This window comes from Apium graveolens, chromosome 6 (assembly GCF_009905375.1).
Source record: "Apium graveolens cultivar Ventura chromosome 6, ASM990537v1, whole genome shotgun sequence".
NCBI lineage: Eukaryota > Viridiplantae > Streptophyta > Magnoliopsida > Apiales > Apiaceae > Apium > Apium graveolens.
In genome coordinates this window covers 219809701-219881789 of record NC_133652.1, presented here as the reverse complement: position 1 = coordinate 219881789, position 72089 = coordinate 219809701, and the positions used below count along the sequence as shown (strand labels likewise).

Here is a 72089-nt window from a genome sequence, read left to right as displayed (position 1 = left end):
TTTTAAGACCGACTCTAGTTTAGTACACTCACTTCCCTCAAACAGAGGTTGTTCTGCATCGGCAACAAACCTCTCAAAGTTATCTGACTTTTTATCGCAATCTTCCCTACTATAGGCTGCTTCAAACACGTTAAATGTTTCTGAAATTGGTATGGGCTTCGAGGGAGGACAAGTACTACCAACAGATGACCTAGTACTATTATCATGGTTTTCTCCATGCCAAATCCAATCAGAATATCCTAAACTAAACCCTGATTCATAAAGATGACCTCTGATTATATTCACAGAAAACTTTTTGAAGTTAGAGCAGTGTGCACAAGGACAAGGAATTTTCTTGGGGTTTTTAGCATTTTCCTCGGCAAATATCAAGAAGTTTTCAACACCAATTTCATACTATAGAGAATCCCTATCGGCTTTTATCCAAGACTTATCCATTTAAAACCACCTGGTATGTCACTAAAAAATTCAGTATAAGGCTTATATTTATTTTATAAGTCTAATATTTATTTTAGAAGTCTAACTTGATTTTAAGTATGACATCCACACATAGGGCAGACTATAAAGGACATAAGAAAACTGAGAATTCATATTATACATAATGCATATTATACATTTTAATGTTATATATTTTATTATAATATGATATGAATCGATTTGTAATGCATTACGTAATTCATATTATACATTTAATGAGTAAAGTTCTATGGAGTCCACCTTTTAATTGGAGTCCTCGGAGTCCATATATGTTCTGCAAGTAAAATATAGCTTAAAATATTGCAAAACATTTTATTTTTCGACAAACATCACTATTCTATTAAAAATCTTGTAGATTGCATATATTTTACAAGCAGGACATTGCAAAAATATATTATTCTACAAAATATGTTTAATTTGCAGAACATAAATGTTCATGTTGCAGAACATATTGCAGAACATACATATTGTACTGTAAATATATGAGATTTGAATGATTTTGTTGAAGTTATGCTATTTGTGTAACATGTTTTGCAAAATAACACGTTTTATAATATATTTTATTTGCAGAACGTAGATGGACTCCGAGGACTCCGACAAAAAGGTGGACTCCATAGAACTCAGCCCTACATTTAATTATAGTACTAGTACTATATATTAACTAATCATTCGGTACTTAATGTATAATCACTATATAATTAACCATAGTATAATAGTCAGATCACGGATGCAGATTATCAAATTATAAATGTACTATTTTCAACTAAACACTTGCATACACAATCACTAAATTAACCACACACTTGCATCCAAAATTCAGAACACGACTACATTTAAATATAACATACTAATACCAAAATGAATTTTCCTGCACATAATTGCAAATAAAATAAAATTGAGATTTCATATAATACATAATGCATATTATACACAACACATAGATCAATATAAGAACCAACCACATAGCACATAGACAAAAAAAAACACTATCAAAACTAACAAAACAAATCAAATGTATAAGCGTACAAAACAGAGTTGGAAAAGAAAACTCACCGAAGATCGAAAAATTAAACAGCACTAATGTCCTGCAAAAACAAATCACAACATTACAAACAAATGAAAAAATAAAAAAAAAATAAAAAAATACAAATGTACAACCAAAAACACCCAAATTACCTAAAGCTTTAAATCTTTTTCTCAACTTAGGTCCTGTATACAACAAGAAGAAAAGTATTAGCAACAAATTTAGACATTAAATTAATAAAAAAATAAGGGTTTCGAATTAGATAAAACCCCAATTTACAAAATTAGGGCTTTGAATTCAAAAATCCTCAACTTTTAAAACTGGTCTTCATGCAGAGAAGACAAGTTCGATTCAAGTAGATACAACCCTTACTGAAGTAGAGAGGTTAACTGAAAGAGGCTTAACGGAGAGATTGAGAGCGGAGAGAGAGAGATAGAGAGAGAGAGAGAGGTTCCACAGACAGGTTCGAGAGAGAGAGAGGTGAGAGAGAGAGAGAGGTTCGAGAGATTGTGATGGTGAGATGATGACCGGAGTTCAGAGAGATTGTGAGGGGAGAGAGGTTCGAGAGAGAGGGGGGCTTGAGAGAGAGAGAGAAAATTTCTGTTAGTTTTTAGTTTTTTTGTTTTTAGTTTTCTGTTTTGATTTTGTTGTGTCTGAAAATTGATTTGGGGGGAACCAAAATTTGGTTAAGGGGGGAGAATTTTGGGATTGGGGGGAATGTAGAACTAAAAAATGAATGAAAATTTCACTAACGGGGGAAAGAAATGGTGGGCGTGAATTTTGTTTTTTTTTGGTGAATTTTAGACATCGGTTTAATTATAACCGATGTCTACAAAGAACAAAGACATCACAAAAACACGGGGTGATGTCAATACTTTTTTTAACATCAGTGGCAAAGTTAACCGATGTCTAATGTATGATGTCTATTGACATTATTCTTGTAGTGACACATAATTTGGTGGCATCCCACCAGGCCCTTTGTCACACAGACAAATAGTCTAATCATATGCATTGTGTGCCCCAATCATATGATGAAATCACCAAGGAAAGAAACAATGTTTAGATAGAAAATTCACAAATAGGAAGGGAAATCTGATTTATGATAAAATCAACAGAACCTTAAGTTGCTTAATACAAGATTTGACTTTCTTACAGGAGAACAGACTACTTATTAAATGGTAAATAATTACTCTGGAAACATGATTTATTTCAAGAAAGGCGTGTAAGGGTTCATAATATAAACAATAGTACTGATCCACATACACGATGAGACCTGGATGTCATAGCAGTCGCTGACTACTATCATTCCATCTGAACTCACCGAGGTCGCACACTCGGTCCAGCAATATCACCTGACATAGAAAATATGATAATTAAGGATAACATTGGTGTCTCTTCAGCTGACATATCAAGGGTCCGTTCAGAAGCTAAATTATCGTATTTAGACTCATTTTCACGAGGGGGAGAACTAGAAATATCTATCGGACATTACCAATAATACATATACGAAAGAGACGTACTAAGAGCTAGGGCAGTTTCAGCCAATCATCAATAGACGTCAGGGTTACGCCTTCGAAACCCTCGACTGAACTCTTAGACTCGCTCATCTGATTAAGTTATTGACTCACACCTTTACATCAACTCTTCTACACTTCTTCGACTCTATTCCTAACCTAAATCAGGGACTCAAACCTGTAGCTCTGATACCAACTGTGACGGCCTCAACCTGGGGTCAAGAATTGATGTCATCAACAACAGCAATAACAAGCATAATATAATCCACTTCAATGATAAAACATAAACACGACCCCTTTACCAAGATCTTTTCCAGGTTTAAGTATGACTTAGGTTACAATTATTACAAAACCAACTTATTACAAATAATCCTGATAATACTGTCTTAATACAGCAACTCAACAGACCATCTTTGGTGTAACACAACTACCTCAAAGGAGCTTGATAGGGAAGGAACTAGAATCTTACCCTGACTACAACTGAAGAGTCTCCAAGGCATCTGCAATACATATATACAAAATATTTTGTAAGGGTGAGCAATGAATTGCTCAGCAATACCACAATATGAATAACAAGTAAAATGATTTACAATAAAATAGTTATAGGAACAGAATTCATAACTTGTTAGAATACAAGTAAAACATGTATAAACTGGATATTCAAAACTAGCACGCTCTGTAAATCAGTAACATCCATTGTGTGCTGTGTAAATACCATAGTCAAATTATAGCATGTTATCTTCATTTCCAAATCCACTATTCCATTACAGGAACCACAAAACCATTTATTCCGTCAAGGGAACCTCAAATCCAATCACATACGTAGTAGATATGTGAAAACAGCTGATCAGGCTATCAACACCAAACGGCTCCAACTACCATCCCATAAACTTGTTCCGGAACTCAGAGACTAGCTAGGTCTTTGACCTGCTGGACTAATCAGTTATGAAATGCGCGCAGCCGAATTAGCCTCTTACGCAACCTTAATAGGCCATACTGGCCCCTATGTATCCCATATCTGATCGTTTTATCCAGTTTTTAAAACACTTGTACCTATCTCATTTCAAAACCACTCATTTAACAACACACATAAAATCTGGTTCACAAATCATTTTCATTGGAGATAGGTACCTTTCGAAGTTACTTCTCCTCAAAACAAGTTTAAAAAAATTATTTATAACTACAGGGGATACGTAACTTAAAACGTTTCTATTCATGTACGAGAATAAAACAACAGTTTACTCATATTACTGAACCATAAAAGAATGGTCAAGGGTACTTGCCTTGCAGAGCTTTACAACTATCTATGATTGACCTTGAACCGATATGGATGCTCGGCATAATCATCTAACTATCAGACTATCCTGGATCCGACTTCAACGCTCAGGTCCTTCGCTTGGAACCTCGTTGAGCTTGTCAACTGATCACTAGGTTAACTTTAGTCTGACGTCAACCTTCGGGTCTTCCGACTAGAACCGACAAAGTCGAACTATCCTATGTTAGACAACCAATTATGCTTAACATATCCTCACTAACAAATCTACCCATTCGATATCAAATCCCGACTCGTACTTATATATATATTATTATAACACATCCAACAACCATGGGTTCACATATTCAAGACTCGATTCTGTATTCATTTTCGAAAAATACATATACACGTTGCTTCGAGAAAACAGGGTTGTCAGATATATTACAAAACATTTATCACGACACGTGAGTGGGTTCCGTACAACACTTATTTATAAATATACAAGTATATACGTTCGACTGGTATCTCCGAAAATTACAAGATACGTTCCCGTATTTTTAAATTTAATTTTCCAAAAATCGGCAACATTCCTCTTTTTATCGGCCTACCCGTCGAAACATAAATCGATGTCTCAATTCCCAATAACAACGCAACAATCACAATTGTAATTGATTACACAACAATCCCAATCAGCTCAAATTCATAACCCAGTCATAAATAAGTATGCAATCCAAACCTCAATACAACCTTTAAATATCGGGTAAATATTTCTCATTGTCAAAATAATTTCACGAACTAAATTAATATTTTAAAATCTTAGGACTCAGAATAATCATCACAGTCCACCGTCGGCTCAGCAAGGCTCATCGGCGATGGCGGTAAAAATTCGAGGGTACACGTATGAGTCGGGTTTCAATCGCAAACCTTCACCGATTAAAATAATTTTGTATAGTTAAAATCAAAATTCGAAAATCACAGAAATTTATTCAGATTTTAGTTTCGAAAATAAAATAGGGATTCAAGTGATACAATTGCAGCATAAATGATACGACACTAATATACATAAGACACGCACACTACTCACGCGCAGGCAACCTCACCAGCCAAAACACGGCAGTGGACGGAAAGCAAGTCGAAAAACACAACCCAGTACAAAATCACACACACAGAAACAACACACACAAATGTGCGTCACGCGCACGACACCAAACCACGCCCAACGACCCTTTGTACCTGAAAATAAGAAGGGTGGCGTCAGAAAATAAAGGCGGCGACTACCAGGCAAGGGTAACAGAAACCTCCGGAACCACTGAGAAAGAGAAACGAGAGGAACAAGAGGAGAGTACCCCCCCCCCCCCGAGATTCACTGTGTTTGAATTAACAGGGGATAAGTTTATACATACTTATCTACTTGTATCTATTTTAATTATTTATTAGCCCCTATCTCCTGCATTGCCACGTTTCAATTAATATAACACGTATAAACTACTTCGTGTTTCCTAGTTTTATGCGAGGTTAGTATTTTAACGAAACCCTAAAATTATCAATTAACCTCTAAAATTCACGAAATAATTAAATATTACTAACATAAATTTTTTCATAATTAAACTAGGATTTTTCAACTGCGAAATATATTCGGATTTTATAATTTATCGGATATAAACGAAGGTGAATTTAATCTGAAAAATCTCGAAACAAATTTTAAAATTCTCATACATAATCCAAAATAAAATAAATATGAGTTTCATAATTTTTGAAACTTTTCTGGATTTAATATTGAATTTCACAATAAATATACCAAATAAATCACACGTGAATAATAAATCAATAAAATAAATCTTCATAATTTCTAAAAATCTCTAAAAATACATATTGAAATTATAAAACACTCAAAATAATTTTTGAAATAAACTGCAATTAAATCACTAATAATTATTCAATTTAATCCACAAAACATAATAGTGATAAATAAAATCACTTACTATGGAATAATAAAACACATACAATCTATAATGACTACAACACATAGCTGACAACAGTAACATATTTTTATTTACTCAATTATTCAATAATTACATATTTAAATAATACAAAAATATAGAAGTCATTATACTTAAGATCTCCAATGATAAGATCAAGTGTGTGATCTTTTGTCCATTTTACCGCTTTTGGCAGTTTAGTCTCATTTCTTGATGCCCCCTGCATAAATGCTATCATTTCCATGTGAAGCTCCCCCTATATCAGTGTTGTTAGTTCTTGATTGAGTAGAGCTTATGTTTGAAGAGTGATCACCAAATTGATTTTGATCTTCAGTTGAATGATCACCTCCTGATGAACTATCATTTGTTATATTAGAAGAATTTCCAGTTGATCCTGTAGTTCCTGATTCATCGGATTCATCAGGATTTAAATCACTAGAGTTATTACTGTCTGTTTGTGGATGTTGCTCCCCCTCAACATGTGGATCTGCATGAATTAACTCTAGATCAGGATCCCAATTATCATCAGGATCTAACTCACTGTCAGGATTGGACAAGTCATTAGAAATTGAATCATTTCCTGACTTGAGACTTTTATTTGCAAACACAAGTTCTTGATGCGTGTCTTCTTCGATTCTAGTGATTTTCTTGTCATCAAAATAAAAAGACTTAATTGCACGAAAATGGTATGAGTTATAATTTTTTTGCACAAAAATGGCTAACATATAATAATAGGCACCCGTATAACTCATGTATAATTTTCTTACCACCCGATTGCATTCTGTTAGTTATTTTTAACGGAAGTTAGGGTTTTCATAAATTAAAGTTGTAATTGCATGAAGATGGCCTAATTATAATATTTTTTTACACAAAAATGATTACTCAAGGAAACCGAGAGTGGCAATTAATTTACATTGTAAGCTGTGTTGGTGGGTGGAAACTGAGAGTATATAGAAAGTTGATGATTGTAGCTATCTTTCGAGCTGTTTAGGCCAACTGTTTTTAGTAGTGTCTTCTTATAAATTTCGTATCAGCTACCATGTGATTGAATTATAGATTAGTTTGCTTATGCTAATGAGTTGTAGTTGCTTTAAAATTTATCTTTGATTTTTAGTGTATATGCATTTAGATGTGACAAATTTATTTGTGCTTCAGCAGGGTAAGTCTTGGTCTCTAAAATCAAATAGCTTCATATTAAGTGTGAATACAAATAAGGGATATAGAAATCCCAGGAAAAAAATTATATGTGCTATAAATATGACTACTGGAGGGTTGGGTGAACCGATTAAAGCAAAGTTAGACCTCATAAGGAGAAAGGCACGATCAATTTGGGATACTTTACAACAGCCAGTGAAGAGTTTTCCATGAAACAAAGCTGTAGAAAGTTTCGTCCAGCTCATTCTTGACTTAGTATTAGCACTAATGAAGTATTTAAGTGTACTCGTGCTGGCATTTTTATCCTTGAGTGAGATATCTTACTGTACTCATGAAAGAAAACTATTTCTTGTACCAATTCCTATTGTAGTTGGTGTTGCTTTAACGGGAATCCTTAAAGAGACAGTCTTAGAACTATTTTTGCTTCTCAAGGTACACTAATTTTTCAAATAGCATGCTGAATATTGATTATAATCCATGTTTGCTTTTGTCATTTCATTTGGATGAAAGTCTCCAACCCTTAAGTTACTTATACATGCACACTTATATATATATATATGATACTTTGGCGGACTATAATGATCTCTAATGTTTTTCATTAATTTCCAGGAACCGGAAGTTCCCTAGCATCTGATTGCAGTAGCAATTTTCTTCACATTAATTAAATTGCCAGGTTCCTATTATCTATATTGGGGCCGCATTCTAATTCCACATATCGCAAATGGGGGATTACTGAGGACTCTATGGTTTACATTTTTGTGGTACAGGAGCCCCAGAAAAGCAACAGCAAAACCAGAAACCTTGAGTGAAAAATATACTTGAACAAAAGACAACTTATCATGACAATGATAAGTTCTCATTAGAATATGCCAATCATGCCAGTGGCAACTTGGTTAATCTCATGTGGCTGCTTTTGTTGGCAATTTTTATCTTTAAGAAACTCTAATTTCTATACTCGCACTTTTTCATTAAAAACATTATTGGTTAAAAATTTGAGTCTGATAGAATGATAGAATGATTTATAGTTGCTATTTAGTTTTTAATTCCGTGATTGATTTAATATGTAGATACTCTTTGATTTTTAATTCTTTGATAGATCATTTTTGTGCAAAAAAATTATAATTCAGACCATCTTCGTGTAATTACATATTTAATTTAAAAAAATCCTAACGTCCGTTAAAGATAACTAACGGAATGCAATCGGGTGACAAAAAAATTATACATGAGTCATACGGGTGCGTATTATTATATGTTGGCCATTTTTGTGCAATACAATTATAACTCATGCCATTTTCGTGCAATTAAGTCAAATAAAAATTAATAGATTCAACAATTGTCCTTGTTCTTAGATTGAAAACTTTATAGGTTTTTGATGAAGGATATCCAATAAAAATCCCTTCATCAGCTTTTCTGTCAAATTTTCCTAGCATTTTAGGATGTGTTTTAGAACAGAACATTTGCATCCAAAGATATGGGGATGCTTTAAGCTTGGCTTCTTTTCCTTGATCATTTGATAAGGAGCTAATCCATGTCTGTTGATCAGAGTCAGGTTCTGAGTATAACATGCAGTGTTGACAACTTCATCCCAAAGTATGTTGGTAGAGTGGCTTCCACTAGCATAGTCCTTCTAACTTCAATCAGTGTCCTATTTTTCCTTTCCACGAATCCATTTTGTTGAGGTGTTCTTGTTGCTAAAAATTGTTGAGAGATTCCCTTGTATCTACATAGCTCATCCATCTTGTTGTTTTTGAACTCAGTCCCATTGTCGCTACTCGAAATTTTCACTTTGTACTTTGTACCATTTTCAATCAGTCTCAGATAATCCAAAAGAATTTTTTACATTTCATCCTTGATGTGCAAGAAAAACACCCAAGTAAATCTAGTATACTCATCAACAACAACTAGAGCATACCTTTTATTGTTAATTGACATGCATTCACAGGGACAAAGAGATCCACATGCAGCATTTGATATGGCTTCTTATTGGATGATTCTGACTTACTTTTAAAAGAGGTTCTTCTTTGCTTGGCTTGTTGACATGTATCACACAAACCATCAGGGGAGTAGTACATGGCTTCATAAATGTTTCCATGTATGTAAGCTTTGAAAATAATTTTCTTTGTGATCTTATGAACTACTTCACAGTGAGTATCATATAATACAATATAGAAACCTCTATCAGTAATTTGACTATACACAACAAATTATGTTTCAGTTCATCTACCAGAGCTACGTTTGAGATGATTAGATTTCCAATGATTATATTGCCATATCCCAGTATTTTTCCTACATTTCCATCATCATAGGAAACAATTAGGCTAGACTTCTCCTTATATTCTGACAACAGGGATTTAGTTCCAGTATTATGTCCAGAACAACCACTGTCCAAAATAAGTACATTCTTCTTGTTTCCATGTAATCATAAATATGGAAATCAATTAGAATTTTTAAGAACCCACACTTGTTGGGTCCTTTTGGACATCTTATATTTTTTTGCAATATAAGACCTCTTGTCAGGAATTGATCCATCAGGAATTGCTCCATCAGGATTTGTCTTGATAGTTTTAACTCTGTAAAATATATGTACATTCATTTTAGAAGTTATATTTAAAAGAACAATTTTATTGAATTTAGGTAAAGGATCATAATTATTGTGATATATACTATGATAATCTTTATAAGTGTAAATAGAATGCCATCTACCACTAATATCAGGCTCAGGAATCTTAGTGACTTTCTTTTTAGGCTTCATGCAATCAATAACAATATGATTAGTATTACCACATTTAAAACAAGATTTTCTAGGAGCATCGGGAATGTACTTATAGTTGCTTACCTTATTTATTCCTTGTTTACCATTTCTACCTCTCTTAGACCTAGATTTATAAGTCCTAGAAGTTATTTTACAAATTTTCTTGTCTAACTGATTTTTAGACAGAAGTCCTATTTTTTTGCTTTTCTTTTCTTGTATTTTAGGCTCTTTTTTTATCAGTAACTCTAGGTTCAGCTTTCTTCTCATCAGGATTCTTAGATGTAGAACCAACTTCATAAATAGAATTCACTCCATTTTCATCAGTTCTTAAAAACTTAATAGGAGTAGTGTTATTAATAGCTTTATTGATATTCCTATCAGTAAATTTATTATAACCTAGACATTCTTTCCAATTCTTATCACTGATGAAACTATGAACTTTTCTTCCTGAAGTCATCCATATTTTAAATACCTCTCTTTCTTTCTAAAGAACTTTCTCTAGCCTGGCATATTTGATGTTTATCTGAGTTTCATTATGCTGAGCCTTTTTACATGCCTTTTAATTTTCATGTTGCATACTAACTCAACATCTAAGAAATCATTTCTTTCTCTAAGCATCTAATTATTAGCAATCAAATTGTCACATTAAATAGACTTACTTTTAAAAGTGACATGTAGAGAGTATAAGAAAGTTTTCAGTTCAGACAAGTTATTAGCATCAATAGGAAATACATCTGAAGGTACCTTATCAATTCCTGAAGCATCCTCTCTAGGAGTTTCCATGAGTGCATATCATTCATCATCATTGCCAATTCCCGATGAATCCATCCAGTCTTTGTTAGAGTTTGTTATGACCAAAGCTTTTCTAGGTGACTTGGGTCACTCAGTAGCCAGATGTCCCCTTTCATTACAGTTATAACAAGTCACCTTGGTCTTGTCAAACTTCCTTTCCTTGGTATAATGTCCATCATTCTTTCTGAACTTTCCTTTTCCATCTCTAGAGTACTTTATGTTAAAAACACATTTCCTTTGTTTTTTTGCAAAACTCATCCTTCTAAAGCCTTTCACAAGCATTGCAGCCATCTCTACAACTTGAGGATCATCCAGTTCAGTCTCAGAATCCTCATCAGTATCTGTGTCAGGATCTCATGATTCATCAGTATCTGACTCTTCAACTATGTTCCTTCTTCTTGACCTCTCACTTATCTTTTCCTTTCCTTTATGAGTCTCAGCATTTCGAGCCACAACCTTCATCTTCTGACCCTTTTTATTCTTCCTTTGATGGATCTCCAAGTCATGAGTTTTCAGCATCCCATAAACTTCATCCAGAGTCAGTAAATCAAGATCATATTAATGCCTGATTATTGAGGCTTGTGTATCCCAATTTTCTGGAAGAGCTCTCAGAAACTTGGTGTTTGAGTCTTATCTATCATACTCTTTGAAAACCAATGATAGATCATTCAGCAGTGTTAGAAATCTATCATAGATATCAGTAATTGACTCATCAGCCTTGGCATCAAATTGCTCATATTCTTGCACAAGAACAACTCTTCTATTCTTTTTTATTTCCATTATACTGTGGCACTGTGTCTCCAAGGCATCCCATATCTCTTGTGTAGTTTTTCAGGCAATCAATCTGTTGGACATCACATTGTCCAAACTATTGTGCAGAATATTCCTGACTCTTGCATCCTTAAGCATTGAAGCCTTTTCAGGATCTGACCAGTTTGATTTTTCTTTCCTGTAATAGTATTCAAGAACATCTGGGGTCATAGCCACAGTTTCCATAGGATAAGGAGGTCATGTTTTGATATATCAACATATGTATCATCAATGGCTTCCAGGAACATCAACATCTTTATTCTCCATGTGGAGTAATCAGCTTTCTTCAGGATGGGAAATTTCATGCTTTCATACTTACTTCCAGACATCTTGACCTTTTCAAATTACCAGTTAATTTGACCGCTCTGATACCACTTGTTTCCCGGTAAATTAATTGTTTAAGGGGGGTTGAATACAATTACTAAACAATTCGATGTATTACGGAAGTAAAGTAAGCACAAATGAATCAAATAACAGTTTATATTGATTAATAAACTATTACAAAACTCTCTTAAGAACAATATTCTTAAGAGCTGCTAGGTTATACGAATACTCGAGTAAGCACTTCTCGCACTTTGTGATAACCTATTCTGTGTTTATATACTACACAGTTACAATAAATCTCTATCAATTACAAGATATGTTATAGTATAACTCTTCTACTTTCTATACATATCTAAATCAACTACGATCCTATAAATCAACACATTCTGATTTAGATCGTAGCTCTAACTTGTCATGCAAGTTATTATCAATGGATAAGTTGATCAACAGATATATGTTATAGCTTCGACAGATGTTCATATAAAATTATCAACGGATTACTGAATAGATTATCAGCGGATGGTAATGAAGCTTTCAGTAGATAATCATATCCTAACGGTTGATCATATCCTGATTGTTAGAGATTTTGATTCTCGACTTAGTCAATTCCCAACAATAAGCTCTTCATTTTTTACAGTATTATCTACAAACTCATCATTTTCAACAAATTGAGGGATTCTAGGTTCTTTACTAGTACTTAATTTATCATGATGTAAAACATGACCAACTCCCTTTTTTTCTCATTTTTATGTTTATGACGAAATATACAAGGAAATAAATTATCTTCCTTGACAAATACAAATTGAAGAGAAGAATTATACCTTAAATTGAGAAAGTTGCTTGAATTTCTTCCAAAATAGCTTTAAATTCACCTAAAGTTTGGAGCTTTTGGGGAGAGTTTTTGATGTGGTTGAATTTAAGAACCCAAATTTTTGACATCAGTAAAAGACCTTTTTGAATAATAATATAACAGCTCAAATTTTTGAGACCTTGTAAAATGCCTAATGAATAGTAACCCGGACAGACGGGAAAAACTTTTTAGCCCACACTATATTGTGCATGAGAAAATGAGATTCGAAGTTGATATTATGATTATACGTACCAAATGAGTGTATGTAAACACTATTAGTTTTCGAAGAGAACGAACTTTGAAAAACGACCATATTTATGAATCATCGACGATTACGGGAATCACAATATAATTACGAATTTAAAACCCTACGGATTTATATCCAAGTAGGATAATTCAAAACATAAGGAATAAATACGAAGGGAATTACGTCGCGAACCATTTACAAGAAAGTATTACGAAAACGTTTAAGCGACCGAGCGAACGCATAAACGATTAAATAAACGTAACGCACTAACTAACCATAGTAGGAAAGTAACCATGGTTATTTTATCAAATAGTGAGCTAAGGTGTAGGATGATCAACCAAGGCTACCAAATAGTGAGCTAGAGTGCTAAACAAGTGGCTTAGCTTGTAATCTACCAAAGGCTAGCTAGTTTTGTCTAAGATTTGGCAACATAAATCAAATCCTAGGATATATACTAGAGAATAAAGATCAATTACAAGCTACCACTTGCATTATTTTCAAGAAGCAACCAAGAAGCAACTACAAAAACTCTCTCCCTCTCCCATATACTCTTCATTTAAGCGAAAACGTTTAAGCGACCGAGCGAACGCGTAAACGATTAAATAAACATAATGCACTAACTAACCATGGTAGGAAATTAACCATGGTTACTTTATCAAATAGTGAGCTAAGGTGTAGGATGATCAACCAAGGCTACCAAATAGTGAGCTAGAGAGTTAAACAAGTGGCTTAGCTTGTAATCTACCAAAGGCAAGCTAGTCCCGAAGATATAAATTATAGTTTCTTGAAAAATAACCTTTAATTATGATATACAATGTTATAAGGATTGTTTAGGTGCTTGAATCACTTGATTCCGATTTACGGATCAAAAGTTATGACTGTTTTACCAAAAGTGATTTACGCGACAAAAACTGCTACAAATTATGAACTTTGAAAATATAAAGGATCAACTTAAAAATGTTCATAAATCATGAAAAGTTTATAGAGAGTATTAAATTGAGCTTCCTAACTGCCATAAAGATTTCAAGTGAAAATAAAGATTTTTCAATTTTATAAAAATATCGGAGCCGAGATCGCGCGATTAGAAACCGTAGAATCCATAAGCGAAGCCGACGACGAAAATGAAAATTGACTTAAGATACTTTGAAAAAGGAAGAGACCATAATGTGAATAAGGACTTAAAGAAATAATAAGGATAATATAGGTTGAGATGGTGCATAATGATTAGCGCATGAGTGCGGTTAGCCGTAAATTAGAACTGGACCTAACAAAATGACTTGTGTTTATGATTATAGATTTCCGAGTGGAACCTAGAGCATCCTCCACCTCAAGATACCCAGGCAAGTTTTCAAAACCTACCTTTTAAGAATTGTTGTGTTGTGAATATTTTACATAACTGTGATATATGCATGAGATTGCTTTAAACTGTTTTACAAAGTTTGAGATGTATTACATTACTCTATTATTGATAATTTCTAGTATATGTTCATACCGAGTTCGAAATGTTATATTTAGACCGAGAGTCGGTCGGTGTAAGCTTATAAAAACCCGGAAGTATCCCGGAGGAGTTTATAATTGAGAATGTTAACGCTAGCGAGTAGCGTGGCGTGTATATATTTTAGACCGAGGATCGGTTAGTAAAAATTGATGAAAACCCGGAAGTATTCTGGAGATACTTTATTTAAGAATATTAGCCCTATAGTAGAGCGTGATGTATAAGTTGTAAGAACGAGAGTCGGTCAGTTTTGTTTTTATAAAATAAAAACCTGGGAATCATTTCGGTGATATTTATAGGACGATTAAGGTCCATAGTTGTACGTTTCAAAGGACTCAACGTCCACTTACAAATATTAAACACCTCAAGCTTTTATTAAAACGATTTCCAAAGATCGTATTTCCTCAACTATACTTTATCATTTGGACAAGAAATATTTACTTACTATTCATTTATTAGGGAGAAGTATTCTCCCGTAAATATTTACTTCAATCTCGATTAAATATTAAAGTAATTAATGTATTAAACATAAATTAGTTGAGGAATATTATTTTATTCTTTTAAAAGTAAACTCCTTCGAGGCTTAATTATTTATGGATTATCATTTAATTATTTATTATTTATTAAAGGGTTTATTTAATATTTTGAATATAGTTTCATGGAGAAACTTTTCCCCTTTATCTAACTATCTGTTGACAACGGTCAACACACATCCTTAGTACTCCCTCCAAAAATTTCGGAAGTACGTATATATATACACATTTCTATCTTAATAAGATAAACTATTTCTATCAACAAGCAAAACGCTTGGGTAATTTCGATGTGGTTCGAGTTCTCAAGATATGATAGAATTCTTTTAAAAGGACAAGGGAGGGGTAGACTATGGTACTATGTGTGCTAGATGGACTACCAAAGGTACCGCAGGAGAAGGTACTCTGTGTACTCAGGAACTTGTGAAGTATGTGTATACCCAAAAATGGGACACGTAACCCGAATGCGGCAAGGGTGATAACCGGGATACAAAGGTGTCGTCCTTCTACTAGTAGAAAAGGTTACTATTATCGTATTACGACTGATCATCATAAGCGGTGGCTCCAATGAGTGTCCTATTCTTCCAATTGGAATTGTGATGCAATACCGTAATCCAAGCCTAGGTGCTGGGTTTACTATTAAGGTATTCGCAGGTTAATAAAATCCATTAAATGATTGTTTTCGTAAAAGGTGTGTATCACCAAGGGAAACTATTTTCAAATAAAACGTAATTACCAAATTTGATGTTTTACATGAGTTTATCATACAGTCATTTTCATACTGTACATTATTATGCTGGACATTATAGCTCACTCTTGCTTTCTTTTAAATGACATAACACAACAGATAACCAGTATGCCGGTGTGGGACTTAGTCGCTTGCAGTCATGGGGAGGATCCCTGACAGCTTTATCTCAGGTGTGCCAGAGTATCAGATTGGTATAAGATATCAGTCGTAATTATTGTAACTTCATGTAGACGTTATAAATAATTATTTGAGATTCTGTAAAGTACATTTGAGTTTTAATAACAGATAATACTTGTTGTACGTCATTTCTAAGGCTATAACTTGTGAGTGTGTGAGATTGGGGTTCGGTGATATGGAATTATTGGATTATTGAGTTAATGCAGGTTACGCATGATTGAAGGATTGCGTGACAACCCAGATTCCTGACCCCGGATTTGGGGGCGTTACAGAAATGGTATCAGAGCCTTAAGTTATAGTACTTAGAGACGAGAGTGTTAGGATTTTGTCTAGATGCGAGATTGCGTAAGAGCTCATATAGAGTTCATCATTGGACTACTGGTTGTAGCCCAATGGGTAGGTGAGGATAAGTGTATATTGGAGGTATTAAATCATGACTAATAGGACCATTGGAGATTATCAGAATGATGAGGAGAAAAATTAGAATCATATTTGATTTGGCAAGGATATGGATGTAGAACTTGGAGCTGTCTCTAGAGCATTTAGGGTAAAAACGATATTACCAACACCATATGTAAATTTTGATAACACGAGCCTTGTTACTCGTAGTTCTTTATAGGCTGCCCATGAAGGGGCATTACATGTGAGAACCATAGATTCTAATTATTAATATACAGTTGAGGTTATTGACCCAAACTAGTTAAAGGTGTCATTTTACCAAGGAGGATGTGAATATTGTATTAATCACGAATTCACCAGAGATTGTGTCCAATATACCCTTAAGGATATTTTCTATCAAGGATTATTTGAAGGTAATATAAAAAAATGTTAACATAAGACGACTACACAACATGATATTATTAGTGTGTTTAATACTACGGAGAATTGATGGCATGACTATAATTGGATGGCGTAAGATTATATTGAGCGATAGTTCGATCTTACAACCTTTTTAAAAAGGATAGACCAGTGAGTCTAATGCAGAATTCTTCGATAGATATGATGTCAGAGGCTACGTATATATACACGTAGACCTCTAATATACTCGGTAACGTATGTTCAATTACACACACATGCCACTGAATTTATGGACTGCATTGAGATCCCTAAGAGATCTCTTTGATCAGTTCCCAGGGGGAACTGGCCAATTATAGTTAGTAACGAATGCGTGTAGCAGGCAACTATCGGCTTAACAGATGTTTTTGGAATATTTCCGAGTAAGGTCTTCGAGGTAAAACACCGGAATGACAGATATACGTGCGAAAGTCAAGATTAGTAAGCAATTTTAAAATGATGAGAAAGAGACGCTAGCTGAAACATGGAATTACAAAGAAGGAGAGGTGGTATCATCCTCAGGAGATTAATAAAGTGAGTTAGGATAATCAGTGAAATATTTTGGCACCTACTCACTGTCACATTACTCCCTCCAAATTTTTGATCATTTGTATCGCCTTGATAAGTCATATCAGGCAATCCTTTTCGTTCCCTACTTTGAACTTCTGATGTGACCATATTGAATAGTCTTTCTCTGTATCAGGACTTGTTCAATTCTTTTAGTTAATCCATGAACTTTCATTCATAGATTATGATCTTCTTGTTCAACTCAGAGATATTTACAACTCATTTCAATTATCCAAGAGATTTTATTTTTATTATAAATTTTCCCTCAATTCATCGATGAATATTCATAATGAGTATTTTCATTTGATTCGTCTTTCATACTTACTCTTCTCAGTCGAGATTGTAAATATCTAACAAATTGTTAAAAACATGGATGATCTAATATTCATATATTCCTCGAGAATCCTTTTCTTCTAATCGGGATGAAATTATATATTGAACTTTGAAATAATAGTAATGGTATCATTTTGGTATTGGTATTCCAAATTCAATTCTATTTGAGAATTCGACAAAGTATGTGAACGAGGACACCTCTGAGTGTGCCCTTTTTTTTGGCAAGAAATATTTGATAAGAGGCTATCGATTGTTCCGATGCCAAGACCATACGATTCAGAGTTATAATTGTCTTTCTCGGCCCAAATTTGAAAACTCTTTATTTCAAAATCGTCATCCGGGTAGCCACAAATTTCTTCAGTGGTTACGATATTGAGATTTTTTTAAATAAACTGAAATATGCTTAGTTGTATATATTCTCATGAATGACTAGTTAATGTACTAACTAGTCGAAATTTTAATTAATACGATGAAAGCCTAGCTAATCGTTCTAGCTAGTTGCTATGGGCCAAACCAATTAAGCTGACCATTTTCTTAGTCAGTTTATAATATTGCTTGATATGGACTAGTTATTATTTTTCTAAGATCCACTACCAATCAATTTTTTTACAGAGTGCATTATATATGCAAAAATTTAATTATCGATGAAATTTTCAAAGATTGATTTAATTGAGACCTAACTAGGTCGCCCACTCAAATGAGAATTCATATTCAATTTTATGAAATATTTTGTTCATGAAATATTTTATTCTTTCGTTTATATAACGAATATCCAATTAAAATCATAAAGTGATTGAAGAACAATATACTTCCTTATTTATTAATCATTGGATAAAATTTCTTCTTTCAAAATAGCACCTCTTTGAGACCTCAATGGTTAACCATTGGTTGAGGATGTTATTCGATATTTCTTTCATTATTCGAGAAGAAAAGTATTCTTACAATGGGAAAATCTTACAAGTATCATTCGTATGATGTTATTATTCAGCAATCATTGTTTTCAATGGATATTCTCCATAATATCACAATATAGAATTCTAAGGACATGAAAGGATAATCATTGTTATATTCTTCCTTCCAAGTTATAAATCTTCTGAGTGTTGCGACTCTTTTATTCAGAGCTCATTATTAGTTCAGATGTTAGATTTTGAAATCTTCTTAAGATTATCTAAATTTCATCGATATCGTGAAAATTATTTTTCCAAGGCTAATTGCCTTCCTAACAAAGAAGAGGTATAGTTGAGAACCGATTGTTGTAATATGAGACTGAAAGTTCAGTGCTATGAGGTGCAATCAGAGCATCGTGATGAGTAAGTTATTTTAAAAAGGGAATACCATGTATAGTTATTATCATAAGTATCATTAATATGGTTATAGAAGAACGAAAATAAGGATACAACGTGATTAGTGAGGTACACTTCTATGAAACATTATCGGGATATGTGCTAATAAATTCGGGAAAGAACAAGCATGTATGAATTTGAGTAATAAGATTTTCAAAAAGTGAAGCTAAGGTTAGTAGCAATCCCGTGCTAGAAATACTCAACGATCAAAAATAGGAGGTTGCGTGAAGTCTAATGATATGTCTACACAGCTTAAGGACCGTGACATAAGGCGTCCTAATAATGATCTAGAATAATTGTGATAAGGTTCGCATGGAAAGGGACAAGGAGTTTACTTATAAGGAAATTTGGAAAAAAATTCTTTTACTGAACACGAGATAGAGGCTATAGTCAAATTGATCAAAGGCCATGATTAAGAAATCTATTATCATGAAAGAAAGGCCTATGTGGTGGCCGACACTTTAAGTGGGAAAAGATATATTGAGGATGACAAATCTCAGAATAACTGATGAGAAGGATCGCATGAAAATAATGCTTTATTACTTAACAAGAAGACTTAAAGATGCCTAAAAACATAAACGGATATTAGTCATGACAGAATATGTAAAGGGATGTCATTGAGTAGGTAAGTAAGTATTCGACATGGTTGAAAATGAAAACGGAAAGGCGAGGGTTAAAATTTTGGCGATTACGACTTGTAGATGACCCAAATAGGAGTAAGAGTTAATTATAATAAATTTTGAAGGAGGATTATCAAGAACCAAGTTAGCCGTCGTGCTATTTGAGGATTTTGAGTGATGGATTAAATAAGACTGTTTACTTTATTATGCAAACGATAGATGTCCACTCTACAAAATTGTTATGAACATGGAAGAGATAATTGGGATAGAGAGACCCTGTGACGACTGCGCCGCGCAAGGATCCAAGATTTAATTTTACAACGGGACTATTTTCAAAGATATTTTGTGAAAAAGGACGGACAGAGACACGACTTAGAGTTCTCAAATCGACAAGTAGAATGAGAGGACTATCCTGATCATTGAAGATACGTCTAGCGGCTTACCTTTTATTTGGAAAGGTTTGGGGAATCGCCTATTGTTGATAGATAATTCGTGTAGATGTACTTACCACGCTAGCATATGAAAAATAGTCGCCGATATCCCTTACGAAGGGCAATGTGAAAGAATGAAGGATGTCATTGTCAGAACTGATATAAGGCAAAGAAGATCGTACACGGCCTATAAAGGCCACTGGTAGCAGGTACCAATAAATGTGAATACGTCTAAGGAGCTAGCGAGAATAACAAGTATGACCCAGAAGGTATCGTAGTACTATAGATATTATACGGGGAATGATTAAAGAAGTCCGACCAATGACGGAAGCTGAACGTTCCACGATCCTAAAATGTGTCAATCAATTGCGTATGAAATGGTGCTTCCTTCAAGATGGAAACAGGACCCGACGTGCCTTACATTACTACGGGAAGAAATGTTAAATCTAGTGCTAAGCGTGTAGCCGGAGACGAGCGTGTAGAAATGAAACAAGAACTTCTTACATGACTTAATTGACAGAGAGGATGCGCCAAAATGGGAAAACATTAAGGAATGAAACTCTAGCAGTAGTAGGAGCGATGTAGGAGAAACGAATAAGTTGAAGGATGATTCCAAACACTAGAAGATGCGTTAATTGTCCATATTATCAATTTTTAAGGGAGATGAAGTGACTAGTTGACGTTAAGCGAATCACCGATAAAACGAGTTATCATGTGGGCATTGGAATGGATACAAAGCTTTGTACGAAAGAAAAAATCGTTCTCCCTTAGGATTGGGAAGGAGTTGGTAAACGGAAGATACTTGGACCATCGTTGAGTCAACAGACCAAAGAAATACCTAGAACTTATCAGAACCCGGCTAGTGGCAACCATGATAAACAATAGAGATATACGGACCAAAACTATAAAGACAGGAAGTACGAAGTAACAAACCAAGTATAGTTGAAAGTGTCTCCCAGGGAGGGAGTGATGAGATTCTAAAAGGAAAGAAATGTTGAACCCAAGGTTTATTGGACCAGTTGAAATCTTTAAAGGACTAAGAAAGTTGGCTTACAAATTAGCACCATCGTCGAGCAGTCTCCAAGTTTATAACGAGTACCACGAATCGAGGTTGGGAAATTTAATCGTCAAAACCAAACCTATGATTGAAAATGAGCTAATAAACTCGTAGCCAGACATAGCGTATGTCGAATAACGTGTAGAGGTCATAAGACTACAAGGACGAGTACCCGGAAATATATTGGATGGATGAGTGGAAATTTTATGAAGAGATCAAATACTGCAAGGTCAACGTGAGAACTCGAGGTTGTCATACGAGAAGATATATCCCTACCTGTTTCTGAACTGATTCTGGGACGGAATCCTTTTAAGGGGGAAGACTGTAAGAACCCAAATTTTTGACGTCAGTAAAACACCTTTTTGAATAATAATATAACAACTCGAATTTTTGAGACCTTGTAAAACGCCTAATGAATAGTAACCCAGAAAGACGGGAAAAACTTTTTAGCCCACACTATGTTGTGCATGAGAAAATGAGATTTGAAGTTGATATTATGATTATAACTACCAAATGAGTGTATGTAAATGCTATTAATTTTTGAAGAAAATGAACTTTGAAAAATGACCATATTTACGAATCATCGAGGATTACGGGTGTGACGCCCTCAATCTCGGGGTTAGGAAATGAGGACCCACACACCTCTAATCTAATAATTAAATAAGCATAAACCTCGATTAACTACTAACAGGATCAACAGGATAAAGTATGAGACAAGATTACAACTACCAATCATAAAATATAACTTACAACCCCAAAATATTATTAAATGAACAATATCGATTCCGGCTGGGAACCGGCAGATAACCCATTGTATCTTTTAACATTTCCTTCTAAGCGCTTGCTCACTCAAAAATACCACTACCTGCTCTGGCAACCGGAAGCCCTCAACACGATAGGGACCACCAGGTACGCTCTTACGAGCAGTGCGTCTAAGCCTGACCATCTTCTTGCTTAACTGCCATGGTTAGATTAAAACAAAACATATTAGTATAAAACTCAACAAGTAACTATATAGCAGTTCTACAATATTAAATCCACAATATACTTTACCAAACTCAGAGCATTCTACTTTATTTGTTCTAGGTGGCAGATTTCCAGCTTTTGGGTTAAGGAAAATTTGTGAAGGAAAATGTGGGGCTTTCAAGGAACAGGGCTCAATGCAGGATGAAAGCCGACAGTCATCACAAATCATTAAAGGATCAGAATAGATCTTTTAGAAACAAAAGCAACAACATTTCACTTTATAGAATCAATTATATGCTCAACAGATTAAAATCAGGGTTCACGAGCTTTAAGCTTCATAATATCAAAATTAACTCTTTTTACAACAATATAAACAAATTTTCATTTTCAAGAATCAATTACTTAATAGGAAATTTCAATTCCTTTTTTTAAAATCAAAATGGAACCCTTGATTGGATCACTTTATCTTTTCATTTCATTATAATACGGGTGATCAGCCCGTACCGACCTCCATCCGGTCTTTTAAGGTACCACACGGCATAATTTCATCCTTAAACTAGACTAGCCCAGCTAGCCTCTTACAATGACTGGACTAGTCCCACTAGCCTCTTACGTCCAATCCAATCCATTAGGAATTCGTTTGGAAAACCTTGAGTTGGAAAAAGAAATAGGTTTTCTAAATTCATTTTATCATTACCAAGAATATGAAATCATTCGGACTCTTTCAAGTCGAAACTCATTCTTAGATTCAATTTCAGGAAAATCAAAGTGAAGGAAATGAATCAAGGATAAACAAGATGAAATTCTAGGGGTTTCGAATCAATGATAACAAGGTACTAAAGTTAAAAAATCAAATTGTTCCAAGAATCAATAGGGGTTATGGTTATCAAGAATATGGCATCATTACAAGGGATTTGTAAAGGTAACAATAGGGTTCATGACAGTTCATGGCATAACGGAACTGTAGAACAGAAATGATAGGTTACAAGCGGGTTGAATCAATAAGCTATTCAATAACAGTTTTACAAGATCAAAGGCAGGGTATCTCAAATCAATATCAAGGTTTCACAAAGGTCGAACTACTGCCACCTAGTATACCTTTCCCTTTCCTAGCCTGAATGCCCTCACATTCCGAATCTACAATCAAAACCAAAACCTTAATTAGATCATGGAATTGTTGCCAAAATCTCGAGTTAAACCTTAGATCTCTATCAGGCACGATAGATACAGGGACTCCGTGACGCATCACAATCTCATCCAAATACAATTTGACCAACTTTTCCAACGAAAATCTTTCATTTATAGACAAGAAATGTGCTGACTTTGTCAATCGATCGATTACCACCCAAATCGCATCATGATTTGACTTGGTTTTAGGTAATCCTACCACGAAATCCAGCGCTATATGCTCCCATTTCCATTCTGGTATAACATTTATTTATCCATTCTTCAATTTCCTTCTTCATGTTTGGCCACCAATAACTTTCTTTTAAATCCTGGTACATTTTCGTACTTCCAGGGTGAATTGAAAATCTTGAGTTATGCGCTTCTTGCAAAATCTCATGCTTTAGTTCCACGACATTAGGTATCCAAATACGTGAGTTAACACAGTATATTCCTTTTACATCCTTTTGAGCTTTAATTTCTTCTCCCGTCAACTTATCTTTTTCGCGATTCATTACTTGCTCTTGACAGCATCGAATCTTTCCCAAAATTTTGGGTTGAAATGACATCGCATATATAGCTTCATCTCCAAATTCTGGAGTCTGCACCTCTATTTCCATCTTTTTAAAATCTCTGATCAATTCTTCCGATGATGTTAACATATTCAAGCTTTCCTTGCGACTTAGAGCGTCTGCTACCATATTTACCTTTCCAGGATGATAGTTTATCGCACAGTCATAATCTTTGATCAATTCCAACCACCTTCTTTGTCTCATATTCAAATCCTTCTGGGTAAAGATATACTTTAAACTCTTATGATCTATATAAATCTCACACTTTTCTCCGTATAAATAATGCCTCCAAATCTTAAGGGCAAACACAATAGCTGCTAATTCCAAATCAAGCGCTGGATACTTTTGCTCGTGCGGCTGGAGTTGCCTTGACGCATATGCTATTACCTTCCCATGTTGTATTAACACACATCCAAGTCCTTTATATGAAGCATCACTATATGTCACAAATTCCCCTTTTTCATTTGGTAATACCAATACTGGGGCGGTTACCAGCCTCTTCTTTAACTCTTGAAAACTTTCCTCGCACTTTTCTGTCCATACAAACTTCTCATTCTTTCTTGTCAACTTCGATAACGGAACGACAATCTTAGAGAAATCTTGCACAAACCTCCTGTAATATCCGGCTAATCCTAAAAAACTTCTAACTTCCGTAGGAGTCTTGGGTCTTTCCCAATTCATTACAGCTTCTATCTTGGCTTGGTCCACTTTGATTCCTTCTTTATTAACTACATAACCAAGAAATTGCACTTCTTTTAGCCAAAATTCACACATTGAAAACTTAGCATACGGCTTCTCTTTCCTCATAATTTCCAAGGAAATCCTCATATGCTCCTTATGATCTTCCGTCTTGGAGTAAATCAGTATATCGTCAATAAACACAATAACAAACTTATCCAAATATTGCTTGAACACTCTGTTCATAAGATCCATAAATGCGGTTGGCGTATTCGTCAAGCCAAATGCCATTACCAAAAACTCATAGTGCCCATATCTCATTCGAAATGATGTCTTGGGTATATCTTCCGCTTTAATCTTTAATTGATGATACCTAGATCTTAAATCAATCTTGGAGAAACACGAAGCTCCTTTTAACTGGTCAAACAAGTCATCGATCCACGGTAGAGGGTACTTATTTTTAATCGTCAATTTATTCAATTCACGATAATCAATGCATAAGTTCATACTTCCATCCTTTTTCTTTACAAACAACACCGGTGCGCCCCACAGGGATACACTCGGTCGAATTACTCCTTTGTCCAACAATTCTTGCAACTGAGCTGCCAATTCCTTCATCTCGACTGGTGCCATGCGATAGGGATCTTTCGATACTGATTCCGTTCCAGGAGCCATATCAATCGTAAACTCGATCTCTCTATCTGGAGGTAGTCCAGGCAATTCATCAGGAAACACATCCGGATAATCTCTCACTATTGGAATATCCTCGATCCTTACGGATTCTTTCTCCACATCCATGACATGAGCCAAATAAACTTCGCGTCCTTGACGTATTAATCTTCTCGTCTCAATAGCCGTTAGGAATTTCTTTTCTTGCCTCTTTCCTTTGAATATCACCTCTTCACCATTGGGACAAACTTTGATAGCAATAACTTTCTCATGATTTGCTACCTCTATAATCAAGTTAGGTTCTAGAGGGTACGCAACATAATTGAACTTATCAAGAATACTTTCAGAAATAAAAGATCTAGTTGCTCCAGAATCCATCAATACTTTTACTTCTACTGAGTTAATAACAAGCATACCTGCTACCACGTCCACATCTTGCACCGCATCTTTTATTGTCATGTTAAAGGTTCTAGCTCTGGGTTGAGCTGATAGTGCTGGGAGAGACAGCGGTCCAGCAATCCTAAGAACATTAGCCTTCTGAACGGGCTCCTTGCAATTCCTGGCCATATGGCCCACCTTACCACACTTGAAACAAACCAAGTCAGGCTTCCTTGCTCCGTTAGGACATTCTAAAGAATGATGACCCTTCTGGTTACACTTAAAACATGTCACATCCAACTTATTGCACCTTCCCGGGTGTCTCTTTCCACAATTCTTGCACTCCTAAATCTGAGGTCTGTTATTCTTCCCTGGTTGTCCAGTTTTCTAGAAACGGTTCTTCTGAGTTCCATTACCGGGTTTAAACTTCTGAAACTTTTGGTTCTGACCTCCAACATTCTTGCCAAATTTTCCTCTAAACTTTGAACTCCCTTGCTCTTGCTCTGAGCTTTTAAATTTCCTCTTTCTTCCTTCATTTTCTCTCTTCGCAGCTTCACGCTCACCTTCCACTATCATTGCCTTTTTAAACTAAGGCAGCATAATTCTTGATCTCCAACAATGCTACTTGACTCCTAATCCACGGCTTAAGTCCCTGTTGGAACCTCTTAGCCTTCTTTGCTTCCATATTCACATACTCAGGTACGAATCTAGACAACTCCGAGAACTTCACTTCATACTCCGTTACTGACATATCCTCTTGTCTAAGGTCCAGAAATTTCATTTCCAATTGATCTTGCATATAGCTCGGCAAATACTTCTCCAGAAACATCTCAGTGAACTTCTCCCATGTTAAGTCCTTACCTTCCAACAACGCCTTCGAAGACTCCCACCAGAAACTTGCTTCATCTTTAAGGTAATAACTCGCATACTAAGCTTTCTTGTCATCCTTAACTTCTGCTAACTCAAAGGCTTTTTCCATTTCTCTCAACCACGACTGTGCTTTAATCGGGTCGAGAAAACCTAAGAACTCTGGGGGATGAACAGATTGAAAGTGTTTGAAATTTCCAACTTTAGGGGCCACAGGTTGTTGCACAAGCTGAGCAAGTCTGCTCATCATGGTGGTTTCTGGGTTTATTTCTGGGTCTTGAGTTGGAATTTCTTCTTCTTGGTGATCTGGTGAGTTGGCCATTTCTTACAAACCTGATTGAGCAATTATTTATCAATATGATAGCATGGCATAGATATAACAACATTTTTTATAAAATCTCTTTTGCGGGTTTTAAGCTTTACCCAATTTGCACATGCAATCCTATTACTACATAATTCACATATCAGTGTTGTTTTATCATGGCACAAAATAGAGTTTTACGATCTTTAAACATGGTTATACGAAAACATGGTTGTATAGAAACATGATATTTAGAACAGTTACGAGATATTTAGGGTGCACAATGGAAAACAAGACAATAGATTTATTTTAAACAAGGGGTACATAAAGAAAAGTCTGGCTATCACCAATTCTGAAATAAGGTACAATATTATAGCAGGATTAAACAGAGTAAAAACTGGAAAATATCCCCCTATCTACCCCTAACTTCTAACAGCTACTGCTACAACATAGTTCGGGAATACAACAAGATAAATGAAGAAAGGATCCCGGCATCTGACCAAGTATCCCAAAGCCTACCGGCGCTGAAAAACAACAACTACGGGCTCAATCAACAGTCCCATCTAATCATCCATAATCTCTCTCAACACAACCAACATCCAGCGAATGATCTTATGCAGCCTCCGGGCCTCAGCATCAGCATCACTAGTGGATGGTCCCTCATCCAATCTCCTCCTGGAAACCTGCTCCACTAATTGAATCCTAGCTCTCCACTCCTCCATCACTACTGAAGTCCTCTGCCTAGAGTCTCGAATCATCCTATCCACCAAAGCTCCCAACTCAGGAATACGGGAGTAAACAAAGTCTTGGTCCTTGGCTAACTTGCCACCAACACTGACAGGTACAATCTTAGGCATCTCAGACTCTGGCTCAGGGGCAGGGGTCTCTGAATCTGGTCTTAAGGGTGAAATCTGCATAGGGATCTCACTACTCTCAGAAGGGTCCTCCTCTAGGTCTGAACTAACAAACACAGGCTCCTCTGGAGAGGGTGGAATGGGGTCCACTGGGGTACCAGTCAAACTAATCTCTGAATCTGAGTCACTACCACTACTGGGATCCAGAGAGAAAACACAAAATAGCAACCAAGAAACAATGTTAGGGTTAAATAAAGCTTCCAGCTAAATCACACCCTAACTCTAGTTTCCACTCTAACTGATACACACTTTCCTTGGACTATACCTAATAGTCTAACTCAACTCTATATGAGTCGAACTCTCTCGCGATATAGATATATACCCAAAATACCCCTTTTTATTCCTAACTTGTCTTGCGGACTAGATCCAGTAGCTCTGATACCAACTTGTGACGCCCTCAATCTTGGGGTTAGGAAATGAGGACCCACACACCTCTAATCTAATAATTAAATAAGCATAAACCCCGATTAACTACTAACAGGATCAACAGGATAAAGTATGAGACAAGATTACAACTAACAATCATAAAATATAACTTACAACCCCAAAATATTATTAAATAAACAATATCGATTCCGGCTGGGAACCGACAGATAACTCATTGTATCTCTAAACATTTCCTTCTAAGTGCTTGCTCACTCAAAAATACCACTACCTGCTCAGGCAACCGGAAGCCCTCAACACGATAGGGACCACCGGGTACGCTCTTACGAGCAGTGCGTCTAAGCCTTGCCATCTTCTTGCTTAACTGCCATAGTTAGATTAAAACAAAATATATGAGTATAAAACTCAGCAAGTAACTATATAGCAGTTCTACAATATTAAATCCACAATATACTTTACAAAACTCAGGGCATTCTACTTTATTTGTTCTAGGTGGCAGATTTCCAGCTTTTGGGTTAAAGAAAAGTTTTGAAGGAAAATGTGGGGCTTTCAAGGAATAGGGCTCAATGCAGGATGAAAGCCGACAGTCATCACAAATCATTAAAGGATCAGAATAGATCTTTCAGAAAGAAAAGCAACAACATTTCACTTTATAGAATCAATTATATGCTCAACAAATTAAAATCAGGGTTCACGAGCTTTAAGCTTCACAATATCAAAATCAACTCTTTTCACAACAGTATAAACAAATTTTCATTTTCAAGAATTAATTACTGAATAGGAAATTGCAATTCCTTTTTTTAAAATCAAAATGGAACCCTAGATTGGATCACTTTATCTTTTCATTTCATTATAATACGGGTGATCAGCCCGTACCGACCTCCATCCGGTCTTTTAAGGTACCACACGACATAATTTCAGCCTTAAACTGGACTAGCCCCATTAGCCTCTTACAATGACTTGACTAGTCCCACTAGCCTCTTACGTCCAATCCAATCCATCAGGTGTTCGTTTGGAAAACCTTGAGTTGGAAAAAGAAATAGGTTTTCTAAATTCATTTTATCATTACCAAGAATATGAAATCATTCGGGCTCTTTCAAGTCGAAACTCATTCCTAGATTCAATTTCAGGAAAATCAAAGTGAAGGAAACGAATCAAGGATAAACAAGATGAAATTCTAGGGGTTTCGAATCAATGATAACAAGGTACTAAAGTTAAAAGAATCAAACTGTTCCAAGAATCAATAGGGGTTATGGTGATCTGGAATATAGCATCATTACAAGGGGTTTGTAAAGGTAACAATAGGGTTCATGATAGTTCATGGCATAACGAATAAGTAGAATAGAAATGATAGGTTACAAGCGGGTTGAATCAATAAGCTATTCAATAACAGTTTTACAAGATCAAAGGCAGGGTATCTCAAATCAATATCAGGGTTTCACTAATTAAACAGTTCAATACTCTACATGGTATGAACAACATTCTCTTTATAATCATTTACACAAGTAATCAGAGTTACTTGCCTGAATTCGCTTTCATGTTTCACAAAGGTCGAACTACTGCCACCTAGTATACCTTTCCCTTTCCTAGCCTGAATGCCCTCACGTTCCGAATCTACAATCAAAACCAAAACCTTAATTAGATTCTCAACCAACAAGAACCAATTTATCAACTTGTAAACTACAAAACCATTCAACTTTTCAAAGGAAACGACATGCAATCACAAAAATATTTAATTAAATATTAGAGCTCAATGTTTAACATCACAGCTCACCACCGGTTCACCGGAGTTCATCACCGGTGGCGGTGGCATTTTGGTGGTGCCCCGTTCGGGGGTTTCCAACCTTCAACCACCGTTTTCTCATAGATTACACACATGCAAGCATCATCTTCACTTTAAATTAATCATGAATCAAACCCCTTTTTGTTTTCATGAAAACCGAACTCAAAAACCACCAAACCCAACTTTGATTTTTCTCAAGAACTTGAAAATAGCTACATGCATGTATGTATATAGGTAGATATCACTAATTCTCACACAATCATGGTTCTATACCCGAAAATGAGTGAAGAACAAGTGAGAGAGAGTGTACCGAGAGAGAGAGAGAGAGAGAGAGAGAGAGAGAGAGAGAGAGAGAGAGAGAGAGAGAGAGAGAGAGAGAGAGATCCCGAGAGGGAGGAAGAAACGAGAGAAAAGAGAGAGAGAGAGAGAGAAGGGAGGGGCTCGGGAAAAAAAAAGAAAGAAAAAGGAGGTGGGGTGATTATATATTACCAAGGGAAGGTAATATAGTAATTAGGTTATTCTATATTTTGATTCTCTTTTTATCCTTAAAAGAAAATGGAGTTGATCTGCAAATACTTCTCTCGGAAAGATGAATTTGATTCGAATAAAAAAAATTTAACACGTAGATCTTGAAATTAGCTTTCCAACCATTACTCATAATAAGATTTTGAGCGTATGGTTGATTTTATACGATTTTTACAAGTTTGTGCTGATAAAATCATTTTATCACGTAAAAATTAATTTAAAAGTAACGATCACCAAATAAATCCATCCATCATTTTTAGAAAGTCTACAGGATTATTTCGAAGATATCAGAATAATTCTCATGCCTTTATCTTACTCAGATATTTTTACAAAAATGCACAAAGGTTAAATAAGCCCTTATTTAAATTAATTAATTATCTTAAATCCAAAAAATATCAACAAACCACGTAATCATGCACACAGACAAGCAAGCATACATACAAATACACCACAACTCATGTCAGATCATAAGAAATTATCATTCTTTAATATTGTCCCTTTTTACGCGTACCGGGTCACGTTCAACCTGACGGCCCGACGCTCAGCGTTTCAATTACACTTTTCAATCTCTTTATCGACCGACACGTCATTAGGACAAATTACTATACTTAAACATTTCATTTCACAAGAAGACACATAGTTCACATCTTAAATACCTTAATCTCCTTTTTAGGACGGGTTCCGTTCTTCTTGACGGCCCGACAACACAGCTTAATTCCTAAGCTGACTCTTTAAATTGGAACGCTTCTATTTACGCTCCTTGATTCTAATATACAGCAAAGACAAATAAATCAGCACTTAATCACATAATTATAATCACATCACATAAAACATACTTTATTGACTTAATTACGTCAAAAAATTCTCAATCGTCACAACGGGAATCACAATATAATTACGAATTTAAAACCCTACGGATTTATATCCAAGTAGGATAATTCAAAACATAAGGAATAAATACGAAAGGAATTACATCGCGAACCATTTACAAGAAAGTATTACGAAAACGTTTAAGCGACCGAGCGAACGCGTAAACGATTAAATAAACGTAATGCACTGACTAACCATGGTAGGAAAGTAACCATGGTTACTTTATCAAATAGTGAGCTAAGGTGTAGGATGATCAACCAAAGCTACTAAATAGTGAGCTAGAGAGCTAAACAAGTGGCTTAGCTTGTAATCTACCAAAGGCTAGCTAGTTTTGTCTAAGATTTGCCAACATAAACCAAATCCTAGGATATATAATAGAGAATAAAGTTCAATGACAAGCTACCACTTGCATTATTTCCAAGAAGCAACTACAAAAACTATCTCCCTCTCCCATATACTCTTTATTCGGCCCTATCAAGAAATAGGAAGAAATCAATTTCAAATCTTCAAGCTCTAGCCATGGATAAATCCTCCCATTAATTCTCAAGCTTCCTACCAACCAAACTAAGGTAAGATAAAACTTTGAACTCTTTTTATCAAGGTTTGATGGGTGAAATAAATTCAACAAAGATGATAGTGAATAGTGTGAATAGTAACTCTTCTTTGGTTTCTTGATTTTGATGGTTATTTTAGGTTCCAAAAACCATACTAAGCACTCCCAAGAATTCACCATCACCAAGAACACATCTCAAGATATCAAGAAAGGTAAAAATCTTTGACCCAACTTTATTTAAGATTTAAGTTCAAGATCCTTTTAGTATATAGTTATAAATATAGTTTTGGTGGGAGTATTGTGGTAATCTTGATGTTTAGCTAAGTAGATTTAAGGTTGATTCTTGTTGCCTCAATAACATGATGTTATTGAGAGGAGTTAGTGTGTTGATGATGATGTGTTGATTATTGGTGGTAGTATAATGATTTAAGGCATAAACGAAACTCCGATCATAACCGTAATCTCGTTAAAACGAACAAAACGTAACTTTAAGTTTCTGCAGAAAGTCCCGAAGATTTAAACTGCAGTTTCTTGAAAAATAACCCTTTATTATGATATACAATGTTATAAGGATCGTTTAGGCACTTGAATCGCTTGATTCCGATTTACGGATAAAAAGTTATGACCGTTTTACTAAAAGTGATTTACGCGACAAAAACTGCTAGAAATTACGAACTTTGAAAATATAAAGGATCAACTTAAAAATGTTCATAAATCATGAAAATTTTACAGAGAGTATTAAATTGAGCTTCCTAACTTCCATAAATATTTCAAGTGAAAATAATTATTTTTCAATTTTATAAAAATATCGGAGCCGAGACCGCGCGATTAGAAACCGTAGAATTCATAAGCGGAGCCGACGACAAAAATGAAAATGGACTTAAGATACTTTGAAAAAGGAAGAGACCATAATGTGAATAAGGACTTAAAGAAATAATAAGGATAATATAGGTTGAGATGGTGCATAATGATTAGCGCATGAGTGCGGGTAGCCGTAAATGAGAACGGGACCTAACAAAACGACTTGTGTTTCCGAGGGGAACCTAGAGCATCCTCCACCTCAAGATACCCGGGCAAGTTTTCAAACCCTACCTTTTAAGAACTGTTATGTTGTGAATATTTTACAAAACTGTGATATATGCATGAGATTGCTTTAAACTGTTTTACGAAGTTTGAGATGTATTACATTATTCTATTGTTGATAATTTCTAGTATATGTTCATAACGAGTTCAAAATGTTATATTTAGACCGAGAGTCGGTCGGTGTAAGCTTATAAAAAGCCGGAAGTATCCCGGAGGAGTTTATAATTGAGAACGTTAACGCTAGCGAGTAGCGTGGTGTGTATATATTGTAGACCGAGGATCGGTTAGTAAAAAATGATGAAAACCCGGAAGTATTCCGGAGATACTTTATTTAAGAATATTAGCGCTATAGTAGAGCGTGATGTATAAGTTGTAAGACCGAGAGTCGTTCAGTTTTGTTTTTATAAAATAAAAACCCGGGAATCATTCCGGTGATATTTATAGGACGATTAAGGTCCATAGTAGTACGTTTCAAAGGACTCAACGTCCACTTACAAATATTAAACACCTCGAGCTTTTATTAAAACGATTTCCAAAGATCGTATCCCTTCAACTATAATTTATCATTTGGACAAGAAATATTTACTTACTATTCATTTATTAGGGAGAAGTATTCTCCCGTAAATATTTACTTCAATCTCGATTAAATATTAAAGTAATTAATGTATTAAACATAAATTAGTTGAGGAATATTATTTTATTCTTTTAAAAGTAAACTCCTTCGAGGCTTAATTATTTATCAATTATCATTTAATTATTTATTATTTTATTAAAGGGTTTATTTATGATTTAAAATCATAAAACCGGATTTAAATTACTTTCTGATTTTCAAAAATCCTTCGAATAATTTCAGATCGTCGGAGAATATTATCCCGACTTATTTAATATTTTGAATATAGTTTCAAGGAGAAACTTTTCCCCCTTATCTAACTATCTGTTGACAACGGTCAACTCACATCCTTAGTACTCCCTCCGAAAATTTCAGAAGTACGTATATATATACATTTATATCTTAATAAGATAAACTGTTTCTATCAACAAGCAAAATGCTTGGGGAACTTCGATGTGGTTCGAGTTCTCGAGATATGATAGAATTCTTTTAAAATGACAAGGGAGGGGTAGACTCTGGTACTATGTGTGCTAGATGGACTACCAAAGGTACCGCAGGCGAAGGTACTCTGTGTACTCAGAAACTTGTGAAGTATGTGTATACCCAAAAATGGGACACGTAGCCCGAATGCGGCAAGGGTGATAACCGGGATACGAAGGTGTCGTCCTTCTACTAGTAGAAAATGTTACTATTATCGTATTACGACTGATCATCGTATGCGGTGGCTCCAACTAGTGTCCTATTCTTCCAATTGGAATTGTGATGCAATACCGTAACCCAAGCCTAGGTGTTGGGTTTACTATTAAGGTATTCGCATGTTAATAAAATTCACTAAGAGATTCTTTTCGTAAAAGGTGTGTATCACCAAGGGAAACTATTTTCGAATAAAATGTAATTATCAAATATGATGTTTTACGTGAGTTTATCATACAATCATTTTCATACTGTACATTATTATGATGGGCATTATAGCTCACTCTTACTTTCTTTTCAATGACACACCACAACAGATAACCAGTATGCCGGTGTGGGACTTAGTCACTTGCAGTCATGGGGAGGATCCCTGACAGCTTTGTCTCAGGTGTGCCAGAGTATCATATAGGTATAAGATATCAGTCGTAATTAATTTAACTTCATGTAGAGGTTATGAATAATTGTTTGAGATCCTGTAAAGTACATTTGAGTTTTAATAACAGATGATACTTGTTGTACGTCGTTTCTAAGGCTATAACTTGTGAGTGTGTGAGATTGGGGGTCGGTGATATGGAATTATTGGATTATTGAGTTAATGCAGGTTACACATGAAGGGTTTTTAACACATAAACGCAACGAAAACGTAAATTTAATATTAAAAAAACCGAAACCCTCCGCACGATCAATGCGAAAAATAATATTTAATTCGTAGTTCAGTGTGTTTACCTTAAGAAGCTTTACGTTAATGGAAAGATGGAGGTCTTTAATAGTGATCCAAGAACGATGAACGGAGATCCTTAGCAGCTGCTCCTCAAGTGTGAAGCACTCCACCGGTATCCATCAACAAAACGATGAAATAAAGGAGGAGGAGATGGAGAGAATTAGGGTTTTATAAATCTTTTTGGTTGAGGAAAAAATTGGGTCTATAATAGTATATTTATAGGCAAAATTTTCAGCTGAAAATTTTCCCATAAAATATTATTATTAACCCTTTATTATTCTCACTAATAATTAAAACACCTTTTAATTATTAATCCTTTTTCTAAACTCTTTAGAAATAATTCTCTCACTTGATTTAATTTCCAAAAATTAAATTCTTAATTAATAATATTAAGAACCATTTCTTAATTAATTTATAATCAATTAAATCTCATTTAATCAATTATTAAATTTGCCAATTAATTATTTATTTCATAAATAAATAATTATCAGCCATTATTGATTAATTCCTCCACCATTAAATCATTCGCTTTTATGTTGTGACCCTGTAGGTTCAATATTAAGCCGGTAGTAGAAATAAATAATAATAAAACTATTTCATCATTATTTATATAAATTCTTTAATTCATTAAATATGATTAATTAATTAATCATATTTATTCTACATCGTGAGGGATACTTCTCTGCATATCGCGACTATCCGAATAATACGAATTCACTGCTTAGAATACCAAGAACCTATTCAGTGAGTAGTTACCGTACAATCAATTCCTTCTACCCTGCAATGTCACGATTAAATACAAGGCATGGAACTTGTGTCAAGCCTATCTTATTTAATCACTCGCTTTCCCATTCACTATGCTTAGTTCTATTTAATGTAAATTAGAAACTCCTTTCTAATTTCATTCACTCTGGCCAGAGATTCCTGAACTAGCATAAGTGGATCAGCATTGAACATTCTCTTCCTTCACTGGAAGGGGTAGATCCTTTATTGATCATACACTATCTTCGTGTACAAATTCCTATACCCAGTAGAGCCCTTATAATTATCCCTTGAGACTAAGAACTAAACCAAAGCATAGTTCAGTGTACACAAGATGACTATGATGACCTCAAGTCTAAGGATACTTGTACAACTATCACTATGTTAACAATTGCTGACACGTGAGTGAACTCCATCAGTTGTTCAGCTGTGTGAGTCATGTTCAGTGAACTTATTCTATAATAAGCACCTACATACGAGCTATAGTGTCACCACACAAATGTCTATGAGAACAGACGTCCTTCATAATGAAGCAAGCATAGTATGCACCGATCTTTGCGGATTATTAATTACTAGTTAGTAATCCTACGACTAGGAACTATTTAAGTTTAGAGTTATCATCTTTTAGGTCTCATTATTATGATCTCATCACAATCCATAAAAAGATTTACTCTAAACTGTGGTATATCTTATTTAAACATTTAAATAGATAGAGCCCGCAATAAAAACAAAACAAGTCTTTTATTGATATCAATGAAATCAAAACAGATTACATAAAAGTTATTCCTAAATCATCATACATGATTGGACTTAGGACACATCTCTTTCAATCTCCCACTTGTACTAAAGCCAATCATTCTGGTATCTAATACCCATCTTGTCTTTATGACGATCAAAGTGACTTTGAGAAAGTGGCTTTGTGAGTGGGTCTGCTACGTTGTTATGTGTGTTAACTCTCTTGACGTCTCCTCTTTCAATACAATACAAGAAATATTACCGCGCTCCCACTAACCTTTTTGTAGACACATGGTTCATCTATGTTTTTGATAAAACCAAACTCTTTGATTGTCTCATCAAAACAGATGTTCCATCTATGAGAAGCTTGCTTTAAACCATATATGGTTCGCAGCAGCTTACACACTAGGTGTTCATTTTCCTTGGAAAGAAAACCCTCTGGTTGTGTCATATACACTTCCTCTTCAAGTTTCCCATTGAGGAAGGCCGTTTTCACGTCCATTTGCCAGATCTCATAGTCGTAGTAAGCAGCAATCGCAAGCAAAATCCGAATTGATTTTAACAGGGCTACAGGCAAAAAAGTTTCATCAAAATCAATCCCTTGCCTTTGTTTGAATCCTTTTTCCACGAGCTTGGCCTTATAGGTCTCCACCTGGTCATCTGCTCCAATCTTTCTTTTGTATACCCACTTGCACCCAATAGGCTTAACACATTCAGGCGCCTCAACCAGAGTCCATACTTGGTTGGTATACATAGATTCCATTTCGGATTTCATGGCACTATGCCATTTCTCTGAGTCAACACTACTCATAGCCTCATTATAGGTCACAGGATCGTCATCATCAATGATTGACAACTCATTGTCATTCTCAATGACAAGGCCATAATACCTCTCAGGTTGGCGAGACACTCTCCCTGTCCTACGAATGGGCTGTTCCACAGAAGGTTGTTCAGTCTGAACAGGTGTTTCCACTTGATCCGTAGTAGTTTATGCTTCTTGAACTTCATCAAGTTCAATTTTGCTCCCACTGTTTCCTTCAAGGATAAACTCCTTTTCCAAGAAGGTAGCATGTCTGGAGACAAACACCCGATGATCGGTGTAAAAGTAATACCCCAAAGTCTCTTTAGGATATCTCACAAAATTATATTTTACGGATCGAGATTCCAGCTTATCTGGGTCAACTTTCTTGACATAAGCTGGACATCCCCAAATCTTAACTTGTTTAAGACTCGGTTTCCTTTCATTCCATATCTCATATGGTGTTTGAGGAACAGATTTGGAAGGCACCTTATTCAGTAAATATGTTGAGGTTTCCAATGCATAACCCCATAGGAATACTGGAAGATTCGCATAGCTCATCATGGACCGAACCATGTCTAACAAAGTTCGATTTCTCCTTTCAGATACGTCATTTAACTGTGGAGTATATGGAGGAGTCCATTGGGAGACTATACCATTTTCTTTGAGATAATCTAGAAACTCTTCATTCAAGTATTCACCACCTCGATCTGATCGAAGAGTTATAATACCGTGTTTGGTTTGTTTCTCCACTTCATGTTTATATTCTTTGAACTTTTCAAAGGCTTCAGACTTGTGTTTCATCAAATACACATATCCGAATCTAGATCTATCATCTATGAAAGTAATGAAGTACGGAAATCCACTCACGGCTTGCGTATACATTGGTCCACATACATCTGTGTGTACCAATCCTAGCAAATCTGCAACCCTCTCTCCATGTCAACTAAATGGAGATTTGGTCATTTTACCCAATAGACAAGACTCGCATGTAGGATATGATTCAAAATCAAAGGGGTCAAGTAACCCTTCCTTATGCAATGTCCGCAGTATATTTTCACTAATATGACATAGCCTACAGTGCCATAAATAGGTCATATTTTCATCATCTCATTTTCTTTTATTAGTTTGTTCAATCTGAAGTAAATCATGCTCTACGTCACATACATACAAACCATTATTTAAAATGCCACGTCCAAAAAGAACATTATCTCTAAGGATAGAACATTCATTATTCTTAATAATAAATGAAAAACCATCCACATCCAACATAGGATTAGAAACAATATTCCTCACAATAGAGGGAACTTAATAACAATTATTCAGAATAATAGTCTTGCCCGTAGGCATATGTAAACTAAATGATCCTACAGATATGGCCGCAACCCTTGCTCCATTGCCCATACGTAGAATCACCTCATCTTTTTCAAGAGTCCTACTTCCCTTTAGTCCTTGCAACGAATTGCAAATATGAGAACCACAGGCGGTATCTAATACCCAAGTAGAAATTTGACCTAGTGACATATTAACTTCGATCATGAGCATGCCTGAATCAGAAGCGGCAGTCTTACTACCCTTCTTCTTCTTCTTCAATTCTGCAAGGTAAACCTTGCAGTTCCTCTTCTAGTGCCCCAACTTGTTACAGTGAAAACAAACAGCTAAATTATGACCAGTCAACTTGTGAGCATCTAGTATGCTCCGGAGTGATAGTGCAAAAGACATGACGAATATAGTAAATCTGTAAATGATAAACACATAACAACACTTAGCAAATATTCAATTTCATTTCAAAACACTATATGAATCGGATCTTTATTCATAAGTGTCTCCCGCTAGTTTATCTAATTTTTTTCAACCCCCTAAGTAAAAATTAAGCATTCATAATGCTAGTAGGAATAGGGATCCTACATTCCATCACACAACCTCGGCTGTGGCACGAAACGTCATGTGATGTTCAATAGGCAGACAACTCTTGTCAATTACATCTTATGTTATTCCCTAATATAACTTTAGCCTCTTGAATAATTGAGTCACGGCTGTGGCACGACAAACTCAATATTCTAAGTCAAGTCTAACTTAACATTTCGTACAATTGAATCATTCTCCAACGGCCCACGGCTGTGGCACGTACCGACCTTTAGATTCTAATTCAATGTACACATCTCTATGTAATAGACAATTATTTCTTATTTCGAAATCAAAGCCCTCGGCTGTAGCACAAAACAACAATGATTTAAAAATAAGAACCACTTTCTACCATGTTGGAAGGCTATGACCGACACAAGCCCGTTGTGTCATTGACCAATTACTAGTTGATATTATTTAATTTTAGAGGGATTATATTATGTTACAATCATAATCATATTATAAAGAGATTCTTCCTTTTAAATTAAATATTTCAAATCAATAATCGATAATCAGATTATTCTCAGATCGGGTGGAGCTTTGTCAAGAGGCGTCACTTAATAATCCTTTCTTACAGATATAAATCTATTATTGACAGAATCATCCATTCTCTCAATATTGAAAATTTATATTCAATTACATGTTTCATAAATACAAGAATCTCGTGATCATATTCATAATATTTATTGTTAAGGCAAGAAACGATTCCTATTCTAGATTTTCTAGAGCACGCCTTATATTGATTTAAGTTCACCTAAATCTATCATCGCATGGTAAATATAGGCATATATCTCATATATAAAATTAAATAAACAAGTAAATGTAAAGTGCAATAAAGTAAATGTCTTTGGTTATGGCCCCATCCTATATGATCTTTATCAAGCTCATGATAAAGATCAAGGTCAATCTAATATGGTGATGGAAATAAATACAACTACTTATTACATAAGTCTTCTTCTTTGTTTAGACTTCTTGTATGCCTCGTCTTTTTCTTTGTATCACCTTCATTGGATAGCCTTCTTGAGTCTTCAATTATATTACATGATTGAAAGTAAAACTAATCTAATGAACTTACAAGAATAACTCGAGTTACATTCGAGATTTATGATTACAAAGATTGACGACATGCAAATCGTATTTAAAATCAAAACCAAAACCATTACACTAAGGTCGAAAGGCCATACCCATCCACCATGCTTATACAACACATAAAAGCATGTTAAATCACATAATCTGATCTTAACATATCATATTATCCATGATCTAATCATAAAAAGAAAATATGACATAAATCAGAAAAATCAGAATCAAATCAGAAAAATAAGAATCATTGTTTACGGGCAGTAAACGATGTCAAACGCCTTACAGACGAGTCGTTGATAGCTTTAGCTATCAGTTTTGTTCAGGCGCTCATTTATCTAAGGAATAGGGTATTCGTTTGCGTAAATCGGACACCAGACCCAGATTTCAGCAAATCTGCAGCAGCTAATTCAGAATCCGTATCTAATATGATTCTCATAATTAGAACAAACATAAATCATGTATATATCAGTATATATACAGATTACATAATCATCTTATGATTATACAACTCACATGAATATCATATATTCAAAACCATACATATATAAGCATATTATATCAATATCAAATCATGGCGAATCACGTACATGCTCATATATCGAAAACAGTTAAACACATAAATGAATTAAAAACTTTTCGCAAGTAGCTCTGATGCCATTGAAGGGTTTTTAGCACATAAACGCAGCGAAAACGTAAATTTAATCTTAAAAAAAACCGAAACCCTCCGCAGGATCCATGCGAAAAATAATATTTAATTCGTAGTTCAGTGTGTTTACCTTAAGAAGCTTTACGTTAATGGAAAGATGGAGGTCTTTAATAGCGATCCAAGAACGATGAACAGAGATCCTTAGCAGCTGCTCCTCAAGTGTGAAGCACTCCATCGGTATCCACCAAGAAAACGATGTAATGAAGGAGGAGGAGATGGAGAGAATTAGGGTTTTGTAAATCTTTTTGGTTGAGGCAAAAATATGGTCTATAATAGTATATTTATAGGCAAAATTTTGAGCTAAAAATTTTCCCATAAAATATTATTATTATTAACCCTTTATTATTCTCACTAATAATTAAAACACCTTTTAATTATTAATCGTTTTTCTAAACTCTTTAGAAATAATTCTCTCACTTGATTTAATTTCCAAAAATTAAATTCTTAATTAATAATATTAAGAACCTTTTCTTAATTAATTTATAATCAATTAAATCTCATTTAATCAATTATTAAATTTTCCAATTAATTATTTATTTCATAAATAAATAATTATCAGCCATTATTAATTAATTCCTCCACCATTAAATCATTCTCTTTTATGGTGTGACCCTGTAGGTTCAATATTAAGCCGGTAGTAGAAATAAATAATAATAAAACTATTTTATCATTATTTATATAAATTCTCTAATTCATTAAATATGATTAATTAATTAATCATATTTATTCTACATCGTGGGGGATACTTCTCAGCATATCGCGACTATCCGGATAATACGAATTCACTGCTTAGAATACCAAGAACCTATTCAGCGAGTAGTTACCGTACAATCAATTCCTTCTACCCTGCAATGTCACGATTAAATACAAGGCATGGAACTTGTGTCAAGCCTATCTTATTTAATCACTTGCTTTCCCATTCACTATGCTTAGTTCTATTTAATGTAAATTAGAAAGTCCTTTCTAATTTCATTCACTCTGGCCAGAGATTCCTGAACTAGCATAAGTGGATCAACATTGAACATTCTCTTCCTTCACTGGAATGGGTAGATCCTTTATTGATTATACACTATCTTCGTGTACAAATTTCTATACCCAGTAGAGGCCTTATAATTGTCCCTTGAGACTAAGAACTAAACCAAAGCATAGTTCAATGTACACAAGATGACTATGATGACCTCAAGTCTAAGGATACTTGTACAACTATCACTATGTGAACAACTGCTGACACGTGAGTGAACTCCATCAGTTGTTCAGCTGTGTGAGTCATGTTCAGTGAACTTATTCTATAATAAGCACCTACATACTAGCTATAGTGTCACCACACAAATGTCTATGAGAACAGACATCCTTCATAATGAAGCAACCACAGTATGTACCGATCTTTGCGTATTATTAATTACCAGTTAGTAATCTTCCGACCAAGAACTATTTAAGTTTAAAGTTATCATATTTTAGGTCTCATTATTATGATCTCATCACAATCCATAAAAAGTTTTATTCTAAACTGTGGTATATCTTATTTAAACATTTAAATAGATAGAGCGCGCAATAAAAACAAAACAAGTCTTTTATTAATATCAATGAAATCAAAACAGATTACATGAAAGTTATTCCTAAATCATCATACATGATTGGACTCATGACACATCTCTTTCAACACATGATTGAAGGATTGCGTGACGACCCAGATTCCTGAACCCGGATTTGGGGGCGTCATTGAATGAGTACAAATGACAGAGGAAAAGGGGTTGTCGTAGATAAAGAAACAGTCACCAACTGCGAACATTGTCCGCGGTCCGTATAAATTAAATTTTACAGACCGCTGACATTGTCAGCGGTCCTTGATGTTTTAATTTCAAACCATGTAAATCCGTTTGCTGCTTAACTCGTCTGTGGAAAACGGTTGCCCCAAACTGTGCCCCTTAGAATATTACTCCCTCTGTCCCGGTCAATTCTTTACGTTTAGTTTTGGCACGGAGGTTAAAAAATATATATATAATAGTGAAAAGGAGAAAGAATAGAGTGATAGGACCCATTGATTTTTAATGTATAAAAGGGAGATAGTGGAGTAAAAATAGCGTGAAAATGGAGAAAAAATGGTAAAGTGGTGCGACCCGTTGACTATTTTTGGTAAGTTTTGATATGTAAAGAATTAAATGGTTTATCCCAAAAAAGAAACCGTAAAAAATGATGGGACCAAGGGGAAGTATGTTATTTTGGATGAAAAACACAAATCAGATTCGACAAAAACTTACCAAAATATAATGCTATACCCGTGATGACTTTGGACCATGCAAACAGTGCAATTCTGACAAAATAAAAATGAAAAATTCAATACAAATAATTAAACAATAATTTGATACGTGTATGTAATTGATGTTATTCTATCATCACAAAATCACTGTAGTTTGTTAATACTGACATGGCCAAACCTGTAAATTGTAGGCTCCTGAGCATATAAAATTGTAAGCAGTATGTATGTATGAAAAATTGAAAAAAGGGTGATCATGACATTGAGAGGTGGGATTCATTATGCATGTCTTGTTATAAAAGCAAAAGCTGTCCCCTTAAATTGTTTCTCAATCTATATATATGTGCTTCCCTACATATTGCCCTCAATCATGACCATCTGTATGTGTATGTTCTTGCTTATCAATACGGCTTCAAAATTTCACTTCTAACCCAAGCAAAATCTCTCTAATTACCAAATCATACTAATTACTTCTCCACAATGGAGTACAATTATAGAGTGAAATGTTTTTAATCCGCAAAATGGTTATTTTCTGTACTAAATGTATAAAGTGACGTGAGAATAAGAAATGTATCCCAGCATCAACACAGGATATTATAAAAACGAATGCAATTTTTGTTTTTAAATCTATTTGAAAACCGTTAAATTGGGGATGAAAGAGAAGAATAAATAACGTATGTAGATGTGTATTTTCTTTTGAAGTGCAGTTGGATTTACTAGACTGGACTTAAGTAATGGTAATGTGATAATTGAAAAAAAGATTAAAAGTAGGAATTAAGAATTGGGAAAGCGTGCTTGCTTTGTTATGATTCATGCCATCTAAAAGGAAATCCATGCCATTTCGGTGTAAAGCAAAAAAGAAAAAAAACCACTAGCAAAATACTAATTGGTCTGCTAATTTGTTCGACCAATCGCCAAAAATATCTCCTAATTTTAAGGTCTTCGAAAGCTTTTCCTGTCGAAAAATACTAGAGAAAAATACTAGAGGTATAAAATAAATTACTAAAATAGTTACAAATGTCACATGTAACATAGTGATTGCCTAAAAATAAATAGACCCGCCTCCAGTTACATTCATAGGACCAATTGAATTTTTTTTATTGTGTAACATCACCCATGCCATATTATTTTTTGACAATCTTTTTGTAATTTTCTTTTGTGTCTATAGCATTACTCTTTCCTATCACAATTTCTTATGTGGTTTGTCTCCATAGGCTTAGCATTATACTCAAATATATATAGTGTGGATTTATTAGTATTCACATGAAATTATCGTAAAGGAAATATCCTATTTCCCAATTTCCCCGCTATATTATACACTTCGCCACTAAAAAAAAGTCGTGTATTTATAGATATGCAAATATACATATACAAGGTTTTTATAGGTTATGTATCTAAATATTAAATTTTATAATTTGAACTCATTTTAATTAATTTAATTTTTATATATATCGGAATCCATCATGTAAAGAAATTGTTAACAAATGAAAGTCAAACAAAATAAGCTAATAATTTATAAAATTTAGTACTTCTTTTAAAAAAAATTACTAAATCCCGTTTTAGAAATGAGAATATAGTTAAGAGTACGGAATTGTAGGTAAAAATTCTTCAAAAAATAGTAGAAAACTTCCCCTACCCTTGAAAAGTTGATAAGAAATTATATTACAAGTTCAGTAAAACCTCCGTTAATTGATGATCGATAAATTAAAACTCACTATAGATTAAATATTTTTAATATAAATTTTTCAAAATTATTAATTTATAGAGGTTTTAATGTTATTTTATAATAGATTATTTATTCTACATAATATTTGCCCGGACTTTTTCAAAATTCTGATTCGGCCGATGAGTACTTTAATTTGGTGGTATTACAAGCGATATACAATTTATATACGACGCACATTATTGTCCAGCTGAAAGGAAATGAAATTATGTATAAAATCCATTTCATCACCAGCCTCACGTGTATATAATGTATTCCAGCTCCGAAAACAAATAACAAAGTTTACATAATCCATGGGAAATCATAAGACGACGGAGTCAGAAGAAGAGTCGTTGTTTAGATCCTACCCTTACGCAGTCTACTTCGTGCAAAGCCCTTCCACACTCTCTAACACCAACAGCACTCATGATCTTCCAAACCCTAATCAAGAAACTGCACGAGCCACTCTCTCCCACTACTCTTCATCTAGAGGCTCCAACAACTCTTTTCTGCATGACAAAAAAGGTATTATTGTTCCGTATGATGATAAAATTCATGTCACAGACAGCCGCGTTTGCGATGTCCTGGGAAATGAGGAGGAAGTTGATGGAGAGGAGGACGAGGAGTATTATGAGAATACTAATTTTGGAAGGGAAATGGGGTGGTGGAGATATTTTAGCTTTCGGCATTCTTCTTCTTGTTTATGGATATGTTTGCAGATTGTTTTAAGACTCTTAGTGAGCTTGGGATTAGCGTTGCTTGTTTTTTACTTGGCAACCAAGCCTCCAACTCCAAAGCTGTCAGTTAAGGTACTTAGCAACTAAGCCTCCAACTCCATCAGAAAATAGTTATTTACATTACACTATAAAGGTTTAGTGGAATTATTTCTGCGTAAGACGAGATAACTAGCCAGTGCAACAAAACCAATATATATATATATATGATTTACTTGATTCAACTGACAATGGAGTCTCCCTGTTTGTTAATGTAGCCTGTTGAGACTAGACTGTAGTATTAGAGCTAATAATTCTAACAGCTTATTAGAACTTGTAACTTAACATAAATCTTTCAGAGTTTGATAACACACATGTTGATTGGTTACAAAAGTGTGACTTTTATAATTTAGTTTTCTTGTATATTAAATATTTTGTTGCAGATTGCAGGGATTCGAGAATTCGGGCTGGGAGAAGGAGTAGATGCCTCTGGTGTGACAACTAAATTACTCACTTGTAACTTTTCAATTCAACTTGTGATAGATAACAAGTCTAAGCTCTTTGGTCTTCACATTCAACCTCCTCTCTTGTCAATCTCCTTCACCAGTCTCCCATTTGCAATCTCAGTGGTAAGGCCAAAGCGTCTGATAGACCTACATACCATATTATATGTTAATGTATAAGATTCACTAATTAAGAAAATTAAAAATTAATTTTATAATATACCAGAGCAGTTATATAGTTTATTATACATGTGCAAATTACTACTATATAGCTTGGACATATATGATCAGTACAAACATATTTACGGGGGATCTTTTAAATGTGTTTGGATAAACTTCGTGCAGGGACAAGAACTATATGCATATAGTGATGGAAAAACAGCATTCCAACAAAGTATAGGAACAAAGAATAAGCCAATGTATGGGGCAGGTAGGAGTATGCAGGATATGCTTGAATCTGGAAAAGGGTTGCCTTTGGAAATTCGCATGAGCTTAATGTCTACTTTTCATGTCATTTTCAACTTCATCAGGCCTACTTTTCATCAACAAGCTAGGTGTTTCTTACTCCTCAACACTTCGTACGACAAGAAACGTACCACCACAAATTTTAAAAGCAGCTGTGTTATTCATTAATTTTTATGTTCCAAATATTGTTATTTACTTTCTTTTCTTTTTTTTGGTTATATGGGTTGACTGAACTAGTCCAGGGACCCGTATGCATGTATATTTATGTATGATACTACAGTTACATCAAGTATTTTATTTTCAACATCAAAGAAACTACTCTGATTTGTATTTTCTTTATCGCTTTATGGGCAACTGGAATTTATTGGGTGACAAAGATGACTTGTCTTAAAAATTTTCCAGGCAGCATAGGTAGCGTAGAGGTCAGTTTGTTCGTCGTAAACTTAACACTTTAGTGGTGGCCAGCTGCTTAGAGTACAGTGGTGTCCAACAAATATCAAAGTATCATGTGTTATGACAGTTTTATTAACCACTTATTGGAGTCTTAGTGGTACTGATCAGAGTTGTCAATTTTTCATATTCTATTAAAATGAAAATGATGTATATATCCTATTAAATACATATATATTCATATTTATTTTTATTTATGTTTAGAGTTGTTCAAATAATCGGTTTGAGTTCGAACCTGATTAACTTTCAAATGGGATTAACTTTGGATTCTTGCATATTTGAGTCTAATTCGGTTCCGATCGAATTTCATCGTGTTAGGTCCAGTTTCGATTTTGAATTATTTCCATCGGTTTCGGTTTGGATGAGGTTGATTTTTCAGATCATATTCAGATTAAAATTTGTTAAGTTTCGGATTAAAATTAGATTAGATTAGATTGTTGGAAACGTAGATCGGTTTTATACCAAAACTTTTCAATAATATTAATACACCAACACAATAATAAGAGATTACTTTTATTTCTAAACAATAGAAATACAACTTATATATATAAGTGTTTACACACACAGGCTGCATTTTTTTCTCTCTCACAAGAGCGTTAGCTCTTTTCTCTCTCTGAATTTCACTTTTGGTGTGTTTTTACAAATGAAACAAAAGAACTCCATTGATAGGCTACATGTTTACTATATAGCTCATGTCTTGCATCACCAAACAACTTCCTGGTCTTTTGGTGAGCCTTAGCCACCATCTTTGACTTTCAGTAACTTCCATACATTTTATAGCTGTAGTTGCCTTCTTTCTATCTATTTCTTTTCCCATGTATGCAGCTTACCCATATTTCAGGATTCAAATATTACTGCTATACAAATGGTTGTGCATTTCAACATCTATTTAATAGCCATCTTTTATTATGCATATTCTAGCTTCTAATTTTTGGGTTTGAAATTCTAACAGTCCCCCTCAAACCCGACTTTCCGTTCCGAACTTTATTTTCATTTCCCGAAACATATCCGACTTTAATGCCTTTGTAAATATATCCGCTAAATTTTCTTCAGTCTTGCAGTGCACCAATTCACTATTTTCTTGTTCACCTGTTCTCGAAGAAATTGATATTTTATATTGATGTGCTTGCTCCGACTGTGCGACACTGGATGTTTCGCGAGTGAAATAACGGATTTATTATCCACGTAAATTTTAACCAGACCTTCATTCGCAACATTTAACTCGCCCAATCTAGCCACATAGCCTGACATGCGCATGCTGCTGCTATGTATTCTGCCTCACATGTTAAGAGGGCAATTGTCTGTTGCTTCTTTGATGACCACGAAAATATCGTTGAACCAATATGAAAAGAATATCCAGAAGTGCTTTTCCCGTCATCCAAATCTCCACCATAATCACTGTCTGAATAGCCAACTAATTTCGAGTCTTGAGAATGCGCGTAAAATAAGCCATGATCAAGCATACCTTTTATGTACCTCAAACTTCTTTTAGCTGCCATGAAGTGATCTTGCTTTGGCTTTTCCATGTACCTATTAACCAATCCAACCGCATACATAATATATGGACGAGTGAAAGTTAGGTACCTCAGACTCTCAACCAAACTTTTGAACAATGTCGGATTTACCGACTCCCTCATTGAATCAACTCGGAGCTTTATGCTTGCTTCTGCTGGTGTGCTCACCGCCTTGCATTCCTCCATTCTGAATTTCTTCAAAATCTGCTCCGCATATTTTTTCTGCGACATAAAAATTCCATCCTTGCTTTGTTTCACTTCGACTCCAAGAAAGTACGATATTTGACCAATATCTGTCATCTCAAATTCATTAGTCATAACTTTCTTAAAATCGTTGAACATACCAGGGTTATTTCCAGTAAAGATCATGTCATCCACGTATAAGCAAACGATCATAATATCTCCCCCTGAATTTGTTTTCGTGTAGAGAGCATGCTCGTATGGACTCTTCAAGAAACCATTTTTCTGGAAGTATTCATCAACCCTTGTATTTTATGCTCGTGGAGCTTGCTTCAAACCGTATAAGGCTTTCTTCAGTCTATAGACTTTGTTCTCCTGGCCTTTCTGAACATATCCTGGAGGTTGTTCGATGTAGACTTCTTCTGCGAGATAACCATTTAGAAATGTCGACTTCATGTCCATCTGAAAAATCTTCCATTGATTTTGAGCGGCAATTTGTTAGGTCACACTTTCACTGTAGAGGGGGTGAATACAGTGTTTATTACAATCAAATCAAACTTCAAGAACTTATGTAACAGAAAACAAACTTTATTTAAACAATAAACTCTGTTACAATCTGGAACTGTTATCTCTCAGTGATGAACAAAATATCACGAGAGCTACTAGAGTTATATTAAATAATATTCTCGATAATGATAACACTTCTAGTGTAAACTCTATTTCTGTGTTTATATACTACACAGTTACAAGATATTCACTAATTGATATGGAATATTATTCTGCTTCCTAAAATATATCAATCAGATATCTTCTATTCCAAGTATTCCATTCTTCACAGAATTCCTTCTTCATGCATATCTCTTCTTATGTTTATCTTGATCTTCTTAACTTTAATCAGCTACTGTCCTTATCTGATCGTCCTTCAGCACTTAAGTTCTGATATCTATCTCCTGATAACATAAGTACTGATATCCCTTAAGTTCTGACTTCCAGTATAAGTACTGATCAGTTAAGTACTGATTTGTTCTGTTCAAATAAGATCTGAAATCTAAACATAAAACATATTAGCCATGACATTATCAAATATATCTAACAATCTCCCCCAACTTGTAAATTAACACAATATACAAGTTTAACAGATATTTGATGATGTCAAAAACATTAAGTACAAATGCATGAGAAATAGACAAGATAACTACAACTTACAGTCCTTAAAGTTTTTACCAATTCAGCTTCTGATAACAACTTCAACCTGTATAAATATCAGAATTTAAGCAGTTGTAGATCTTTGACTTGGCTTCATCATTTTCTGATCTCTCTGATGTCAGGAGTTGTTCTGAGATAATTCTTCAACAAACATTTCTCAGCATATCTGAGTTCATCAATCATTCTCCGTTTGACATCTTTAAGCTCTGCAGTATCTTCACCAGTTTGAAATATTGCAGCTCTGAGATCATTAACCTTTGCTTTTCCCAACTCCCGATCTAGTCTTATGACATAAGCTTTATTAGACTCTAGATTGAATTCAAGTCCCTTAATACCAAGATATGTTCTGATCTGTGCAGTATTAGGCTTCATATCAACAATATCACCATTGTGATTTCTGTACTTTGGAACATATCTGCTGTCAGACTTAACAGAATAAAGTCTTTTCTGTCTCTGAATCTGTTCCTTTAAGTAGTTTGCAGCAGTCTCTGTTATTCTGTCATCCACTTGAAGTAAGAACAATACATGTTCCAATTCTTCAAAATACTTCAATGGAATGGCATTTTGTCTTATATGATAAACCCTACCATCTGTCATGAAATACAACATGATGTATTCTTTCAAGTAGGTATGGTAAACCATCTGTACAGATTCTAGTTGATTCAATCTTTCAGGAGTTGCTCCAATACCTGGTTCACTCAAGGAAGTTGGATCATCAGTAGTGTTGTGTACTCTTCTTTCATCAGCACTTCCCAATCCAGTTTTATCTCTAGCTTCCTTTCCAGTAACTACTCTTGCTTCAAAACCACTTGAAGTAGTCTTCAAAGATTGAGTCTGTTTTGCTTTAGTGAATCCTGGTAGGAGTATTTTAGATTTATTTTCTGATATCAAGTTAACTTGAGCACTGTCAGAGGTTACTTGCTTCTTCTGAATATCAGAACTTACAATTTCTTGACTCTGAACAACTTGAGCCATGTCAGAAGTTGTTTTAAGAACTTCTCTTGAAGTCAGAGCAAGATTATCTTTTCCATCAGTAATTTCTTCTTCCTCAGGAGGTACATAAGGCTTGATAGGTTCACCAACCTTTTCTTTACCCTTGGATCTTGGATCTATCTGTGGTTGTGATCTAGCCAAAGTTTCTTCAGTATGTATCCTTTCTTTGATCACAATGCCTTTAGATTTTGGAAGTAACTTTTTACCAGAAGCTTCAGATTTAGATGTGACTTTCTCTGATTTAAGTCTGGCTTCTTCTTCCTTTAAACTTTCCAAGTCCATCCCTGGATTTTCTTGAAGAAATAACTGTCTTGACATTTCCTCATCAAGATCTAGAAGTTCATCAGAACTTATCCTTTTACCAGCAGCAGAACTTATTCTTTTCCCAGTATCAGAACTTGTTCTGTGACTAGCTTGTCTTGATGTAAACCTTCTACCTTGACTATGACCACTACCCATTCCAGAGTTTCCTTGGTCATCTTTTCCATCATCCTTTCCTTGCAGTGACTTGTTGATTTTGCATTTGGACTTAATTACCTTCTCCCCCTTTTTTGCATCAGCAGGTAATAAAAGAGAGATAAGTAGTTCCACTGAGGTCTGGATTTCAGTAAGTTGCGATTGCTGAGTAGCTTGATTTGTCAGAATTTGATCAATCTGAGCTTGTTGCTTCTCTTGAGTTTTCTCAATATAAGCAACCCTGTCAATGGTAGGTTGGAAGAACTTTTTCTTATCAAGTTTCCAAACTTGTTCCTGTTTAATAAAGTTCTCCTGAATCTTGTGTAGCTCTGCATGAGTGTTGAAATGAAGACCTTGTAGATGTTTAGTACTCAATGCAGTGACTCTAAGCTGGGTTTTAAAATCATCAGAATTTAACATTTCATCAGCTTTAGTCAAGTGCTCAGCAAGATGTAAAGCATTTGGAACACATGAAACTGAGTTCCATTCTTTAGTCCACTCCTGACCTGCAGGAGTTTCACTCCAAGGTACTGGTGCATCCCTGATAACAAACTCCTTTAGCAGTTCAGACTTAGGAAGAGTCAGTGGAGGAGTATGTCCTGAAGGACCTGCTTCATCAGCATCTACAGTTGTAGCAGCTTCACCAGTATCTTCAACATTTGCAGCATCAGAACTTAAAGAATCAGTATCTTCTGATAAGACAACTGTATGAGTAGCAATGGAGGCTTCAACATCCTCTAATTGCTGATCTGATACTAAGTTCTGATCAACAGCCATATCCTGATGCTCACCTAAAATCTGATCATCATCTTGATGCAGAGAAGGTGTTAGTGATAACTCAGGAGTTTGAACAGCATCAGTAACAGGTGTTGTGGAAGGATTATTTGTTGTTGGAGCTTCTAAGAAAAGTATTTCAGGCACAACCAAGTTCTGAATATCAATGTCAGCACTTGTGCCTGGATCAACAAGAGATATAGAAGGTGAATTAGCCTTGTCAGATACAGGTTCCTGAGATTGAGTTGATGGAGAAGAAGTGACTGGAGCAAATTCCTTGTCTTGTGAGATCAGAGATTCCTGATCCCCTTCCTTAGCTGCTTCCTCCTCATCATCTGAAACTGGCCTCTGTGCCCTCTGTTTCTTGTACTTCCTTGTTGATTTGGATTCCTTGGGAGTTGCAGGAACCGTCATACGTCTAAGCCTCTTGAGAAGCCTAGAACCCCCAATTGCAGAATCCTTCTGAGAAGTTGCCTTCTCAGCTTCATTATGTTTTAACCATAGACTATTAATCTTCCACTTCAACATTTCGAAATTAATCTGAGACTGTTACCAAATTTTATTCACAGATAAGTCAAGTAAAGGGTTAGACTGAAAAATCAGAACTTAGACCTATCCCAGAACTTAACAGTCATCAGAACATAATGTCTTAACTCGAACAAGGAATATCTATCTTAGTAAATACTCATACAAGTTCTTAGTTATGAACGTCAGAACTTAATCATCAGAACGTGTAACTAGAACTTGTCCTCAGAATTTGTGCAGAAGTGACACAATGACTGTTTATCTAAAATAACATAGACCACCACAGTTATTTCATCATTCATATGGAGTGATGTGTGTGTGCATTAAGCTAAATAACAAACAAAGAGTAAAGTCTGATCTACTTCAGTACATCTTAGAAATAAGTCATAATTAAAATTTTGCTAAAGAGCTGTCATTATCCTGAAACCTACTGATAAATGAGTTCATGCATGAGTTCACCTCTACTGTTTTTGTGCTAATTTTATGCATCTTTTGAAATTCTATTTTACAGAGGCTTCTCAGTGTAAGTGAGTCACGACTGTTTATTAGAATTTATGCTATTATCAGAGTATTTCTCCAGTAATCATAGAGTGTGAAAAGTCACCAAGAAAATATTTTGCTTTTCTAATGCATATTTACTTAATACCAGCAATGCACTTGGGTCGTCCCTTTCACATTTTTACTCTAGATCTCAAAGGAGTACCTGATATTATTCTTTGATTCCTTTTTTTCTTTTGATAAGTGAGGTTTATCAGCACTTAGTACATTCAGCAGTTTTACTAGAATCAGAACTTAAACAGATGAGTAGCATTATTCTAATTTGTGACTTAGTAATAAGATATACAAAGTAAACTTAACTAAGCTCAGTTATCAGAATTTGCTTGTGTCATAAGATTTCCACAGAAATAATTACTTCTTTCATGGGATCATTTGTTTATTGAAGACTAGTAGGTCAGTATCTAGCACAGTTATCCTCATAGGATTGAATAGTTACTGAAACAGACATATCACTTATTAGAGTTTAGAAACATATATCAGACAACAGTCAGTACTTAAAGACATTTATCAATTAATGCACAGAATATACAAAGAGATTAATTCTGTAAATACTGATCATAAAGTCTGATAACATAGAACAAGTTTAAGCAGATTTAGAGAAAGAACCTGAAATCATTCCAAGTTCATTTACCAATTTTGAAAAGGTAGCTTCACACAGTGGTTTTGTGAAGATATCTGCTACTTGTTGATCTGTGGGAACAAAATGCAATTCCACTGTACCTTCATCCACATGTTCCCTGATGAAATGGTACCTGATGCTGATGTGCTTTGTCATAGAGTGTTGAACTGGATTACCTGTCATAGCAATAGCACTTTGATTATCACAGTAAATAGGGATTTTGAAATATGTTAACCCATAATCCAGTAACTGATTCTTCATCCAAAGAATCTGTGCACAACAGCTTCCTGCAGCAATATACTCTGCTTCTGCAGTTGATGTGGAAATTGACTTTTGTTTCTTGCTATACCAAGAAACCAACCTGCCTCCAAGAAATTGGCAGCTACCACTTGTGCTTTTCCTGTCAATTTTGCAACCTGCAAAATCTGCATCTGAGTAACCTATTAATTTAAAATCTGATTCTCTAGGATACCATAATCCTAGATCAGCTGTTCCTTTAAGATACTTAAAGATTCTTTTTACAGCTGTTAAGTGAGGTTCTCTTGGATCTGCTTGAAATCTTGCACAAAGACAGGTAGCAAACATGATATCTGGTCTACTAGCAGTTAGATAGAGAAGTGAGCCAATCATACCTCTGTAATCAGTAATATCTACTGAATTACCAGTATCCTTATCCAGTTTTGTTGCAGTGGCCATGGGAGTGGATGCACTTGAACAGTCTTGCATTCCAAATTTTTTCAGCAAGTTTCTGGTGTACTTAGATTGACAAATAAAAGTTCCTTCTTCACTCTGCTTGACTTGAAGGCCCAGAAAATAACTAAGTTCTCCCATCATACTCATCTGATATCTTGACTGCATTAGGTTGGCAAACTTTTTGCAAAGTTTGTCATTTGGAGACCCAAAAATAATATCATCAACATAAATTTGGATCAGAAGTAAGTCCTTGCCATGGTTGAGATAGAACAATGTTTTGTCAATAGTTCCTCTGTTGAATCCACTTTCCAGAAGAAACTGAGCTAAAGTCTCATACCATGCTCTAGGAGCTTGCTTAAGTCCATAAAGTGCTTTATCAAGCTTGTAGACATAATCTGGATGTTTGGAATCTACAAAGCCTGGAGGTTGTTCAACATATACTTCCTCTTCCAATTCTCCATTGAGAAAAGCACTTTTCACATCCATTTGAAAGACAGTAAACTTTTTGTGAGCAGCATAAGCCATGAATATCCTTATGGCTTCTAACCTAGCAACTGGAGCAAATGTTTCATCATAGTCAATTCCCTCCTGTTGAGAATATCCTTTTGCAACCAGCCTTGCCTTGTTCCTTACAATTATGCCATCACTGTCAGTTTTGTTTCTGAATACCCACTTTGTACCAACAACCGATCTATTCTTGGGTCTTGGCACTAAGGTCCAGACTTTGTTTCTTTCAAATTCATTCAACTCTTCCTGCATTGCTTGCACCCAATCAGCATCTTGAAGAGCTTCTTCCACTTTCTTTGGCTCAGACTGAGAGAGAAAAGAATTGTAAAGACATTCATTCGAAGTACCTGTTCTAGTTCTGACACCTGCCTCAGGATTTCCAATTATTAAATCAGGTGTATGTGATTTTGTCCACTTCCTTGCAGATGGAAGATTTTCTCTAGAACTGGATGCTCCCCCATGATTCATGCTGTCTTCGGTTTCATTTTCTGATGCTCCCCCTGAAACTATGCTCTCTGAGTTGGATCCTTCAGTATTTAGATTTTCAGCACTGTCAGTACTTGGCTTATCAGAACTTGACGAATCAGAATTTGAAGAGCCAGATGTATGTTCTGATGCTTCTTGAGATGTGATAATATCTTGAGTATGCTCCCCCTGCATTGGTGCATCTTCCTTTGACGTAGTCACCACAGTTTCAATAACATCAGAGTTTAATCCATCAGAATTTACAGTATCAGGACTTAGACTGTCAGGACTTGAGATATCAGAATATGAATCTTCATTTTCAAATCTCAGCTTATCATGATCAATGCAATCTTCAAGTCCAGTGATCTTCTTGTCATCAAAAGAGACATTGATAGATTCCATGACCACTTTTGTTCTCAAATTATAGACTCTGAAGGCTTTTGTAGAAAGTGGATATCCTACAAAGATTCCCTCATCAGCTTTTAGATCAAACTTGGATAGCTGTTCAGGATGAGTCTTGAGAACAAAACACTTACATCCAAATACATGAAAGTATTTGAGATTTGGCTTCTTGTTCTTCACCATCTCATATGGTGTTTTTCCATGCTTGTTAATGAGTGTTGCATTTTGAGTAAAACAAGCAGTCTGCACAGCTTCAGCCCAGAAATAGGTTGGAAGCTTTGCTTCTTCAAGCATTGTTCGTGCAGCTTCAATTAGAGTTCTATTCTTCCTTTCAACAACTCCATTTTGCTGTGGAGTTCCAGGAGCAGAAAATTCCTGCTTTATTCCATGATTTTTGCAGAACTCTTCCATTATCAAATTCTTGAATTCAGTGCCATTATCACTCCTCAAAATTTTCACAGAATCTTTGATCAATTTATCCAGATGTTTGACATGATCAATCAGGATAGATGCAGTTTCACTTTTTGTGTGCAAGAAATACACCCATGTGTATCTGGTGAACTCATCTACTATGACCAACGCATATTTCTTCTTTGCAATAGACATGACATTCACTGGACCAAATAGATCAACATGAAGTAGATAATAAGGCTCAAGAATTGATGATTCAGTCTTGCTCTTGAACGAAGATTTTCTTTGTTTAGCCTTCTGACATGAGTCACAAAGACCATCAGGAACAAACACTGATTTTGGCAGTCCTCTCACAAGATCTTTCTTGATCAGTTCATTTATCTTGTTGAAGTTTAAATGAGAGAGTTTCTTGTGCCAATTCCAGCTTTCTTCAGTTGAGGCTCTACTCACTAAACAGATTGCAGAACCATCAGAACTTGTTGAAAGCTTAGCTTCATAAATGTTACCACGCCTGAATCCCTTCAGAACAATTTTTCCTTTAGATTTACTAACTATTTCACAATGTTCTGCAAAGAAATCAACATGATAACCTCTGTCACAGATTTGACTTATACTCAGTAAGTTGTGTTTAAGTCCTGAGACCAGAGCTACATCTTTAATAATGACATTCCCAAGATTGATATTGCCATATCCCAAAGTTTTTCCAATGTTGCCATCTCCATAAGAAACACTTGGGCTAGCTTTCTCTACAAAGTCTGATAGCAGGGCCTTATTACCAGTCATATGTCCTGAACATCCACTGTCCAGAACTAGAATATTTTTCCTGTTGCCCTGCAATCAAAAAGACCACTAATTATTAGTTTTAAGGACCCAGACTTGCTTGGATCCTTTGGCCTTTTTAGGGTTGTTAACATTTGCAGCGGATTTAACATCAGATTTTATGTTACCAGTTTTCTTATCAGAACTTATACTAGAAGGAACAACATAAACTTTCTTTAAAGAAGGTTTTATTTGATAATAATCATAGTACAAACTATGATATTCCTTACAAGTATAAATGGAATGACATAAACTACCACAATGAAAACAAGAATTTTGTGGTTTGTATCTAACAGACTGACTCTTAACTCCTGACTTTGTAGATAAGGAGTTAATATTCTTATTCTTCCTGCAAAAAGAAGCCAGATGGTTAGAACTTCCACAGTTATAACATGCTTTCCTAGGAGCATCAGGAACAGATTTATAGTTATTGCTTTTATTCACACCTTCCTTTCCATTCCTGTTTTTCCTAGGTGATTTTACCTTGTTTGCATTCTTAACATCTTTCAGCTTATGCTTAAGCTGCTTCTTTGTCATTAAGCCTATGTTAACTTCAGCTGTCTTTTCCTGTTTTAGTTTGTCAGAAGCTAATTCCTTTTTAACTTCTGATTTCTCATTTTCGGATTTTTCAGTTACAAACTTAACAGGTTTTAACTTCGGCTTTTGCTCATCAACAGGCTTAATTTCTACAGTTCCTTTTTTATTTTCTCCATAGCCTAAGCCCTCTTTCCAGTTTTCACTGCTCAGCAAATTTTGAGTTGTTTTGCCAGAGTTAGTCCAAGTTCTGATAATCTCTCTCTCCTTTTCTAACTCAGTTTTTAGAGATTCATTCATTTTTAGCAATTCATCCCTAACATAAAAAGCATCATCTCTATCCTTCTGAGTTTGATGAAACATGACTAACTCTTTTTCTAAGAAATCATTTCTTTTCCTAAAAGCAAGATTTTCAGAAGTTAATCTTTCACATGTTAAAGTTTGATCTCTATAACTAACAAACATGGTTTTAAGATATCTTCTCAACTCATTAATATCATCAGTATGAAAAGCATAAGTAGTCTGAGGTACCTTTGTTTCAGCAGCTTCAGAACTGCTCTCAGAATTTGATTTATCAGCATTTGCCATCAATGCATAGTTCTCCTCACTTTCAGAGTCTGAGGTGTCTGTCCAGCTTTTCTGCTTTGTAACAAGAGCTTTTCCTTTGTCATTCTTGGTCTTCTTGCAATCAGGAGATATGTGGCCTTTCTCACCACAATTATAACATTTAACATTAGCGTAATCTCCTCTGTCAGACTTTCCTCCTCTTCCTTCAGATCTTCTGAAATTCTTCTTATCAGAACTTATGCCTTTGCTGGAAAACTTCTTTCCCTTCCTGAACTTCCTGTATGCAATCTTTGTGATTCCTTTCACCATAAGAGCAAACAGCTTCATCATCTCCTCATCAGCATCAGTTTCAGGCAGGCTTTCAGAATCTGAGTCATCATCACTCTCAGAACTTGATGACTCAGTATCAGATTTTATGATAAGAGCTTTACCCTTGTCTTTCTTTGAGGAAGATGGTTTGGGGGATTCCTCTTCAGCCTTGAGAGCAACCGTTCTTGACTTTCCTCCTTTCCTCTTGCTTCTTTGTTCCATCTCAAGTTCATGAGTCTTGAGCATTCCATAGATTTCATCAAGAGTTGTTTCATCAAGATTGTAGTTGTCTCTTATTGTTGTTGCCTTCAAATCCCAACATTCAGGAAGAGCTAACAGGAATTTGAGGTTTGTATCTTCAAGATCATACTCCTTATTTACTAATGACAAGTCATTCAAGAGTTTGACAAATCTATCATATACATCAGTCAATGACTCATTAGTCCTAGAGTCAAAGTGTTCATACTCTTGAGTGAGTATTGTCTTCCTGTTCTTCTTAACTGTTTCAGTTCCTTGACACCTTGTCTCCAGTGCATCCCATATCTCCTTAGCAGTCTTGCAGTTGATTACCCTGTTTGACATTACATTATCAATGGCACTATGCAATAAGTGACGTACCTTGGCATCCTTAGCAATAGATGCTATATCTTCAGCAGTGTAATCATTCTTTTCCTTTGGTACGGTCATTGCTGCTTCACCTGGAACTACAACAGCGAGCTTGGTAGGTTTGTGAGGCCCTTCCCTGATTCTATCAAGGTATTCTAGATCTGTTGCTTCCAGAAACATGGTCATCCTTACCTTCCATATGGGATATTCAGATGGTCTCAATATGGGAACTCTGATGGTCTCATATCGACTCTGAGTTGATGTCTTTGATGATTCCTCAGTTTTGGTAGGCTTAGTTGGAGTTTCTGTGTCAGACATGATTGTGTTTGGATCTTTAACTGTATGTGTGTTAACAGATTGCTCTGATACCACTTGTTAGGTCACACTTTCACTGTAGAGGGGGTGAATACAGTGTTTATTACAATCAAATCAAACTTCAAGAACTTATGTAACAGAAAACAAACTTTATTTAAACAATAAACTCTGTTACAATCTGGAACTGTTATCTCTCAGTGATGAACAAAATATCACGAGAGCTACTAGAGTTATATTAAATAATATTCTCGATAATGATAACACTTCTAGTGTAAACTCTATTTCTGTGTTTATATACTACACAGTTACAAGATATTCACTAATTGATATGGAATATTATTCTGCTTCCTAAAATATATCAATCAGATATCTTCTATTCCAAGTATTCCATTCTTCACAGAATTCCTTCTTCATGCATATCTCTTCTTATGTTTATCTTGATCTTCTTAACTTTAATCAGCTACTGTCCTTATCTGATCGTCCTTCAGCACTTAAGTTCTGATATCTATCTCCTGATAACATAAGTACTGATATCCCTTAAGTTCTGACTTCCAGTATAAGTACTGATCAGTTAAGTATTGATTTGTTCTGTTCAAATAAGATCTGAAATCTAAACATAAAACATATTAGCCATGACATTATCAAATATATCTAACACAATTGTTGTAAGAAATCTGATGGTGTCAACTCATGCAACTGGAGCAAACACCTCACTATAGTCAATGCTATATCGCTGCTTGTAGCCTTTAGCCACTAGCCTCGCCTTTTATTTCTCCACTTCTCCATCCTGATTCATCTTGGTCTTGTAGACCCATTTGACACCAATTTCTTTGTGTCTATCTGGAAGATCTGTGAGCTCCCAAGTATCATTCTTCTTGATTGCACTAATTTCCTCATCCATGGCTTTGTTCCATTTGCTTTCTTCACAAGCTTCCTCAAATGTAACTGGATCACATTCAGCCATTAAGCAAAATAAGTAATAATCAAAGGATGTCTATTATCCAGACTCTGCATCTTTCTCGATGCTCCCCCTGAACTGCGGCTTCCTCCCGTCGATGGTGTCAATGCAAGAGTTTGTTGAGTCGGACTTTGTGGAGCAGTTGGATCATCATCTTCGTCATCTTCAATATTGGAGTCGTCACCGTCGTTATCATCATCGTTAAAGAATAAACCGGCAACTTTTCTTTCTTTCTCGCTCCATCTCCAGTAATCTGATTCATCGAACTCAACATCTCGAGAAATGATTAAATTCTTTGTTAGGGGATTATAGAGTCTGTATGCCTTACTCCTTTTATCATATCCGGTCAAGATACATTTCTCGCCTTTATCATCCAGCTTTTTCCTTTTCTGATCGGGAACGTGGGCATAAGCAATACACCAGAAAATTCTGAGATGTCCAACTGATGGTTTGCTACCACTCCATGCTTCATTCGAAGTTTTGTTTCTGACACTTTTTGTTGGACAGCGATTCAACAAATAAACTGCACATTGAACAGCTTCCGCCCAGAATGTTCTTGGCAAGTGCTTTGCTTTCACCATACTCCTTGCCATGTCAAGAATTGTGCGATTCTTCCTTTCTGCAATGCCATTTTGTTGAGGAGTATATGTTGTTGTTAACCAATAATTGATTCCAAATGCTCTGCAAACACTTTTGAACAAGTTTGAAGTATTCTCGCCTTCTCTGTCTGATCTGAGTATCTTCAAATACCGACTACTTTGATTTTCAGCCTGTGCTTTGAACTCCTTGAATTTAACAAGAGCCTCCGATTTTTCTTTGATGATATACACCCAACTTTTCCTGCTAAAATCGTCAATAAATGTTAGGTAATACTTGTTACCACCAAGAGATGCAACATCAAAAGGACCAGCAATATCCGTATAAACAATCTCCAATGGCCTCCTGGCTCTCCATGATTTTCCAATGGGAAAACTTTGTATGTGTTGCTTTCCCTTGACACACGCTTCACACAAATTTTCTGGTTCGTTGATTTCTGGCAAGCTGTCCACCATCTTTGTCTTTGACAATAATTTCAAGCCATAAAATCCAAGATGACCAAATCTTAAATGTCATAACCACGAGTTATTTATAATGACTGATTTCAAGCACTTCTGCACTTTCGTCTGCATATCAAGTATGAACAACCGATTCTTTGACATCTCCACATCTGTAATTAATTCTCAAACCTGATTTCTGATGATGAGAGAATTATCCTGCATCTGAATATTATACCCCTTCTTTACAAGTTTTCCAAGACTGATGATATTATTTTTCAAAGCAGGTATATAATATTTCAAGCACTTCTGCACTTTCGTCTGCATATCAAGTGTGAACAGCCGATTATTTGACATCTCCACATCTGCAATTAATTCTCGAACCTGATTTCTGATGATGAGAGAATTATCCTGCATCTGAATATTATACCCCTTCTTCACAAGTTGCCCAAGACTGATGATATTATTTTTGAAAGCAGGTATATAATAAACATCATTTATATATTTTTTTCTCACCATTTTTTGACACAATCGTAATTGTACCTTTCCCTTTGACTGGAATATTTGACGAGTCACCAAAATTAACTTCTCCGCTGATTATCTCGTTTATCTCCGTAAATAAATATTTATGGCCATTCATATGATTGCTGGCTCCTGAGTCAAGATACCAACCATTTATCAAGAGCCTCCGATTTTTCTTTGATGATATACACCCAACTTTTCCTGCTAAAATCGTCAATAAATGCTAGGTAATACTTGTTACCACCAAGAGATGCAACATCAAAAGGACCAGCAATATCCATATGAACAATCTCCAATGGCCTCCTGGCTCTCCATGATTTTCCAATGGGAAAACTTTGTATGTGTTGCTTCCCCTTGACACACGCTTCACACAAATTTTCTGGTTCGTTGATTTCTGGCAAGCTGTCCACCATCTTTGTCTTTGACAATAATTTCAAGCCATAAAATCCAAGATGACCAAATCTTAAATGCCATAACCATGAGTTATTTATAATGACTGATTTCAAGCACTTCTGCACTTTCGTCTGCATATCAAGTATGAACAACCGATTCTTTGACATCTCCACATCTATATTTAATTCTCGAACCTGATTTCTGATGATGAGAGAATTATCATGCATCTGAATATTATACCCCTTCTTCACAAGTTTTCCAAGACTGATGATATTATTTTTCAAAGCAGGTATATAATATTTCAAGCACTTCTGCACTTTCGTCTACATATCAAGTGTGAACAGCCGATTCTTTGACATCTCCACATCTGCAATTAATTCTCGAACCTGATTTCTGATGATGAGAGAATTATCCTGCATCTGAATATTATACCCCTTCTTCACAAGTTGCCCAAGACTGATGATATTATTTTTCAAAGCAGGTATATAATAAACATCATTTATATATTTTTTCTCACCATTTTTTGACACAATCGTAATTGTACCTTTCCCTTTGACTGAAATATTTGACGAGTCACCAAAAGTAACTTCTCCGATAATTGTCTCGTTTATCTCCGTAAATAAATCTTTATGGCCATTCATTTGATTGCTGGCTCCTGAGTCAAGATACCAACCATTTTTCTTGTTCACCTCGTCGCCTTTACAAGTGAGAAATATAGCAGAACCAATTTCTTTATCTTCTTTTGCTACAGCAAAATGACTTCTTTCTTCCACGTTCGGTGCTCTACACTCATAACTGAAGTGACCAAATTTATTACAATTATAACATTGAAATTGAGATTTATTACCTCATTGAAATCCACCTCTTCCTCGGCCTCTAAAATTCTGACCTCGACCAGATGGTTGATAACCTTAAGAATTCTGGCCTCTGTTGAATGACTGCATTCCACGACCTCGTCCACCTCGGTGGACACTTCTAAAGCCACCTCTTCCATGTACAGAACTGTTACCGCCAGAACTGTCACCAATGGATACCTTACTTTGCAACATATTTTCCAAATGGCTTGTATCATCATACTGGTTCATTCGTTGCTCGTGGGCTTGAAGAGAACCTATGAGCTCGTCAATGGAAGTCGTGGACAAGTCCTTTGACTCCTCGATCAGGGTAAAAATATAATCAAATTTCCTTATCAACGAACGGAGAATTTTTCCATGACCCGAACATCATTGAGACTTTCCCCATTTCTTTCATCTCATTTGTCACCGTTTTCAAACGCATAACAAATTCACCAATATTTTCAGAACTCTTCATCTTTATATTTTTTAACTCCCCTCGTAGCACCTAGAGCCGCACCTTTTTAACTTTTTCAACTCCTTGGAATGATTTTTGCAAAATCTCCCACGCACTCTTTGATGTTTTTGCCTCCGAAATTTTTTCAAAGATGGATTCATCGGCACCCTGAAAAATCGTGTATAACGCCTTTTTGTCTTTTTTTCCGGGACTCCTTTAACACCGTCTTCTCGGCATCTGACAGGGCTGCTTAAGCGGCTGTATTTGTGGGCTCGTCATACACGCTTTCAACAATATCCCGATTGTCGTAGAAACTGAGTAACACTTCATTTGAATACTCCAGTTCCCGTAATTTGTACCCGTCAATTTTTGAATATTTGGTTGCACCATCGTCGCCATTTTTCACGAACAGAACCTTAGCTCTGATGCTACTTGTTGGATACATAGATGGGCTTTACACCAAAATATTTCAATAATATTAATACACCAACACAATAATAGGAGATTACTTTTATTTCTAAATAATAGAAATACAACTTTTATATATAAGTGTTTAAACATACAAGCTACAGTTTTTTTTCTTTCACAAGAGTTTCAGCTCTTTTCTCTCTCTGAATTTCACTTTTGGTGTGTGTTCTAAAATGAAACAAAAGAACTCTATTTATAGGCTACAGGTTTACTATATAGCTCATGTCTTGCATCACTAAACAACTTCAGGTTCTTTTGGTGAGCCTTAGCCACTGTCTTTGAGTTTCAGTAACTTCCATATATTTTATAGTTGTAGCTACCTTCTTTCTTTGTTTCATACTATCTATTTCTTTTCCCAATGCATGCAGCCTACCCATATTCCAGGATTCAAATATTACTGCTATACAAATGGCTATGCATTTCAACATCTATTTAATAGCCACCTTTTATTATGCATATTCTAGCTTCTAGCTTTTATTAAAACCCGAGTTTGAAATTCTAACATAGATTAGATTCAAAAAACTTTATATTTTTCATTTCAGTTCATGTCTTTTTCGGATCTAAAAAATTCGGTTCGAATTGAATTGAATCAACACTTAATAATGTTGATACATATCCCATTTTAAAAAATTCATGTGAGAGATATCATTTCCACCACCATATCACTTTTACAAGAATTCCAAAATATTTTAACCGCGGCAATAATGCACAAACACTACGAATCAATTTTTTGATCGGATAAAATCACGAACCATTTTTTAGGATCATTCACATATTATTTTACAAATAAAATTTATATTTATACTCTTGATAAGGGGTAAGTGTTGTTCAATATTTTTAACAAATGAATATTAAACATTTTGTTCTAGGTTAAATATTTGACTGTTATATATTTTATTTTTATATCTGGATTTAAAGTGTAACGGATAATTTAATATTCGGGAAATATTGTGTAATTATTTTTATCAATAAATAATTGTTATGTGATTTTATTTGAATTTTTGGAAAATTATTTGATGATTGAAATTGATGTTTGGATGTTTATATGTGATATAATTAGGATATTTTAATTATCTAAAATAAAATATAGATAATTTTGGTATTTTTCTTGTATTTTTTAGATTGTTATATGATTTTATAAAGATTTATGGATTATTAATTATTTTTTGAATAATTATAGAACTATTTTAAAAATAGGGAATTGTCCAATTTCAACCGTTTTTGCGTTTTCACAGCTCGAAACTCTTCGGAAAACTCCCTCCTAACCCAATCTGATTATTCTGAACATTTTCTGTGTTAGACTTGTTTCATCCGAAGTACGATTTGGCCTTTACGAGTTTCGGCGCAAAATTTTCAATATGATAGTCATTTCGCTTGAGTAATAAAACCCGTATTCTCGAGAGACGAGATATTTTTTATATTATTTTCTCATAGGGAGTTTTGTATGAAGTCGGTTTTGATAATTATCCGGATCTGGTATCAAATTGTATCATTTTTATAGTTACTTAGCGGCTAAGTAATCTATTTTCGGATCTGATATATAAGTGTAATTATAGAATTATTAAATAAATAACATATGTTATATTTCTGTCAGTAGAGTGTTGTATTTATTATTAGCTGGGTGTGACTCTGTGGTGTTCAAGGATTAATTGTATTATTAAATGCTGAGTTGTATTGTTTTGTTTTCATTTTTAAAAGTAATTTTTTTTGATGATTTATTTTCATAAATATTGAAATTTTCTTTAAAATTAATTTTATGGTTTTATAATTTCAATAATTATTTTTGAGAATTTATAAAATTTAGAAATCAATATTTCATCATTTATTTAGCCCAAAATGATTTTCTGATTGCATTTTAGTATAAATTCAGTATTAAATTTCAGGATGTTTTAAAAATCATGAAATTTATATTTTCTTAAATTTGGAATATTTCGAGAATTTTAAAATTATTCCGGAAATTTTCTGGCTTTTATTCACCCGCGCGTTTGTTCGTTAATTTGTTAAATGCAGGTACATTGCGCGTTCCAAAAAATGATTTAAAAATTATGAAAATTTTATATTATTTTAATTATTCCGGGAATTTGGAAACTATCCTGATAGTTTTTCGGGATATTTTACATGTGAATTGCGCGTTAAATCGCTAAGCTCGGTGTCAGATGCGGGTAATAAAAAGAATAAAAAATAAGATAAGTATATACAACCTTATCCCTTCTTCTTGTTAATCTCTCTAGCATCTCTACCGCCTCTCTCTCTCATCTCACGACTCTCTCGCTCGATCGATCTCTCTCTGCTCTATCACTTTAATTTTTTTGCAATCTCTTTCTCTCCCTCTCCTTACTCTCTTCTCCCTCTTTTCTCTCCCTCCGCCTCTGTTCTTCTCCCGGTCTCAGGTAGCTTCGGCCGCCTTTCTTTTTTTTTTTCCGTCCATATGTGTTCAATTGTTACAACGGTTCCATTTGTTTATTGAATTATATACATGCCTATACAATCTCGTGTATGTATGTGTGTGATTCGACTGCGTTGTCTTGAGCCGCCGCCTCTCCTCGGTTTTCTGGCGAGATGGTGGTGAGTGGAGTGGCGCGTGTGCGTGTGTATGGTTATAGTTGTCCCTGATTGTTTCCTTTGCTGTATTTTTTTGGTTGAGTTATTCTATTAATTCGAATATTCTTCTAAGTTTGTCTGAGCTGTGGTTCATGAATTATTCAATTATTATTGTTTTATTTATAAGAATTATTTCTAAAAAAGTTCGAATGAATTTTAGTGATTAATTGAATAGATATTTTAAGTATTCAAAATTTTAATCCGTGAAACTCGTGGCAGAAACCTGAATTTAATCGGGTACCCGCGCCTTTTTCCACCGTCGACGATGAGCCTCGGCGAGTCGACGGTGGACAGTGATGAATATTTCTGAGTCTTAAATTTACTAACAAATAAAGTAGTTCGTAAAATTATTTTTCGGAACACAAATGATTTATTATTTTGAAAATCGTATTGAGATTCGGAGTTTGAAATTGTGATTATTGTGATTTGACGTCGATTATTTTTTGACGGGTAGGCCGATAAACAGAGGAGACGTTGCCCGATTTTCGAGAAAAATTAAATTTGAAAATACGGGGACGTAACCTGAGATTATCGGGATTACTAGTTGAACATATATAACTATATAATTATAAATATTTTACGAAACGTACTTGCGTGTCATGATAAAATATTTTGTAAAATACTTGACAACCCTGTTTTTCCGAAATGACGGGTACGTGTATTTTCCGAAAATGGTTATCGAACCGAGTTTTGAATAAGTGAACTCTTGTTGTTATGTGTATTATAATAATGCGTATAATTACGAGTCGGGATTTCATATCGAATGGGTAGATTTGATAGCAAGGATGTGTCAAGCATAAACGATTTTCTAAATTAGGGTATTTCGACTCTATAGGTTATAGTCGAAAGACCCGAGGGTTGACGTCAGACTAAAAATAGCCTAGTGGTCAGTCGTCAAGATCAGCAAGGTTCCAATCGAAGGACTTGAGTGTTGGAGTCGTATCCAGGATAATTTAGTGGTTAGATGATAAAGTCGAACGTCCAAGTCGGTCGAAAGTCAACCAGTAATAGTGGTTAAAGCATATCAAGGCAGTATTCCTGAACTTTTTTATGATATACTACAATTATTTCCTTCCTATTATATGTTCAAAATAGTTAAATGTTTTATATTTCACTATAATTACGCTTAATTATGCACGTACCTTTCATTATTGTTCCTTTATTATCGATTGATGTCTTGAGCAAATACCTATTTTTCCGGGTAATTTGCGAACCCTGAATCGAAATATTTTGAAATCAAAATGATTTGATATCAAAATACTCTGCGGACTGGATGGTTACGATGGACTGGACCCTAAGGGTCGGGGATGGACCGGACCCATGATATTGGGCCATAGTGCCTGGGGTACCCGAATGGATCTATACAGGTAGGTATAGATCTACACTATATCCTGACTGATTAGTAGGGTATGAGTGTGAACGATGATCTAGTGTCCAGTCTAATTTATTGTTGATCGCCATTAATGATATTCCTTCTTAAAAAGTCTATGATTACAAAACCGGACAAAGACCTGATTCAAAAGATGAATCCGCAAATTACTCGCTGCTTTTGATTTATGATTGAGGCCTAATTAAGGCCTATATTTTATTCGCTCAACTACTTCAAATAAATAAAAATGTTTATAAATTATTTAAGAACTGTGTGTGGAAATTTCTTTTGATATCGATACCTGAAAATCAATCATGTTACTTGCTGGGTATTTTTGGCTCACTTTTGCTTTGTGAATTCTTATTCCTTTCAGAAATAAATGAGGATCAAAGTGAATAGCTCTTAATAGACAACAAAATTAGAGACACCTCAGCTGCAAGAGGATGGAGATGTTAGAATGAATAAGCCAAGGGAGTTAGTACAGAGGTAATCAACTTTTATTTAGTTGTTGTAGATCTTAGAATGTTAGATTCCTGTTTCATTCCATAACCTGTAAACGATCCGGAATTGAGGGGTCATCTGTATATTATTTTAATATACATGTTTATATTATGTAAAGATTGTTTAGTGACACCCAATCTTGACCCCGGATTGGGGGATGTTACAAGTTGGTATCAGAGCAACAGGTTATTGGTCCCTGAAATAAGAATAGGTGGGAGTAAGATAGGTGTAATAGGCCATATAAGATAGGAAAGACCCTAAGTATACTCATTTTAAGTTCGAATTGAGTGCAAATTAGGATTAGCAGATCCGATTGGGATTAGTAAGATAGGATGTTGTTAAGATAAGTGAAAGGCGAATATATTAAAACTATAGATGTATTGAGTTCTCAGATCCTATAGTTGTGAAGAGTTGATAGCTCGTCGGAGACTTGGTAAACTACCCTGCTTTTCATGCGATTTTAAAGGAAAAGGAGATTTATTCTTGTAGAAACTTCGTGTAAGGAAAGATGGATGAGTTTTAGTATGATCCAGCTTAGAATTATGTAATAGGACAAACTTTAGGCTGAAGGTAACTAGTTGATTGAAGCTGACAAAGAGCCAGGGTCGCAAGTTTCAAAGCGAGAAGTTTCTTATCACTTTTCGAGCGCTACGTAAGGAATGACATCTACCATATTAGGTATACTTAAGATGTGACGGCCTCAATCCCAGGGTCAGGAGTTGACGTCACTAAAAATATCAAACTACAATTATAATACAATCAGCTCATTCTTAATTCAATATAAACACAACCCCTTCACAAGATCTTTTCCAGGTTTAAAGTATGATTTAGGTTACACACTTAATGCAAACCAACTTATTTCAAACAACTTGACACGTCTAACTTTCTATAGCAACTCACAGACCACACCTGGTCTAACATAACAAACTCAGAGGAGCTCGATACATGAGGAACCAGAATCTGGCCCTGCATATGACAGAAGAGGATCTCCTAGGAATCTGCAATATATGAATATACAAAATATTTTGCAAGAGTGAGCGATCTATCGTTCAGCAGTACCACTATATGAATAACAGATAAAATAGTTTATGATAAACAATTAAAGGAATAACAATCATATCTCGTTTATAAAAACAAGTAAAACAGGTATAAAATGGATATCAATAACTAGCATGCTCCGTAAAATAATAATATCAGTCGTGTGTTGTTCAAATACTAGAGTCCAATTTTAGCATGCTATTTTCATTTCCAAATCAACTGTTCCATTGCAAAAACCACAAAACCATTTATCCCATTACGAGGACCCAAAATCATTTGTTCCATTAAGGGAACCACAAAATCTCGCTTAGATATATATATATATATATATATATATATATATATATATTGGATGATCCCCGATGAGACATCTGATCAGGCTATCTCCATCGGATGGCTCCATCTGCCATCCCATAAATTTTTTCCGGAACTCAGAGACTAGCTAGGTCTCTGTAACACTGGACTAAGTGGTTTAAATAGGGTGCAAAATCGCCTTAGCCTCTTACGCCAACTTCCTGGCCGTTACAGGCCCTTACGCACGTTCATCCATTTATATGATCTACTTTATCCAGTTTTTCAAACCATTAATACCTATCTCTTTTCAAAATAGTTATATCACAGCACACTTTCCAAAAACCTTTTCCAATTTATTCATAATTTTAGAGATAGGCATTTTCATAAGTTACTTTTTCCCCAAAACATAAGTTAACAAAACATTTTAAACACGGGGGATACGTAACTTAAAACGTTCTGTTCCAATACGAAATTTAAATAAACAGTTATTCATATATTACTAAACTATAAAGATATGGTCAGGGGTACTTGCCTCAATATGCTTTAACAACTATTACTGGCTAGCCTTGCACCGACCGGGATGCTCGGGATTTCGATTGGAACCTACAGAACTGAAATACCCTATATTAGACGACCAAACATATTTGACATATCCTCGCTAACAATCTACCATACGCTAACAAAACCCGACTAGTAACATACACATTATTGTAATACACATATCAATTAGGGTTCACGTCCTCGAAAGTCGGTTCGATATTCGTTTTCAGAAAATACGTATACCCATAGTTGTTGGAGATTAGAGTAATTGGGTATTTTTGGCAACATATTTTACCATAACAAACAATCAGATTTCGTATAAGATATTTATATATATATATATATATATATATATATATATTCGTTCGACGTCCCGATGATTACATAATACGTTCCTGTGTTTCCGGAATTTGATTTCTCGGAAATCGGGCAGCGTTTCCTCTATTTATCGGACTATCCCATCGAAACATAATCGATGTCAACCCAATCAAATCACAACAACAATTCACACTCGCAATTCCCAATCACCGATACAATTCAGTTATTAATTATTATTATTCACATTTTTATGTTTTTATTCGTAGGAATAAGTTTATATCATCATAGTCCATTGTCGGCTCGCCGAGGCTCATCGCCGATGGCGGTAAAATTCGCGGGTACACGATTAATTTCGGGGTTCCAATGCGTATTTCACCGATTAAATTAATAATTTCCTTGCGAATAATTTTTTTATTTCACGAACATTAATCAATTATTCCCTGTAAAAAAATACAAGAATTACAAATTATGACTCGCCAACAGGAAATAATTGAAACTACAGAACACAGAAGTAGCACAACCACAGAGGCAACAGCCTCTACCCAAAGCACCAACACGCGCAACACACGCCTGTACACACACACACACACCACACAAACACGCACATACCCATCACACAACACACGCAGAAATGGAAACACATGCACAAATATATATATATATATATATATATATATATATATATATACGCAGGTATACATATCGAATAAGCAGGAGTATAGAGCCGACAATCGGCCGGAAAATGAACCGAAAACAAGCCGAAAAGTTATCGGAACCGCGCGGGAGTAAAGCAAAACAGAGAGACAGGAAATAAAATGGGAAGAAGAAGGAATAAAGGAGAGGTTGAGAACATGAGATAAAGACGAGAGGAAGTGAGAGATTTGAGAGGAGAGATAGTCGAGAGAAAATTTGAGAGAGAAAGAGAGAGAGAATTGAAAGAAAGAGAGATGGAAGTTGAGAGATGAACAGGGGTGGGGGGGTTTTGTGTTTTATATTTTTTATACTCCTTCTGCTACTTCCACGCACCAACCCACTAAACAGAATGCAGACATGTGTCCTAAATTCATTTTAAGAAATTTCCTTGTTCGTTTTCTAATAAAGTAACGAATCAGCCGCGCATCGCAATGCATCGAACAATTTCAAATTTTGTACCAAAAATTTTGAAATATTAAAGAGTTAATAAAATACAAT

At 35.0% G+C, this 72089-nt stretch overlaps 1 protein-coding gene across 1 annotated transcript; it reads left to right on the top strand.

Annotated features, from left to right (window-relative positions):
• The first annotated feature begins 45237 nt into the window (after positions 1-45237).
• LOC141667210 (uncharacterized) lies at positions 45238-46839 on the top strand. The gene is made up of 3 exons (XM_074473612.1): positions 45238-45797; positions 46145-46330; positions 46550-46839. The coding sequence occupies exons 1-3, from the start codon at positions 45303-45305 to the stop codon at positions 46835-46837; spliced, it is 969 nt and encodes a 322-aa protein (XP_074329713.1). The 5' UTR covers positions 45238-45302; the 3' UTR covers positions 46838-46839.
• Positions 46840-72089: the final 25250 nt, after the last annotated feature.

What these genes read in the sequence shown, in the direction of transcription:
- LOC141667210 (XM_074473612.1), top strand. Translation starts at nt 45,303, where the DNA reads ATGGGAAATCATAAGACGACGGAGTCAGAAGAAGAGTCGTTGTTTAGA. An exon ending in CTCCAAAGCTGTCAGTTAAG is followed by an intron (nt 45,798 to 46,144) that starts GTACTTAGCAAC and finishes ATTTTGTTGCAG; the next exon opens with ATTGCAGGGATTCGAGAATT. An exon ending in TCCCATTTGCAATCTCAGTG is followed by an intron (nt 46,331 to 46,549) that starts GTAAGGCCAAAG and finishes AACTTCGTGCAG; the next exon opens with GGACAAGAACTATATGCATA.